Below are 72089 nucleotides of genomic sequence, written 5' to 3'. Positions count from 1 at the left end.
AAGCTTTTTAAAGAGACATCCAGAACTCACTGTACGATTCGCTGCAAATACAAAGAGATCTAGGGCATCAATAAACAAAGAAACTCTTCAAGAATATGTACCTCCGCAAAACATATGGAATTATGATGAAAGTAACCTCACAGACGACCCAAGTTCCAACAGAGTTATAGGCCTAACTACAAGAGGTGTGAAGTACCCGGAAAATATTCGAAATGCTTCGAAGGCAAGTGTCTGTCATGATTTGTGGCTCACCTGTTGGTGAACTCCTTCCCCCTTACGTGGTTTTCCAATTACAAAATATGTGGTCAACTTGGCGTGAAGGAGGTCCAACAGGATGCAGATACAATAATTCCAAATCTGGATGGTTTACTGCAGAAATTTTCACCGACTGGTTTCAAAGTCTTATGCTCTCAAGATTAAAGAAACTTGTAGGGAAGAAAGTACTTATAGGGGAAAACTTGTCCCATATTACACCAATTGTCTTACAGTTGTGGAGAGAATAATATTCACTTTGTTTGCTTACCGGCAAACAGTACCCACCTAACACAGCCACTGGATGTGGCCTTCTTTCGGCCAATGAAAGCTGCATGGAGGAAGATTTTGGGTCAATACAAAGAAAGTGAAGCTGGAATTCATAGTGCAGTGTTGCAAAAGCAATACTTTCCCCGTCTCTTGAATCAGTTGATGGATGCAATATCTCCACACGCAGAAGAAAATCTAAAATCCAGCTTCCGGAAATGTGGCATTCATCCTTGTGATGTTAATGAACTGTTAGTGTGTCTTCCTGGCAAGGGTTGTGAAGCAGACGGTAGTATCAAAAATAGCTTCAGGGAGCTTCTGACTGAAAAGAGAAGTTGCATAGTAAATGACAACACCCAAAGAAAAAGAAGGAAAGTTGATGACCCAGCCGGGAAAGTATTGCTCATGAGATCTGTGCAGAAGATTTGGCTGATGCAGGCCCTTCAAAACCACGTTCCTAGAAAGGAATAAAATTAACAGCAACAATGCTAGATAAAAAGAGAGGGGAATCTTATTTAAGCGTAACAGAATTTGAATCAGAAAAAGAAAGTATTACACTTACGCTTCAAGACTCATCAAGTTCTTCAGATGTTGGACTGTCTGAAACCGATGAAGTGGAAGAAAGTGGCAACCTATCAAGAGAAAGAAAGGCGAGTTTGTTATTTTCAGGTATGAAGATGAGCTCTTTTCTGGTAAAATAGTTTCCTTTACTTCAGATGCTGTGGTAATTTCATCAATGGAACGACCTGCAAGGGCATGGAAGTGGCCAAAAACTGTTGACAGTATGGAGTAAAGTTGGAAGGACATTTTGGGCGCCATGAAACCACCAAAGCCGATTAATAATCGTGGATATTTTTCATTTCCTGAGCTGCTACACATTTGGACATAGCAAAGTTTTGATTGTAGTGTGTTTTGATTTTGTGTTGGTGAATAGTGAGATAAAAAACAGAAAAGTGTTCAGAAACAACTTTTTAAATATTTAAATTCTAAATTTTTATTTGTCTAATAACTGTAATAAAAACATTTGATAATGCTGACATACTACTTTGGTGTAGAGTAACATTTAAATGTGCTAACTATGCTCGATTGTCATGTCCTGCCTCATTTACTATGTTATTCATTAAGAGGTGCAAAGTATCCTTCCCCTATGAGAATATATTGCACCACTTTTTAATTTTCCATAGTGCTGAAAATTTTTAGTCTACAACTTCTGTAAATCAAGTAACTCGATTAACAGGCTTTGATACATGTGTGTACAAAATATTACAGTAATTAAGTAGAAAAGACTAAAAAAGGTTATTGCTGAACTGCAGAAGTACTGTAAAGAAAAGAATAGAATTAAAAAATGTAATAGATATATACTTACCAGATATTGTAATAGGAGTTGAATCATGGCTGAGAAATGATATAATGAATGCACAAATATTCTCATAGAACTGGAGTGTGTATCGTACCAGAAACGCATTTAAAAAAATGTTTCCTATTGAAATAGGAATCTGTGGATGGTTTATAAATTCTAAAAGCATCCTATCTATAACTCAAATTACACCTGGAAAACTGTTTGCTTGGAAATGGAGTGGGTATGTGGGAAAAGGGGAGTGAGATTTCTAGATCCTAATGGGTGGGTAGGAGATGAGGATCTGTGCTCAGATGGCCTTCAGTTATGCCGAAGTGGTACATATAAGTTAGGACATTTCTTATGAGGGTTATAGGGAGGTACATTCAGGCAAACAGGGTGGTCTAGGGAGCGGTGATAAGGCTACAGGGATCTGGAAGTCAAGTATGGATGACATAGGAATGTTATTGCTGAACTGCAGAAGTATTGTAAAGAAAGGAATATAATTAATTTAATAGTTATATACTTACCAGATATTGTAATAAGAGTTGAATCATGGCTGGGAAATGATTTGAATGCACAAATATTCTCACAGAACTGGAGTGTGTATCATAGAAATAGGATAGGAATGGTAGGTGGGGAGTATTCATTCTGGTGAAAGAATTTTCAAGCTACGGAAAAGTTAAAGATGACAAACATGAAATTCTAGGTATAAGGCTCATCTCTAAAGATAAGAGGGAACTTGATGTCTTTGAAGTGTACAGACCAGGAACGGGTAGCACAGGCGCTGATTCAGAATTATTTGATAAGATAATCAGCTATGTGGGAAACGATAAGGAAAGGAACGTGATTATAGCGGGTGATCTCAATTTACCAAATGTCAGTTGGGAAGGTAATGCGAACGACAGGAAGCATGACCTACAAATGGCAAATAAGTTAATATGGGAAGGGCAGTTGATTCAGAAAGTGATGGAACCAACTAGAGGGAAGAATGTGAATGTGGTGCTGGTAAAACCAGATGAGCCCTATAGAGAAACCGAACTAGTAGATGGTATTAGTGAAATTGTTGAGGAATGTGAAAAAGGGTTTGTATCCTTAAAGGTGTAAGGAATGGTAAAGAAACACTATATTATAACAGAGACATAAAGAGACTAAGATGGAGGTGCAGGTCGGAAAGACGTAAGGAGAAATTGAAGGAACTTACTAGGAAAATGAATTTAGTAAAGAAGTCAGCTAAGGATAAAATGATGACAAGTGTAATTGGAAGTCATACAAATTTTAATGAAAAATGGAAGGGTATGTATAGGTAATTTAAGGTTCCAAGAAGGGCATTCCAGGAATCATTAATGAACAAGGGGAGTGTGTATGTGACGATCTTCAAGAGGCAGAAGTATTCAGTCAGCAGTATGTAAAGATTGTTAGTTACAAGGATAATGTCCAAATAGAGGAGCTGACAAATGCTAAAGAAGTATTAAAATTTACTTATTATAACAATGACATTTACAGTAAATACAAAAGATGAAAACTAGAAAAGCAGCTGGAATTGATAAAGTTTCGGGGGATATACTAAAGACAATCGGTTGGGATATAGTACCATATCTGAAGTACTTATTTGATTATTGTTTGCATGAAGGAACTATACCAAATGAATGGAAAGTTTCTATAGTTGCCCCTGTGTATAAAGGAAAGGCTGATAGACATAAAGCTGAAAATTGTAGGCCAGTCAGTTTGACATGCATTGCATGTAAGCTTTGGGAAAGCGTTCTCTCTGATTATATTAGACATGTTTGTGAAATTAATACCGGTAACTGGTTCGATGAGAGGCAGTTTGGTGTTAGTAAAGGTTATTCCACTGAAGCTCAACTTGTAGGATTCCAGCAAGATATAACACCTCCTGGATTCAGGAGGTTAAATGGACTGTATTGGGATTGACCTATCTAAGGCATTTGATAGGGTAGGTCATGGGAGACTACTGACAAAAAAGAGTGCAATTGGATTAGGCAAGAGTGACTGAATGGGTGGCTATATTTCTAGAAAATAGAACTCAGAGAGTTATAGTAAGCGAATCTTTATCTGACCCTGTACTAATTAAGAAAGTAATTCCTCACGGCAGTATTATTGGGCCCTTGTGTGTTTTATATACCAGGTGGTCCACCAGCCCCTTGCGATCTAGTTTTATGCATCCTTTCACATTTTCTACAATTATGAAAGACATCGGTCCCTCCCCCTAACCCGGGGTAATATAACGAGACGTGTGTTTATGGGCTAGAAGACAGCAGGAATTGTGAGTGCCACTATTAATTCATTATAGGTACCTTGAATGAACCTGTAAAACGAGTACAGATTCACAAAAGACACTTTAAAACAGGAGGTGGACGCAACGGCCGGAAGCACAATACTGTATAGGCTGGGACGTGGGCGCCGTAGGTCACGTGTCACGGTAGCTCACATGGCTAGCACAAGGTAGGATGTGTGAGAGTTGGCAGCGCTTGAGGTTCATGTCCCATGCAAGTATTTTTTTAAGCCAGTTGCTTGGGATGTGGCAAGATTGTATACTTAATACCGGTATATTTCACAAACTGATTTGTTTATTTGGCCCTGAAAAGGGCCGTTGGTATGGTGATGAGTTGATAGAGACTAGGAAACATGTGACAGGATTTCAGTTATCCACGTTGTTTAATGCAGTACCTCCTCGAATTGACGACCTTCGTGGTTGATATAGAGCTGCGCATGATGTTGTAAGGCCTGTCTGACCCGTTGCAAAATCTCTGGCGAAAGGGATCGGCATGCCTCGGTAATGAGCCCTCTAAAGTGACATGGACTGGCTGGCTCCTGTGCATAGACCAGTTGTTTTACATGGCCCCACAGAAAAAATCCAGGGGCGTAAGATCAGATGATCTGGCGGGCCAGGGGACAGGTCCTCCCCTTCCTATCCATTTATTAGGATACGTCGCATGGAGATGGTTCCACCAGACGCCCACCGCCACATGCGGTGGAGCTCCCTCATGTTGAAACCACATCATGCAGCGGTCAAGGAGTGGGACGTGTTCCAAAAACGGTGGTAATTCATCTTGGAGAAACCAAAGATAGTGCTGGCTGGTCAGACGGCCCTCAAAGAAATGGGGACCAATGAGGTGATCATCCATCATTCCACACCATACATTCACGCCCCACTGTACCCTGATAAGCTGTCTGTCACAGCCGGTGGAGAGTATCCACACTCCACTGATGCATATTATGGCGATTAACAGTTCCATTGTTGAGGAATCATGCTATTGTCTGTTTTAAAATATATTTTTATATGATTTCTTTTGAAGATGTTGAAAATCTAGTGTACCGGTATCTGTGGATTATTAAAAGTGAAAGTGGAAAATAAGGTTTGTTAGTTTTTCCTTCTTTAGTGATAGTGGAAATTCAATGTCAGACTTTATTTATTATTCCTTCAATCAAATGTTAATTATATCCATTGGCCGTGGCATGTTTCTGATGGTTTTTAATTCATGTATAAGATCTTTTTTGTTTTAACGTTGGTTATTGAATGTACGATGAACCATGCTGTACTATGCAGCATGTTTGCGGAATGTGGTTGTAAAGAGTCTTGATGAATGGTGTTTATGGTTTTTGTAGCTTTTCTATAAATTTCTATACATTTTGTTGATTTCTAACCTTTTCAAACAACATGATATAAAAATATATTTTAAAACAGACAATGATAATGCATCAATTCTATACAACATAAACTCAATTATAACAACAATAAATTCTATAGATCAAGTGTTTATATGCTTGAATGTAGTAGCTGTCCGTCCACACATATCAGTCAAACAGGTAGAAACTTTGACACGAGGTACTTAGAACATGTAAATTCCTGTAAATATAATAGATTTTCAGCTATGGGAAAACATATGATAGTATGATGTACTCAAACCATAAATTCACGAATACTGATCAAGACCTAAAAATCCTAAAAATAGTTAATAAAGGCTCTCTGCTCAATATCTTCGGGAACTGTTTCATCCCCCTGGATCAATAATTTAATCTCAAGTACAACCTTAATGAAATATCTGAAAAACAAACCCTTTTTTGATCTATTAATTCCTATTTTCAATAAAAACAAATTAAGAACTCTAAACCCCCTTCTTTCCCTCCAGCAATCACCCACCATTTCACATCCCTCAGCCCCACCTTAGGTTTCTTTTCTTTCATGTTGGAAACAAATTAACATCTCAACTCTTTCCCATCAACATCATTCTGTTCATACTTGTTTCAGCTGAGCTGAGTTCTAGAAGATGCCTCAAGTGTTGGTATTTTAGTACAAATGGTCTTCTGTGAGGAGCAGTCTTCAAATTGGAGGAAAGCTGAGAGCTTGCATAGGACATGTCTTTGTGATTAGTGTTTTTCAATTCTTTGCTTGTCTTACATTGAATTTTCATGCTTGCTTCATTTTATCTATATTCACGTCTTGCCTTAACTTTGATTTTGACTGATGATGATTCTGGTAAGACTGAAACTAGTTTCAACAAATATATAAATACAAATATATGTACTTAACATTTTTAAGGTTACAACAAAAAACAGTATTGAATAGGTGAAAACTTTTAGCTTTTGTTTCACACTATATTGCTCTTGAAAACAGATTAATATGAAATTTACTACCTACTTATCTATTACAATTAAATTAAAAATTAAGAGTAAAATATTTCCACCTTTTAAATACAATAGGCTTTTTTATGTTGGAAACAAATGAACATCTCAACTCTTTCCCATCAACATCATTCTGTTCATACTTGTATTATTATTTCTTCAATATATTGTATTGAAAAGGTGGAAATATTTTACTCTTATTTTTTAATTTAATTGTAATCAGAGTTCAATATGGACCATTCAAAATGAAATTCATATCTCTTAATACTTCTCTATTAACTTGAAAATGTTCAATGACTCCTTATTATTGAATTGTAGAACTGTATCTTCAATATAACCTTCATTTTTTGGGATGTCGTCTAACTTCCATCCTCTTTTCCTTCCCTGTTCCGGATTATTTTGGCTGATAAAAGTAGCTCTACTTCCTTCCAAACAATGACTCTGAGTAATTCTGAATGAATATAAGATGTTCCTAAATAATTAAAAAAAGAACGTATTTATTCACCCATCCATTTTGCTAATTAGTATAGAGGATAAGTAATGAAAAAGATCTAACAAGTGTTAAATCAAGCCATGTATAGAGAGAAGAATATGTAAAGGAACACACAATAATATAAACAGAATGACAGGTCATCAGTGTAGAAAGGAGGAGGAACAAAAAGAAGAGACAATGACAAACGTGAAAGTGTAAAAGGACAAGAACTATCTCCACATCTTCATACATTCACATAGTAATTGCCACGTAAGGAAATGCCCCAGAAAGTAAATATCGCCGCCCGATGCTCTTCTTTTCTCTTTTTTGTAATGGCTGATCACTGCTGCCAACCTGCCTGGTTACATATTAAAATAACCAGACATAACCATAACAAACTAACCTCAATGTAAACACCGATAATGAATGTTTCCCTACCCTAGTAAATGATAAAAGATAAGATCAAATAAATCAAGATAATTATGAATATCTCGTCGATTTCCACGCTCAATGAGGAATTAAGGAAATAAACACACTTTCTCACTCAAATCATCTGTCTTTATTTTAATATACAGTAGGCGTACTATAACCATATTCTTGAAAAGAGGGGCGTGTTAAACGATGCAATTTATTTAATAAGTCTTTGCAGTGTGATTTTCGAAAGTTCCAGACATCCAATGACTTCCCTTTCTTTTGCGCGAACATTTCCTTCTCTCTTCAATACCGGTAACCAGTAAGGAGAGAGATTATTGGGCATATTTTCAGCCTGCAGGCTGGTTATATCTTCAAGCTTATCAGGAAACATATAGGAATACTAATGTGTCAAGCTCCGTGAACGGAAATTAGGTCAGGTTTCAAGTTCACTGCGGATTTGAAAATAATAATGTTATAAGTTCTACTGCCAAAATTTCGTCCCGCAAGAGTTATTTCATGTACCGGTAGATCTAGACATGAGACTGGCGTATTTGAGCACTTTAATCATTTCACACAAACAATGTTATTAAATGCATTATCCGAACATGCCACAATTCTACTTACTTGGTATTAGCCAAATAGATTTACAATCCCACAGAAAAAGAAAATATTCTTTAAATATTCTCGCAAATGTATCACTAGTGACTTTAACGGCGAGGCGGGGCCAAAACGCAATTCATGCTAGAACAGTGATTGAACGTTGCCAACGTGCCAGATTAACGGTTAATGTAAGACGTCGTATCGGCAAGTAGAGTCCCTAAACTGTATGGTTACCGACACTGAAAAAGACCTGCAAAATACCCAACAGCAAGAAAAGTAACTATAAATCGATACCTTAATATTACAGGGGAGAAAGGGTAAGGTTGCACCCTTAGGGTACGTCCTTATACGGAGAGGGGTCTCTCCTTAATCAATGCCAGATATTTATAGACTGTGTGGTGAATAGGAGAGGAAACAGATTCACCTGTACTGTACGGCTAGTACTATCCCCTTCCCTTTCACATACACAAGCATGTGTGTGCATGTCGTATGCACACTACCACTAAGAGACAAGTCTCCAAACCAGCTTAATGTTGCAGGACATTAATGAAAAACCTTACTACTGTGGACTACTTTCTTCGGTATGAAGTAACGAATTATTCATAACAAAAATCAAGAAATAAAAATCAACCAAACTGGACCATTCCATATTGAATCTTCTAGCATATATGAAGCTCCAGGCCTGTTTCCACTAATTTGTACAAGACGTTCAAGAGACAGTGTTGTCTGTTATATATCTTCATTATAGACTGTTATACCATCCAGCATTCAGTCTTTAAGCCTCTATGAATTAACCAAGTGCCTCCACAATCGAACTAGCTCTGTGGCTTCGTTTAGTTCTACAACCTTTATCATTAAATCATTAACCCGCGAATGGTCACTATATGAGATTTTCTCTCACATTATTTTTTATTGTGATCACAGTGATGAAAGAGAGATCACTGTTCCCTGTTCTCGCTGAGTTTATAACTGTCGTAAGGAGAGCGATTCACATTTGAAGGATAAACACCCCCCTCCCCTAGTCAGAACAAAGGTTCCTATTATGTCCGTGCGCACTGCGTGAGAGTTTCTCTCATCGCGCGACTAATGGCGTTGGTGTTATGTTGAAGTGGAGCGGGAAACTTACTCCTGTTGTACGCATTAGTATTTGACTTAGGTCGACCGTGAAACGTTCTCCGTTTGCAGTTACTGATAAATGTGTCTTCAAAAATGTTGAGTCGAGGAAGAACGCTAGTTGAATTAGCGGTGTTACAAAATCCAGGTAACTCACATGTTGAGAGAAGACCTAATGTACTTCATTCTTGTTTCTGTATTGCGACTGTCATAAAGTCTTATATTTTCAATATTACGTACTGACCTGCGATTGAATTTAAGTCCAATTTCCAATATTGTTATTTTCAGAAATTAATGCAGGGCGACAGGAAACCTGTCCTGACTGCGTGGAAAGTGTTCAAGAGTAAAACCACAGATGTCATTACACAACGAGACCCTTTATTATGAGTACTTATTGTTTTTGAAAATGTTATTGTGTTCAGAAACCTTGCTTTGGTAAATATTACTGGATATAATGCATGTGTGAGATTTTTTTGCAACTTCAAGATGGAAGTTATTTTTATGTACATTGCATATGTTATTTTAAGTAGCAATTTATGTCTTTAATAAACAGCTAATCATTTCATTATTCCTAAAATATATAAGGTAGAATTTGTGTTTCATTTCAGTAGTAAATTTCAGCCTTACGCCCCAAAAAACTGTGAAAAATATCATATTTATTTTAATGTGAGAGAAAGTCTCACGCGCGACCACTCACCTTACATTTCGGCTAGCACCACTCGCGGGTTAAAAGCTGAATTGATCATCATTAGTATTTAATTTATCAAATACTTCTGACATTGATACAGATCATGAAGTTGTATGCTTGCAATTTAATCATTACTGCCTTGGTCTCCCTCTACAACACCTTCAGTAGTCAAGTCCATTGTTCTCCTAGGTAAGCTACCTTCCTCCTATTGTACCAGCAATCATTCTCGCTACTTACATGCCTGTTACTACAACTACTACTACTACTACTGAATGGCTGGTGTTGTTTAGTGCTCCGCGTATTTGCTTAATTAAGTGGTGTTTTAAAGGCTGTGTATGGATAAAATATATTGCGATTATAAGTGGAAGTGCTGCCCTTCAGAACGCGGTATTATCTCTCTTTGATGAGCTAAAGAGGCATCCCTTTTCTGACAACGTAAATAGGTCATTTATATTCCTTTAAATGATTTAAGATTATGTTCTCAAAGAGAAAAGAGAGTAGAGGTACTGAGAATAGCAATGTCAAATCCAAAGAGGTTGAATAGATGTAGAAAACCAAAGAGATACTATGTCGGATGAGGAGCTGGACGTAACCATGGAACTGCAGCGTACGAAGACTACAAAGCAAAGAGTAGGATTAGAAGAGATGCGACTAGAAATTGATAAGTTAATCAAGCATAGTGAAGACTTATTAGCATTAGTTAAGATGACTCCTAATACCAAAGCGGAGATAAAGAAAGGTATTAAAGAAATGGGACAAATGGCAGAAATCATTCGTAGTCGTTCGTGGGAATGGGAACAATTTGATGTGAATGAAGATCCAAAGGCTAGGAGTGATTTGGAACAGGGCACTACCTTCAGTAAGAAAATAACCCGTGATGTTGGGACACAGGCGCAATTCAGTGACAGAGTGCTAGATATAGAGCAGACCCTCTTAGAAGCTACGTGCTTTGACGAGTTTGCGAAGCTATTGGATAAAGCAAGGATCATATAAGAGAAATAGATCCGTCACTCCTGTATAATATAGTTCACTGAGAAAACAGGTCATGGAAGCTATAGTGGACCCTGTATCTCCGCCAACATAAGGAAATAAATACCACGATAATACCTCGTAATAAATTTGATAATAACAGTTGTTACTTTGTTAAAATTTTAATTGTGATAGAGAGAATGATTGCATTTCGGTAGGAAAGTTGTATCTAAAGCTTCTCTCGTGTCTTTTACTTGAAAAGCAAATTGCAATTATCGTATTTGTATGTTGGCAATACTGCCATAATGCTAGCTTGTATCGTTGTTTCACCGTTCGCATTTTAATGTACATTTACATCTATTAAATAATAAATGCAACATTGATTACTGAAAATGTTAATGCAATTCATATAAAACCCCAAAACGCCCATATTTGCCTAAATCACGATCTAACGTAACCTCATTCTTTCCCTCGTTCGTTAAACCCTTCCCACGACTTTTATGTATGGGAATGGAAAACAGGAGAAAGAAAGGAAGAAGTAAAACACAGCATAATGCACACAGTTTACATTTTGAATTTTATTCCAAACAGCAGGTAAGAACCACAATCACACACACGTTTACTCGCAACAGCTAGGTAGTTCAATGAAATACGTTCATGATCATAATACTATTTCTTCACACTAAGAACGCGTATAATTGTAATTTCACTCCATACTCTCAAAAAACTGGATCAAAAATCTCGTTCAATGCGAAAGAATCTCAACAAATTTTCCTCTAACAAGCACTATTACTTACCGTACGACCAAATTCCCTTCACGCGCAACCATAACAGTGTTGTGTTTTGAATTTGCTGTACCGCGCAACTGAATGTGTAATGCCAACCACTGCCTACTAAATTAACCCTCTATAAGAGAATTTTAGTTTTCACTAGTTGACGGAGATTGAGGAGCCCATCTCGGAACTGCTTCGGACGCTCCGTATGAAGTGTCACCCCCCTTGGGATAAAGAATGGCCTGACTGTGTTTACAGTAACACGCACGTCATCTCTGTAAATATAGGGAAATTGACTGATTGGGATATATCAATGGTTGTAAATCCCAAACATCTTACAGAGGTGGATGGAATTATGAGAAGCATGAAGAATATGCATACAGAAATCTCTGACTTGCTGAACTCTAATCTGGAGGAAGGTAAGACGGAATTCCTGCGCACTGTTACGCAAACCTACACGAGTTGAGGAAGAGAGCGGGAGAAGCTGCGATATGTGTATGTAATACCATATTAATTTAATCAGGTTGGAGTAAATGACCTGCAGAGCCTGTATTCATGTCTCACCCACTGGAGAGAGATAACTGAGACTCATGCAAGAAAGAAGGTGCTGATAACTATCCCGGATACCCTTGATCGGAATTATATAAGGAAAATCTTGGAATGGATGTTTCGTAAGAGTGATATTGAAATAGGGTGCTTGGAATTGGGTAAAGCACAGGTAAAACAGGCTGTTTCTGTGGGATTAACATCGAAAAAGAAATCCTTAAATGATAGTACTCAGGAAACAGTTAAACTTATGTGCAAAGCTGCGGGCAAAACGTACGCCGAATTGCTTAAAAGAGTAAAGGAAGGAGTAAACATCGAAAAAATTGGCGTTAAAATAAAACGAATAAGGAAAACAGCAAATGATGACCTTATATTTACTGTAGAAGGCAAAGGAAAGGCTGACGTATTACAACGTGAGATAACTAAAAACGACAAGGAAATAGAGGTTTCAACAAAAAGGAAGGAAACAACAATTATAGTGTACGGTATGGATCCGGACTTAAATGAAAACTATCTTAGAGCAGCACACTCCTTAGCAGCTGCTGTTGAAGGATCTCAGATCAATATTACGTCCGTAAGACCGGGGAGGTTCGGAAATCTGAATGCTACCGTAATCTTGCCAACGGAACCATCGAAAATACCAGTAGTTAAAGAAAAAGGAAATAAATGTGGGATGGGCAACCTGTATGGTGAAGGAAAGAGTTAGTGTTGCAAGGTGTTTTAAATGTCTTGGATTTGGACATAAAGCGCCACACTGCGACCTTAAGGATGACCGGTCACGGAGCTGTCTAAATTGTGGACAAGAAGGCCATTTGGCGAAGGATTGTGGGAACATTTCGTTTTGCACCATGTGCCAAGTGGAGGGCCACCACTCAGATCAAATGAAATGCCCTACTTACAGGAAGCTAATATTAGAGGCAAGGAAGTTGAATTTAAACGACCAATAATGGACATACTGCAGGCGAATCTCATGAGGAAACCCGACAGTCATGACATTATGTATGCGACAGCCTTGGAAAAGAAAGTAGACTTAGTGCTTGTTAGCGAGCCAAGCAGAAGGCGAGTAGCTGAAGGTGGTTGGTTCACGGACAAAAGATGTGATGTAGGTGCATATTTTTAAAATGATAAGTTGGAGGTGCTAAGCATAAGGGCAGAAGGAGGATATTTGTGTATTCAACTTCAGCAATATCAGATTTATTGTTGTTATATCTCTTCTAACATCCCTTTTGATATTTTCAAAGCTGAAGTAGATGTAATAGTTCAGGACTGTATGGCGTCAGGTATTGAATCCATCATTCTGGGAGACCTAAATGTCAAGACGCCTCTGTGGGGGCAACTGCAGATCGTAGGGGAGAATATTGGGCAGAATGGATAGCGACCCTAGACTTGGTGGTTCATAACACTGGAATCTTACCAACTTTTTCCAGAGGGAGCTCAGAGTCTTTCATAGACGTCACCTGCTCAGCGCAGGGTATAGCATCATTCATTGTTGACTGGGAAGTTATTGAAGATGAATCTCTCAGCGACCATCATTTTATTTATTTTCAAGTTAAGGGATCGAAGAAGCTTAGTGATATCACGAAAACGGTGTGGAACTATAATTGGGAAACTTTTAAAATTGCAATCAAGTGGATGTCACAAACTGTAGATACAGTGCAACATACTCTAAAAGATGTAACTGCTTTTCTAAAGATGCTTGTAGGACCAGCCAATTGAGGGGATCAACAAAATATAAAACACGTGTCCCTTACTGGTGGAACAATGAAATAGACATGCAAAGGAAAGACTGCAATCGCAAGAGACGAATTCTTACAAGATCTAGGGAAAAAATCAGCCAGATCAACTTAATACAATTAGAAGCTGACTATAAGACATCAAAGAGGTAACTAATGAAGCTAATAAAGGATTCTAAGAGAAATCTCTGGCAAGAGCTATGCAAAGATCTAGACAGTGATATCTGGGGGGTGGGATATAAATAGTGACCGGTCGAATAATCAACAGGGTACCAGTTCAGCTCCCAGCTGATAGAAGGAAAGCCATAGCAATGGAGTTGTTCCCTTGTACTAATGACAGACTTGAAATGGAATCAGATTTTTGTGTTGCAGAACCGTTTACTGTGGTTGAGTTACAAGAGGTAGCACGCAATATGAAGACTGGTAAGACACCAGGTGTAGATGGAATCCCACCAGAAGCCATCAAGTATGCAGTTAAGGTGGCACCTGGTTAAATCTTATCTGTCTTCAATGATTTATTAAAAAAGCATGAATTCCCCGATGAGTGGAAAGTAGCCAAGCTAGTGCTGTTATTGAAGGCAGGGAAACTATCATTAGATCCATCAGTGTACAGGCCACTTTGCTTATTAAACACCTTGAGCAAACTTTACAAAGGATTGATTAAAACTAGACTGGAGAAAGAACTTGAACAACAGGGAGGACTTTCTTCGAACCAGTTTGGATTTAGAAAGGGTAGAACCACAACCCAAGCTATTGAGAGGGTGATTCAAATACAGGCAGAAAGCAGTGAGAAATGGGCTGCCTTGATAACGCTAGATGTCAAAAATGCTTTTAACACTGCTTCTTGGAGCATTATTTTGACAGAACTTCGTAGAATGAACATTTCTCGGTATCTACAACAAATAATCATTAAGAGGAGGTTGTACCTTGTATACCCACAATGTTAAATTGGTCACTTTTAGGTACATTTTTCTCCTGAACTGTTCATGATAATGTTATAAAATTTTAATAGCTGGTAGAGGAAGGGTTTCTCTTCTTTGACCTATTTGTGTAGGCAAGTACCTTTTATCATGTAATTTTTACAGAATTTTTTGCAAGTTATTAAAAGAATTTCCAAAATATCCAAATATTTCACTTTTATTAATTCATAATTTCTGAAATATTAAACTTAAACTCTTCAACAAATGCATCAATGTTAATCCCAGTACCTGTGTGGTATTTAAGTTATACTGTTCTGTGATGTTTAGTTCCTGAGAAAAATGTACTTAAAGATTAAAAATATAAAATCTCAGAAAACAGGTTTCAAAGTTGAACATAGTTTGTTACTCACTTTAGAACATCCCTGCACCATATCCTGGGTCATCTGCATTTTCTTTATCCTCCCTGGCCCTTTTAGCATTCCTTGAGTGCATTCTTGCCTTCCTAGCCATCATAGTAACTTCATAATCTGCTTTCTTGACACGGACAGCATCCAACTCGGAACATGCCTTCACCATATTTTCCCCAAGGTTTTATGCCTAACCTTTGAAGCAGCCCAACTCTACCAACATTACCATCATTAAATGACACAACTGCATCATATACACCCAAATTCAATGTATCCTTAACTACAAATACTGTTTTAGGAATTCTAGACCATATTACACTATTAAATGATTCATTTGGGTTCTGTGTTTTACCATGCAAACATTTACGCAACAGGTTTTGATCAGTCAAACTTCTAAAAACTGGCTTTATTACATTGCACACTTCAACAGGCAATGAGTGCCTATGACTATACTGTTCACCAGCTGCTATAGCACGGTTGTATTTGCACCATGAGGTTGGTCCTTTTGGGCACAAGGCATGACAAGACTCCGTGTCAGTTGATAGTTTATGAAAATAAATTGCCCAGATATCCTGCTTCATTTTCATCTCACTGTCACAGTTCCTTCTAATAGCCATACCATAATAGTTCTGCAAACTGTCTATCTCCTTGTCTGTGAGTCTACCTTTCCCAGATAGTGGTTTTCCATCTGGTAATTTTATGCCTTTCATATCTTTCCTCAACTTGCGAAGGCGGGTTCCCATCCTTTTCTGGACATGTCCAATACATTCCAGCTTTTCCACACTGACATCTCCATATGGCTTTGCTTCTACCACACTTTTGAAGCTCTTACTGTCTCCATCCCCTAAATATTTTACATACCTTACCCCAAACATATCAACTGACCTGGAAAAAATGTTTACTGCACCTGCAGCTTCCATATTCCCACTGGACCCTTCAAAATTTACACTACATTCAGTACTTTCTTTATGTAATTTAAGTTTTTCATTATCTTTTATAAATCTACACTTATGACAGTACTTACTCAGTACCTCTACATCTAGCACTTTGCCATTATCCATGCTTGTTACAGTTACTACTCCATTCAGACTAGTATGCCCTCTACGCTGCCACGTTCCATCAACAGCCACAGCAATATCTGTAGAATTATCATTAATTTCAATTGCATCACTGACAGCAGCCTTCATAGAGGCAATAGCACAATGCTTAGCAGCTTCACATAATGTACCTGTATACTTCTGGAATCTTGTTGGGCCACTTGGGAGATTCATGACTGCACATAGTGTCTTACCAGCTAATTCACCTTTACCTATAGTACGCAATCCATACACAAACCTAATGTTAGTTTCATACCCACTGTCAACCTTCCTACTGGTACGAAATGAATACTGAGCTTTACAGTTCCTGCATTTCAGAAATAGTTTACTAGCAAGTCCATATCTTGCAGTGGTATCTTCACAACAAAATAAACTGTCACTAACATGGCATGCTTTACAGACTGCAAATGAAGATATGGCAGATGACAACAATTCAATATCTATGATAACATTGCCACTTGAATGTTCTTCATTATTAGATTGAGTACTTACAAAAGATCCTATACTTGAATCAGTATTCAGCTTTCTTCTGAAAGCACTGGCACTAATATTTTCACTGCCAGAATTATCACTCACAATCACTGATGAAGTTGAAGCACATGTTGAATCTAACCTAGAACAGCCTGCACCACTCCCACGGACAAAATCCGTATTATTTGCACTATTATTACCACTAACTACACTTGCTTTCGGCTTTCTTCCAGGCCCTCCTTTACATTTCTTATACACTCTTCCAATTCGAGGCATGTTGTCACAAAAACAAACTTTCGGATGTAAACATGTCCAGAAAACGCGCCGGAAACACAAGAAACAAGTGAAAGTCGTTCCGCGTGAACAGAGGAGCCAACCCTGAAAACGAAATATCTTCACATAAATCAACATACCGCTAAAATTAAATATCTGAAGTTCAAGAAGTTGACAGATGGCGAAAGGGGGCGTGGCAAGTTGTGCTGCTCTTAAAGGAAATTAATATTTAAAGCCTTTAATGGCTAGAATGCCATTCGAAAACATATTTATCTAGTAAAGTACACTCCAAGGAATGTTTATGAGCAAAAAAAAATTTTTGATATTTTGCCCCCTAGGAAGGTACAACCTCCCCTTAAGTACTTCAAAGGACGAAGAATACGACTTCATGATTTAGAAGACCTTGAAATGAGTGCTTGCATTCCACAGGGATCTGTCCTAGGACCCACCTTGTGGGTATCTTACGCCTGCAGCTGACAAAAGAGACAACATCTATTGGTTATGCAGATGACCTTGCAATAGTGGTAATAGCAGAGAATGTAGAAGAACTGACCTTCCAAGTAAATGAATCACTGAGACGAGTTAACCTTTGGATGGTAAATAATAAATTGAGATTGGCTCCACATAAGACTGAGGCTGTAATTTTGAAAGGTTCCAGGAATTGGAAAAATGTCCATTTCTTATTAAATGATACAGTGATTATCCCAGGGAAGTCTGTACGATACCTTGGGGTTCTTATTGACAGGAATTGCACATTTGGTGCACATGTGAAGGCAGTAACCCAAAAGGCAGAGAAGAAGGCATCGGCATTAGCCAGACTTATGCCTAACATCAGGGGACCAAGAACAGTTAAGAGACAGATTATGTGCTCTGCAGTATATTCCATTTTACTTTATGCTGCACCTATCTGGCACAATGCACTCAGGAGGAAATTTCACCGAAGAGCTATGGAAAGAGTACAGAGGAAAATGCTGCTCAGAGTTACCTGTGCATATCGAACTGTTTCGACAGCAGCTTTACAAGTTGTAGCTGCCAGTATTCCCATTGACCTCCTCGTTGTAGAGAGAAAACTTTGGCATGAAAGGGGTGCGACTATATCTGCTGAAGAAAAAAAAGCCTTGAGGAACCAACTCTTACTAGACTGGCAAGACCGATGGGATGGCACAACCGATGTTGGCCAATGGACAAAAAAGCTAATACCCGACATAGGAGACTGGCTTAAATGTAGACATCGGCAGGTAGATTACTATCTGTCGCAGATCCTGACAGGACATGGAAGATTCGGCGTATACGCCATGAAGATGGGAAAGACGCAGGGAGATGGTTGTCGGTACTGTTCTGAAAGGGATACAGTAAAACACACTTTTTTCTACTGTGTTCGATGGGAAGAAGAACGAAGGAAAGACTGCCAACAACTTGGCCGATGACTCACACCAGGGAATCTGGTTCAGATTATGTTAGAGAGCCCATTTGCCTGGAACACAGTAAAGGCAATGGCGACAAGCATTATGGGGATGAAGGAGAAAGAAGAGAAAGGAAGAACTTAATAATATACTGTACCAGTAAAAGAGCCCGACTTTAAGATTTATTTTTAACGCAAGCATGGAATAGTTCTCGGGGCTAAACTGGATGAATAATAGCTAGGGCTTGGACAGGAGGCAGGGTCCTATCTACAAGAAAAGTTTGAATCTGATTTGATAAGAGTTTATTCATGTAATGCATATTAAACTGCACATCACCTCATGGTAGATAGGGGTTGTCTTCCACATTGTCCTTTAAATGGCCCGGGTCTCCATCTCACCAGGCCGCACCGGCTGGAATACGTTCCAGAAGATGCCCAAGTACTCCGTCAAGATGCGGACGGACCATCCAGGTTGGTTGCATGGAATACGCCTCAAATTCCCGATGCTCGTGATGACCTCCGCTGGTCCCTGACGATGGTGCAGGTAATCACATTACCCAAGTACAATGAGGTTGATAGAATCAATGCCCACAAAACTCCAAAATGTGTTCTTCGTCACTCGCAGAATTTATGAGTCAAAGTTCATGAAAACCTTGAATAATTAGTTTTCACACCATTAGTAAAATCACTAGTCAACGTTCATAAAGACTTTCAAGAATTCACTTTTTAACACTCATGGAAATAACAAGTCCGTGTTCATGAAGACTTTCAATAATGTTATAGTTCAATGGAAAAAATTACAAGTCTTTAAGTAATCACTGGCAAAAATCATAAGTCTATGCTCATGGAAACTTCGAATAAATTTAGAGTTCATCACTCGTGAATATTACAAGTCTTTGAATAATCACTGGCGAAAAGTTAAAGTCCATCACTGGTAAATATTACAAGTCTTTGAATAATTACTGGTGAAAATTTAAAGTCCATCACTGGTAAATATTACAAGTCTTTGAAAAATCACTGGTGAAAATCACAAGTCAATGCTCATGAAAATTCTGAATAATGTTAGAGTTCATCATTCGTAAATATCACAAGTCTTTGAAAAATCACTGGTGAAATTTAGAGTCCATCACAAGTCTTTGAAAAATCACTGGAGAAAATTTAGAGTCCATCACTCATAAATATTACAAGTCCCATTTATAAAGACGTAGAAGAATTCAGAGATCCTCAACACTCATAAATATTACAAGTCCCATTTATAAAGACTTAGAAGAATTCAGAATTCCTCAACACTCGTAAATATTACAAGTCCCATTTATAAAGATTTAGAAGAATTCGTTTCTCAACACTTGTAAATATTACGTCCCATTTATAAAGACTTAGAAGAATTCAGAGTTCCTCAACACTCGTAAATATTACAAGTCCCATTTATAAAGACTTAGAAGAATTCAGAGTTCCTCAATACTCGTAAATATTACAAGTCCCATTTATAAAGACTTAGAAGAATTCAGAGTTCCTCAGTGAGACTATAACCACACGAAGATAGCTTCCGACGATAATGGCAGCGAGTAGAGCCACGTTGACTACTCAACTGTGACTGACTGACTGAGATATCAGGCTATATTGAGCTCTCCTTATATTTGGTTTGGGGACATCTACGTCACATATGCCGTGAAGCTGGTTATCTCCTGAATCCCTCGACGGATTTTCTTGAAATTCAAGCATTGCGACGTTTATGTAATTGCCTTTAAAATGACATGTTGCTCAAGTCGCTACCACAATTATTATAGGAGTTTTAAATTTTTTTTTTCATCGAATTCAGGCCAGCGGCACGTGGCCTGACGGGCAGGTGATCTAACTAGCCCCTGCAGCTACGTCACACATACAGCTGTTCTCAGCTTGCTCGCTCGTCCTGCTGAATGTAAACAAACCAGGCTTGCACGGAGTAATACGCGTGATGATTAAATACAATTATCTCTCAAAAAATATGCATGTACAGGTCGTAACCGGTACAATACATCACTCCATTCTGATAACATGCCGACAAGCAGTTCCAGAATGGGCTGAGTGAAGAGGGCAGGGGTTTTTAGTTGGTGGAAATCCAACTCCCACACAGAGTGGTGTCTTTAAAAGATTTTCCCCTGCCATAACAAAAAAAAAAAACTACTACTACTACTACTACTACTACTACTACTACTACTACTACTACTACTACTACTACTACTACTACTTGTATGGTCTCAGCTACCATGTGGAGGCATCTTAATTTGATGCCTGTACGTCAATTTCGACATTCTGTTTTACTTACCAAATGACAGAGTAAACAGGATCAAATCCCTCCTTGGCAATATATGGCTGAGTTTTAATTAATTTTGTCAGGTAAACACCAAATGGGTCACCAGGGATCTTTTACATGCCAACATCATACGACATAGAGTGGCGAATGGACTTTTCCCTCCCCTTTAAAAATTTAACTACCATTGCCGATTTGAACCCATGATCTTGGGATTTGGAGGCCAACACTCTACCACTGATTCACAGAGATAACTTAAGAGACCAATGTAAAGATAGTTTCACTCAAGAACTTGCTTCTTTCTTAAGAATACTGAATACTGTTAATCGCAACAGCATTTTAAGAATTTAAAGAACAGCAAATTTACTGTACCAAAAATGAAATTATTGCTACACAAGATTTTAAATCAAAAAATGATAATTTTTAAATACCATTTCTCAGGAATATTTACACCTGAAATAATCTCAGTAACAAATACATTCAATAACGAACATACTGAAACACACACCCACCTGGTGGCCGTGATCGTTAAGGCACTGAAGTCTAAACGGTCTGACACCATGGTTAGCCGGTTTGAGTCCTGTTGGTCGAAAAAAATTTCACCATCAGAATGTTGGCCGGCAGGGTAGGAGAGGTGGGGGTATACAATTTCTAATCACTAGATTGTGTGCCAAAAGCCTGGATTAAATTTCAAACCTCTCCTCAGTGCTCATATGGAGTGAGGGCATATGACGCTGTTGATGGTGATCCGTCCATCGGATGGGGACGTTAAGCCTTGAGCAGACCCCTTAGTGCTATTCGACAGGAGTAGGCTATGTGCCGGCACTGGGTTTCACCCTCTCCCTACTATCATATATATATCATGTCATTCATTTCATCTCATTAACTCCTCTGATGAGCTTGACATCAGGAAGGGCATCCGGTCATAAAAACCCGCCACGACAGATTCATCTCATCTCATACCTGACCCTGTAGAGAAATGGGACAAGGGTTGGACAAACAAAACAAACATACTGAAACAAATTGAAATGCATGTCACTGAAATGTAGAATATGGGAAGAAAATAATGGAATAAAATGCCGTGCTCTGTATTAAAAACATCTGATTTCTGAATTCAACAATGATGATTAATTGCACAAACTTTAATATTTAAAAAAAAAATGAATGTGATCTTATCATAACTTTGAAGAGAACAAAATATTTGCAAGGTTTAAATGTTCCTTTTATTTATTATTTCACAAGAAGAACATCTTTTTAAGTATTTCATGGCAAGATTTCCCACACTTCTGCTCCTTCATGACGGTTTGCAGGAGACTGCATGAAGAATATGGGTTCAAGCTGCCATGGTAACGGTGATGACATGAAGAACAACTCTGATAGTAGAGTATTGTCTCTGTCGCTGCTATCACTCAGTGTATTAGAAACAGGCAATTCCTGCTGCTCCGGTGAGCTGTAAACACAGCATAAATTCATACCTAATTAAATAAAATATATGGTTTTAAATTAGAGGGACATTAAAATTTCAACTGGTGAGGAAAAACAAAATATTATGATCATAGATGGTAAACCATTTTATCTGATTGAATGTTCAGGTTGTGATGCTGTGAAGATTAAATTTTGCAGGAAAAAATCCCTTCCCTCACCTATTAGCATTCTGAACAATCGAGTCATATATAGAAATACAAGAACATCAAAAGGAACACATAATAAAATAAAAACATTGACAGGTCATAGTGGTAAAAGAGAGAAATAGAAAGAAAACACAAATGAACAAGAACAATCTCCACATCTTTATAAACTACTGTCTTTGAATATATTAGCTCATAATAACAATAATACTTCATTAATGGTGATACAATTTTAGACACAATAGAGAAAAATAAACAAAAGAAAACACACTAGAAAGAAAGGTCACTGGAGTATAAGAATAAAAAGATGTACAGATATATACACAGGTTATATTATAAGTAAGTACAGGAAAGTAATAGTCACTTCTGGAGATTATGTTAGTGATTTCTAATTGTTTTTTTTTTTTTTTTTTTTTTTTTGCTACGAGCTTTACGTCGCACCGACACAGATAGGTCTTATGGTGACGATGGGATGGGAAAGGCCTAGGAGTTGGAAGGAAGCGGCCGTGGCCTCAATTTAGGTACAGCCCCAGCATTTGCCTGGTGTGAAGATGGGAAACCACGGAAAACCATTTTCAGGGCTGCCGATAGTGGGATTCGAACCTATTATCTCCCGGATGCAAGCTCACAGACGCGCGCCTCTACGCGCACGGCCAACTCGCCCGGTTTTCTAAATTTTGACAATGAGCAGTTAAATATATCAATACCCACTTTGTTTAGAAATCTTGACATTCGTTCAAGTGGCCCACTGAATGCATACTTAGTTCTATGCCAATTTGTAGACAATGTGTTCTTAAACCTCGTGCACCTGTCTGGTACGTGTAGGTTAAGTTTTTCAGGAAGTTGTGGGCAGTTCACCAAGGAGTGAAGCAATTTAAAAATGAAAATGTGTATCCAGGAATTCACGGCGTTGTGACAGACTATGCAGATTTAACGACTGTTGTAGGGCTATATAATCAATATTTTCACATGAGAATTCTGCTCTAAATGAATATAAATGAAAAAGTTTATGTTGTACTGAATCTAATCTATGAATAGAGGTCTGATGAGAAGGATTCTATACAGGTGTACAGTATTCTAGTATAGGTAGCTAAGTTTGAAAATTCTCTGGAATATCTAGTAATGCAACCCAGTTAACTTGTGAAACAAGAGTTAAAATGTTGTTATTACTAAATTTGTACTGAAATGATATTTTGTTCTTATTATTTTTTTTTTAAAACAATATTATTTTACATTTTTTCATGATTAAGTTTCAACCCATTTCGAATACAGTAGTCTTCCAGATGAGGTAAATTTTCTTGAAGTTTTAAACAATCAAGTGGACAATTAATTTGCATAACAATTTTTGCATTGTCAGTAAACAAAAGCCCCACTGTTGGCAGCCCTGAAAATGGTTTTCCATGGTTTCCCATTTTCACACCAGGCAAATGCTGGGGCTGTACCTTAATTAAGGCCACAGCCGCTTCCTTCCCACTCCTAGCCCTTTCCTGTCCATTGTCGCCATAAGACCTATCTGTGTCGGTGCGACGTAAAAGCAACTAGCAAAAAAAAAAAAAAGTAAACAAAAGCAATTCAGAATTTTTAAGTATATTTTTAATGTCATTTATGTAGAGAGCAAAAAGTAAGCATGCAAGGTGAGACACTTGAGGAACTCCACTGGTAACAATTCCCAACAATCCTGAGTCTCGTACAATCAAGAGAATGTTATCTAGTATATTGTAAGAATTTTAAAGATGGGAGCTGAGAAGAAATGGATTGATAGGGACAGAGCCAACACATTTGAAAATGGCAAAGTACAAAGATGTCAAGATTATCTTTGTCCTTTTGCATTTTTTCTATTTCTATTCATAGATTGAGACAATTTTAGTGATATATATCATTTGAAATCTTTTATAACAGTCCTACTCTGCCCTGTCATTGCGTTTATCCTGTCAAGAATCTCTTTTGATGTTCCAATCTTTCTATTTATGACATCATCTGACTGTCTGAAATGACTATTACCATACTATGTAAAAGAAAATTGAAACTAAACCTGCAAAAAAAAAAAAAAAAAAAAGCAGCTTCTTTGCTCAGAATAATGAAATAGTATAAGGACAAGATATAAGAGATTTTAGAGAGTCTTAAGTGTGATAAGAAGAACATATAGACTTACTGAACTTCCCTTACAAAAGTATGAAATTTAATAAGCACAACCAGTCGAGCAAAAGACTGCAATAATCTTAAATTCTCTTGACAAGTTAAGCAACAAACTTTTGTTGAAAATATGCCAAATCAAAATAATTGGATTAGAATTTGTCCAGGACTTAATATTTAAGTCTAATGAATACATGAACAAAATGCTCATGAAATTCACTGAAGAACTGGAGATTATTATTTCCCGAGAATACTCTCAGCAGTTCGATTAGCTGGCAATCTATCTGACCAACAACATGGATTTCGCAGAGGTCACTCAATGCTAGATGTGGTAAAGGAAGTGGTGAAGAAAGCAGAACGAGCTCAAATGGGTAATCATCACTCTAGAACGCTGACGCTTCTTGTGACCCTACATGTTAAAAATGCTTTCAATTCGGCAAGATGGAGTGATATTTTGGAAGCTCTACAAGAAACGTTCAAGCTACCAGAATATCTCATGTACGTACTTGGAGACTATTTGAAAGATCATACATTGTTATACGACATGGAAGATGGTCAGAGAAGAAAACGGCTCACAGCTGGTGCAGCGCAAGGCTCAATTCTTGAATCAAACCTTTGGAATATCATGTATGATGGTTTGTTACAGCTGGAGATGCCAGAATATGTGAAACTTGTGGGTTATTCTGATGATGTGGCTGCCCTGATAGTAACCCGTAACCTAGAGCTGGCTCAATTTAAACTGAATCAGGTGATGCAACAGGTTAAAGAATGGATGATAAACCACAGGTTAGAACTCACAGATCATAAAATAGAAATTGTTCTCCTGACAAGAAAAAGGATTAATATTTTGTACAGGTGCAGATTGGGCAGATAGTCATTGAAACAACTAGGAGCATAAAATATCTTGGTGTAATGCTTGATACTAACTTTACATATTGGGACCACATCCAACGGGTAACAGATAAGGTAGTGAAAACCATGCCTGCACTGAGTAGACTCATGGGAAATATCAAGGGGCCAAAATCTAGTAAAAGGCAGCTTCTCATGTCGACTGTCAAATCGATACTTCTATACGGTTCAGAAATTTGGGCTGAAGCATTAAAAATTGTGAAATATCGGACAAGAATTGCGGCTGTACAATGGAGAGCAGCTTTATGAATTGCATACACATATCATACAGTATCAGAACCTCTGATTCTAGTAGTAGCAGGAATAGCTCATACTGACTTGTTGGCTTTTGAAAGACAAGAAATTTGGCTCACACAAGGAGAGCTAGGAAAGAGACGGTCAAAGGCTTTGGCTCTTAGTCGCAGAATGCAACAATGGAAAACGAGATAGGAAGATGATTCTAGAGGTAAATGGATGAAAAGACCGATACCTTCTCTGTGCATATGGGTTGGCCAAAATCATGGTGAAGTGAACTACTATCTCACACAGTTCTTGACAAGTTATGAATACTTCCGAAAAATTCTTCACAGACTAGGGCTAGCAACTAGTCCGGTGTGCATATACTGTGGTGATATTGATGATGTATTACATACTTTCTTTGTGTGTGTTCATTGGCTGCCACAAAAAAGATGCTTAGAAGTTATGCAGGGAGAACTGACACCAGAAATCAGTAATGCTGCAAAGTCAAGAGTCTTGGGATCAGGTGGCAGCCTACGCAGAAAATATTCTGCGTCAGAAGAAGAAGAATCTGGATGATTACAACAGACAGTAAAGCAGAAGGAGGAAGATGAAGCACAAGATGCATTAAGCACAACATCCGTCCTGAAGTAATGCAAGAGCGGTTTCCGGTGCGGAGAAAAATGTCGTGGGAAAAGGGAGTGTGGTTTTTAGTGAGTAAGAATCTCCACACACTTGTTGAGTGCAGACCCTCATAAGCGTCTTATGAAAAAGTTTCCACATTCCCTCGCAAAAAAAAAATATTATTATTATTATTATTATTATTATTATTATTATTATTATTATTATTATTATTATTATTATTTCAAAAGTTCAGTCTGTCCTGTGAGATCATAGTTATTTCTAGAGCTTAATCTATTCTCATTATTTTTTAAAATCAATCAATCAATCAATCAATCAATCAATCAATCAATCAATCAATCATCATTGATCTCCATTTAGGGCTATTGCCCAGTGGCAGGAGAGGATATGTAAGTATCTGGTAAGACCACATTTAGAGTATGATTCTAGCTTAATCTAGGCTATTCTCATTATTCTGTAAAATCAATCAATCAATCAATCAATCAATCAATCAATCAATCAATCAATCAATCAATCAATCAATCAATCATCATTGATCTGCATTTAGGGCTGTTGCCCAGTAGCAGGAGAGAATATGTAAGTATCTGGTAAGACCACATTTAGAGTATGGTTCTAGTGTAAGGGACCCTCACCAGGATTACTTGAATTGAGAACTGGAAAAAATCCAAAGGAAAGCAGCTTGATTTGTTCTGGGTGATTTCTGACAAAAGAGTAATGTTACATTTCGGCTGGGAAAACTTGGAAGAAAGGAGATGAGCTGCTCGACTAAGTGGTATGTTCCAAGCCGTCAGTGGAAAGATGGCATGGAATGACGCTAGTAGACGAATAAATTTGAGTGGTGTTCTTAAAAGTAGAAAAGATCATATATGAAGGTAAGGTTGGAATTTGGGGCAAATATTCATTTAGAGGAAGAGGAGTTTGGGATTGGAATAATTTATCAAAGGAGATGTTCAATAAATTTTCAAATTCTTTGCAATTATTTAAGAACAGACTAGGTAAACAACAGATAGGGAATCTGTCATAAATGCAGATCAGTGGGGATTGATTGATGGTTTGACATCATTAACAACAGAATGTATCTCAATAAGACACAGTGGAAGAGGCTCACCAACAGTGCATGGGAAACTGGAACTGTAAAATGATGATGATTAATGTGATTACCCCAATGAATATCATCTCTCACAATAACATCTAAGTTTATTTTTTCACTGGTGGTTTAACCCCTTACATGGGGAGCTCAGTACACACCGGCTCACTCCCAGGTGGGGAGTGATTTCCCTGATTGAAGAAAATATTTAATTACTTGATTAAAAAATATCTTAGACTAAAATGAACTATTGAAGGGCCCTAAGAAAAATATTGACTTGAATATAGTGTATACAATTGTTGAAAAATCCTATTATTTTAATTTTTCAATACTTGTGCAAGAACATACTAAGTGCTTTCACACTGTGATATCGAGGTTGCTTCTTACTAATAGCAAAGCTCTGGTTTTCGATTATACAGTAACGTTTACCTGAATATTTTAGGCAGTTTAGTAGAAATATCTGCCTGGAAATAAATGTTTCTGTATATGTAAATTGTAGCTTTACAAAGTTTACATTTACGTAACAGATTTTCAATGGAATAAATTATAATACTCACGAAATTTTCTGTTATGATGGTTAGCACTTTTGAGGGATCAAGTTTATATACCTACAATACATAAGTGACACACACGGACTATATTACACTACAGGTAATACTTACAGTATTTACAGTCTTCACAGTGATGTCTTTTACAGTTGTTCATTATAATGCACACAGAAACAGATTTGCATAATGTGTATGATTCCATTCTGAAATGCGATCGTTTTCTTGGAATGTACGGATGGTTCTCATCAATTGACACTTTGCCATCAGGGTTATAAGCTTCCGAAAATTTTGCCAACAAGTGGTCAAATAGTGGATTTATCTTGTACATTTTGGGGAGAAATTGTCCATTATTCATAGAGATATGTAAAAAGCCGTGGCGGAAACTCTAATAATAATAATAATAATAATAATAATAATAATAATAATAATAATAATAATATGTGCTTTACATCCCACTAACTATGTTTACTGTTTTCAGAAACGCTGAGGTGCCAAAATTTAGTCCCACAGGAGTTCTTTTGCATGCCAGTAAATCTACTGACAAGAGGCTGATGTAATTGAACACCTTCAAATATCGCCGGTCTGAGCCAAAATCAAACCTGCCAAGTTAGCGTCAGAAAGCTGGCCAGCGCCTCAACCTTCTGAGCCACTCAGCCCGACGAGAAAAAAATCTGTTCTGTGTCATCAGCTCATAGAAAATAGGCGTAGTGTACAATTTATTGCAAGAAATATAGTGTCCTGATTTAGGTTTCTGTACAATACCCTGCGGCAACAGTATGGCCATAAGAAGCTTTATTTCGTCCTTATTTTTTTGGACCCGGTCATGATCTCGACTCCGTCGTTTCATTTTACTAAACTGGGTTTTATGTGTGATTTCCTGCTGGGCATCTTTTGTCTGTTCAGCTATGTTCTGGCATATCTCGTCATAAAAATTAATAAAAATATTTCACTCGGTTTTGTTTTACCTAAAAATTCTCCCTTTACATCACGATGGAATTTTGGATCAATGCGGGACCTTCTTTGCCCATTTTCAGTATAAGTTGACGAAGAACTAGCACTGGTTGGATTGAAATCAGTATTATCGTCACCAATGTCACTGTCATGATTGCTACTTGAACTGGAATCGAACACGTGTTGTATCTTTTGCGACTGCTGAACATTCGCATCAGCTGGGCCCGAACCCTGTACATTCAAGCCTGCAGTACTTATATACCAGGTAAGTTCCTGTCACTTACGAATTCCCCTTTGGCAGAACTTACTTCACTATGATCACTATTCTCTCCACTATATTCCAACATTTCATTTATCATGGTCCGTAAATTATCTTCCTCTAACGGTAGGGGCCGTCATTTCTTTTAGACATTTTAGCGGGAAAAAAATAATAAAAAGAATCGAATAGAACCCTGGTCTCTGCAGTTTGGACGGAAATCGTGAATTGTGCCTGTATTATGGATGCGTATGATAACAAATGTTGTGTAACTCGCGGTAAACACACACTCCAGTCGTGAAGGAAGAACTCAAGAATGGGGATAATAAATCAGATCACAGTACTAAAATGTCATCAGAGAGGTCTGTTCAGTATCATAATCGCTAGGAATCCCTCCTACAGCAATATTATTTCATCCAAGGGATGATTAGGTGAAAAGCTGAAGCTTCAGCGTGAGGCTATTATGCTTTAAGTCGTTCTTGCCCGGACGTAAGTTGCGTACTTTATGATGCAACTCGTGGATGACACATTGGTATTGGAAGAACATAGTTGGAAAAATTCGCATTAGAAGGCAGACTCATCCAGAATACGTTGCTGAAAAAGAAATAAACCTCTGCAGGCAGGCAACTGAGAAAAAATGTATAAGTGAATTGGCGGATATATCCGCGTTCTCCGCCGAGCAAGCGACTTGTAGCCGCGGATCTCGCCGCATTGCCCACCAAACGGGTTAATGTCATACTAACACATTGAAGGATTTTGGCAATACAAGGATTGGAAGGAAGTGACCTTGACCTTAATTAAGGTATAGCCAAAGAATTGGCCTGGTGTGAAAATCAGAAACCACGGAAAGGCACCTTCAGGACTGTAGGATTTGAACCAAACATCTCCCGAATGCAAACTTACAGCTATTCATTTATTGAGAGATGAATTAAACCACCTTTTCAATATAATTTGTGATGCATTAGATCACTAAGTTAACAAAACATATTAAAACTGCAGTACGTGTTACATCCATCTATGGGCCATCTTCAGCTACATATTACAAGACTGAATAATATATGATTAAAATGGCATTCTTCTACACATTGAAGTTGGGAATTATAACCAGTGACGAAGCGTGAGTTAAGTAACGGGGTAGACAGAGATTTATTATTTGATTTAATCTATTTTAATCATATTATGCATGGAACTTTGTTTTTGAAGCATACAGATCTGTATTCAATATTATATTAATGACTCAAACTAAAACAAACCCTATAACAACCTATTACCCTATGTGCACTCGTTTTATTAGTCCGACTCGTTGGCTGAATGGTCAGCATACTGGCCTTCGGCTCAGAGGGTCCCGGGTTTGATTCCCAGCCGGGTTGGGGATTTTAACCTTCATTGGTTAATTCCAGTGGCCCGGGGGCTGGGTGTTTGTGCTGTCCCCAACATCCCTGCAACTCACACACCACACATAACACTATCTTCCACCACAATAACACGCAGTTACCTACACATGGCAAATGCCGCCCACCCTCATCGGAGGGTCTGCCTTACAAGGGCTGCATTCGGCTAGAAATAGCCACATGAAATTATTATTACTCGTTTTATTTCTGTGTCAGTTATTCATTGTGTTCTATGGTGTGAAACACCGGTTTACAGTACCTATCATCCAGAAATAATCACCAAACAAGGTCATTTACTAACTCCCTGCTAAGTTTCCCTACCCATCACACTACTAGTTAAGTGATTCATTCATCCCCGCTACTATCCACTTGTGGAATTCCCTGCAGGCTGAAATTAGACATATTCCTAGTATGGTATTCGGCTGTTCAAAATAAGGTATTGCAAACATTATACGTACGTGTAAGAACATAATATATAGAACATATCTAAGAAAATATACTTTCTCCACGTAAGTATTAACCATAGGAAATAGATTATAAGCTTTTCCAGTTAGTATATAAGTTACACAATTGTAGTTTGTTATAGGATTTAATATAAATTATATAGTGCATTCTGGTTGAGCATAACAGCAGGCTCTATAGCTCTTAAAACAATCACCACCACCACCTGATCCACGCCATAGAAAACAAGACGACAATAAATTAAATAAATAAATGCATACATAAATAAATAACTGGGAACTGTCAAATAACATATTTTTAGAATATAATTCATTGTTATATAGATTTAATAAGAGAAATAAATAAATTTTCGTACAACTCACCTAAAACAATATTATTGTAAATGAGTTCAATCCGGCTGTCTTTCATTTCAGCAAATACGTCTATTATTCTCGTCTTGAAGTCAGGCATTCCTATAGCTAGAGTTCCTAAGTTCGACAGTCTCTGGTTGGTCATCAAATTCCTTAAATAAATTGTAATTTGTTTCAAATCCCTCACAGTGCATTCACTAGAAAATGACGTTAACGGAATAGATAGCATCACGTTAAGCAATTTTGTTGTTTTCGTATACACACTCTGGAGTTCGTTATTAAGAATGTAAGCCAATATTTGCTGGAGTCGAATATGTTTATCAGGACCAGAGTAAATGTTAATAACTTCATTCTTAAGTTGATCTACATGAAAAGCCTTAGGGTATATGGCCAAGATTCCGTTTAAATGCTGTTGGAGAAATTGTAAATGATAAATATTAAATTTAGTTTCATCAAATAGTTCTACGAAATGAAGGCATTTGTAATTATCAAAATGTGTTTCTAACTGAAGCAACAGTGAATCAAAAACCTCATAGGCAACTCTTCTTTGACCCTGGTTAGCATTCACGGCATTTGAATACAAAGCAGAATATTCTTCTTCGATTTCTTTCATTACTTTATCACTTCTGAGAGATCTGATGTTAGTAGTACCAACCTTCACCTCTTAATATACAAATTTATACCAGAAGACATTTTCGACTGCAGAATGCTAAACAAAAAGCCGGTGTAGACAAAAATTCTAGAAAAGAGACAGAGGAGGAACAAAAATTTGTGGTTGTTCAGTATATTGTCTCTTCCTATTGCTGTCTGGATTGATTCTGGGTCCCAGTTGTCAGAATTTATGACATGATGCACTGCTCTTTTCAACTCGGAATAATACTTTTTTGCGGTCATAACAGCCCAAGAATGATAATTACATGGGGTAGGAGAAGGATGAAGCAGCTGAAAATCTTGCTCTCTCAGCAATTCTGCACGACTTGAAGAACGAGAGAAGAATGTGTGAAAGACAGATAAATTGCATACGAACAATTTCACTTCTTTTAGAGTTTTCACAGCATGAAGAAGAACCAAACTGAGTTGATGGACGTAACAATGTACGAAGATGGCATGAGGAAAAGACTGTCTGACAATTGCCTGGACACCTCCTTTATGGTCAGATGTTACTGCAGCCCCGTCATATGTCTGACAACGAGTCTGGTATCATCAATGTACCTTTCTTTCAGAATTGAGATTATGATATCAGCTAAACCCTCTACCAGTCTTCTCAGCAGACACCTCATATAAGCCTAGAAACCATTCTCCGACTTTTCCATTCACACAATACCTCACAATAATACTTAACTGTGATTTAACAGAAACATCTGTAGTTTCGTCAGCTTGGACAGATTGAAATAATAACAGTAAGTTATTTATTAGACCACCTATTCAATACAAAGTCTAGTCTTGGATGATTTACATAAATTTGTTAACTAATAGTGGTACATGTTTCGCCTTCCCTGAAGGCATCATCAGCCATAGTCTTAACCTTAAATTAAAAATAAGCATCTAAATAACATGTAATAATGAAATGATTTGAAGTAAAATAACATTAAAAATAATAATGATGGTTTAAAAAATACAATGTGATGAGATATAATAGTGGAAGTATTAACAAAATTAACATTAGAAGGCTGCTAAAATAAGTGCAATGGATAAAACAACAGATGGCCATCGTCTAATTATAACCGCCAGACTATCGACTTTATTTTTATCCAATCTTACTACTTGACTTGTTGTATAACAATCTGTTGTTTTATTCATTGCACTTATTTTAGCAGCCTTCTAATGTTAATTTTGTTAATACTTCCACTATTATATCTCATCGCATTGTATTTTTTAAACCATCATTATTATTTTTAATGTTATTTTACTTCAAATCATTTCATTATTACATGTTATTTAGGTGCTTATTTTTAATTTAAGGTTAAGACTATGGCTGATGATGCTTTCAGGGAAGGTGAAACATGTACCACTATTAGTTAACAAATTTATGTAAATCGTCCAAGACTAGACTTTGTATTGATTAGGTGGTCTAATAAATAACTTAGTTATTATTTCAATCAAATATCATCAATACGGACCAAAAATGATATTTATTACATGTAAAGCTTGGACAGAAACGAATTCAGCTAATTCTATCTCTTTTCGAATACGTTCCTGAACGGCAACAGCAACAGCCTTAATCAAATCATTTTGTATGTCACTAAAAGTACCTTTGAAGACATTTTCTGATTCCAAATGGTCTTTCATGAAAGATTCCTCTGAAGCCAGTAAATCAAGAGTAGCCAATTAATTCCCTTTATTAAATGAACATACAGAAGAACACTGACTTTCTCGATGACCCCTGAACGGCAATGCCTGAATACTTAAGCGACAAACAACGTCTACTAATCTGCTAACAATTTTCATATTTTTTGAAACCATTTCATTGTGTTTTATGGCCTATAGTCTCTGCCCCTCTGAAACGGCATGATCGATGGTCGAAATAGCATCGTCCCAACATATGAAATTTCTCGGCGCACTTTATATGATTCTCTGATGCCGCGTGTATTTTAGCTTTCTTCTTCTACATTTTTTGTCGAGTTTACACCTGTTCCGCGCCAAGAATCTTCAACATCAATGCCAAACATCAGGCAATAAAAACATAATAACTTTTGTCCATGACCTTTACCAGTTCCACACAACCATTGATATTTATCATACCAGCTTTTCTGAAATTTTCAAATATATTTTCCGCCCTGTTATGATAAAGTTAGGTCAGGCCATTTCTGTAACGTTTTTATCGTCATCTTTTGTTCTAACGACAAGGAGGAAATACCATTGTTAAACAAATACACAACTGAATCAAAGTCAGGAATGTTAAATTCATAAGCCATTGTTAGAACATGGGAGAAAGAAGTACACGGGATAAATATGGGAACGAGAGATAAGCGAATCAATATTAAGTGTCTTGCCTTTGCTGATGACCTAGCAATAATCACCTGCACTCCCGAGGAAGCCAGAACCGCTCTTGAGGATCTGCAGGAGATTGCTATTAAGACTGGCCTCCAAATATCATATGAGAAAACACAATACATGGACTCCAAGAACACTAGTGTGGAATCACTTGGGACCAAATATGGCAATATCACAAGAGTTAAACATTTCAAGTACTTAGGTGAAATTATCGGAAGCACTGGTAACAACAAGATAGCCAAAAAAACCCGTGCCGAAAAATTACGTAAAGCCTACACAGTCACCTGGAATATCTACAATAAGAAATCCCTTTCCATCCAAGCCAAGCTGTGTCACTACCATACAGTAGTTCTTCCTGAAGCACTCTACGCGATTGAAACATCAACACTGACCATCAATATCAATGGCATCGAGAAAATGGAACGGCAAATACTTAGGAAAATATTTGGACCAAAGTTCCACAATGGAATATGGATGCGAAAAAGCTCGGAAGAACTCTACTCACTGATCGAAAGATTCACTTCAGATCAAAAATTAGATGTTGGCTTTTCAGGCGTTTGCTCTATTAACCAGCATTTCGTCTTAGGTCTGACACTAGACTCGTCAGAGTGGGATGTGTCAGACCCTACCCACTGATGCTGGGGTGTATGCAGGTGAACTTATCAGAAGCCTCTTATGTGGCACAGTCTGATAACTGCATACGGGAGATAAAACTCCACAATGGAATTAATGCCCGCCTAGCAATTCCAAATGAGATTTGAGATTCACTTCAATCGCCTCGAAAAGACGTATGCAATTCTATGGACATCTAGCACGAATGGACGACTCGCGACTGACCAAGAAAATCTTCCTCATTATCAGCGGAACCCGACAAAATAAAGTACGGTGGCTTGCTGACACCCAAAAAGATCTCGCAGAAGTCGGCGTTGACCCACTGACAACTACACGGGCTACATTTAGACACAAAATTAACTTGCACAGCTTTGCAGCCAGACAATGTACAAGAAATTTGAAACTCCAGGAGGCATGGACTCAAGAAAGACGACAGACTCACAGTGCGAGGATGAAGAAGTTTTGGGAGGATAAGAGAAACAAGAAGAAGAATGCTAACTAATGGTTCTACGTGCTCCTTAGAGGGCCTAACGCATAGATATATATAAGCCATTGTAGGTCTATCCTGAATAAACACAAACTGCCACACGAGAAAACAAGAATAGCATTTTATATTTTATCACCAGTAACTATTCCTATATATAATGTTAAATTAACACTTAAGCCTATCACTTTATTATAATACACTAGCATACGCATACACTATAAGCCACCTTGCTCTCATGTTTCATACTACATTCGTAACTTTGAAAGTGTAACTGTTCGTTTCCGTTATAATACCGTATTGTAACTAATATTGGCAGGCAAGAAAATGCATGTACGTGAAGGGTTTTGGTACTATCATTCTTTTATTAGGTGTAAGTTAGCTATACTTCGTATTTGAATATTATTATATCATTATTTTATATTTAGGCATGCCTTAATAAATTCAAATTAATTACATTTAAAGCATGCCTGAGATGGTAGCCAATAAGAGCGACCTTTATAACTAAGAATCCAAATACTGGCCAATAAGAGCAAAAAGAGACGCTGGTAAGTCTGTCTACTGGGCGGAGAAATCTCACTATAGGAAAGTAATAGTTCCACAGTCAGCACCTACAGATAGCGTTAGTGTTGCTGTATCTGAAAGCTTTGAAAATCAAAGGGAAAATAAACAGAATGGACAGTGTCTACTGTCGTCTACGTGCTTCGTGTACTTGACGCGAGCTTGAGCATTGTCGAAGTGAGTCCAAAATAAGTAAAGCGGGGAATACAATAATGTCATGTATTTGGAAATAATTAATGTTCTATAAAAATAATTGACTTTACTAGACAATTTCTCGTTCACAAAATTTTAAGGGTACATGCTGTCTACCCTGTCTCCCCTGATGCTTCACCCCTGATTATAACTCCTCTATGGTCTTAAAAACTCTAGATGACTAGCTGTTTAACACTGCCTTAGTAAAATGCACTAATGTACTCTATACTGTTGATAATTTAAACACACTAAAAACATTTTAAATTCAATGTGATTAATAATAGCGAGTTGTGTTCAAGTCACATTAACACGTTAGTTGCCATGGGGGTCCGATTGGACTGGCAATATAGATATTTATTAATACCTACGCCGGTCCAACCGGGCCAACAATAGCTGGTTGTTAGGTAATACGGAATTGAATTCTTATACTAACTGCATGCATTCTAGCACAGAAAACAGTAACCATGGTACCTCAAGAGACTCTCTGGTAATCTGATGACAAAACACTGTCACCGAATTTGGTCAGCTACGTAGCATAGAATCCTTACAAAATGACAAGATATGTGATGTTACTTACCAGCCCAATTGGGTCGACATATGATTTTATGTAGAAATGACCAAGATGAAATTGAGAATTCAAACAAATTATTTGATATTACAATGTATTTCAGTAGCAAGATGTGATGATGGATAATGAAGGGACCTGTTCCCCTGTGGAGCTGGATAAAAGCCCCTGTTCGGTGGCCAGTCTCGGCCAGCCAATGAAGCAAAGCATGTCTGTGCCCCACAGGCCGTACTCGGCAGCAGGGGGCTAAGACGTTTGGTTTCGGGTCTGCAGCCAGCCTGCTCCCTGGTTGCATCTAAGCAGTCACTCATTTTCATAGACACTAACACACAATAGACTTTGACATAGCAAAAGTGAGCAAAAAATGTGGCTTGAAGTTCCTGCACCAAATCTCCCGCAAAAGGCTGAACAATGGCCAGAGCCTGATCGGGTCGGCAGTTTTATTTTATGTGCTTGTAATGACCAAAAGTAAATGTGCCGACCAAATTGTAGTTGGCAGCCGACCTTGGCTGGCCAACAGAGTAAATCAAATCTGTGCCCCACAGGCCCCACTCAGTGGTGGCGGGCTACAATGTTCAGTTTTGGGTCTCCAGCCAGCTCCCTGCTTGCATCCAAGTAATCACTCATTTTCACAGACACTAACACGTAATAGACTTTGACATACTGAAAGTAAGCAAGCATTATGGCTTGAAGTTCCCAAGCCAAATCTCTCGCGAAAGGTTAAATAATGGCCAGAACTCGATCGGGTCAGCAATATTATTTTAAGTGCTTGTAATGACCAAAAGTAAATGAATCAACCCAATTGGGACAGCACTTGTGAGTTCCTGAATATGAAGATTTTTGCCTCGTTTATGGTTATTACCTACACAATAAGATAGGAAATAAGGAGAAACCACCTTTCATTCAAAATGGCACTTAAGGGGCAGAAGGGAAGGGGGGGAGGGTGGCCGTGAAATGTAGTGTGCCAGCTAAGAGTTAAAATCACTGAGTGCCTGTGTATTTGACAATGCTTTGGTGAAATGTCATATTGTACAATACACTCTTATATGCTGCGACACACTAAAAACATTTTTGAAATTCTGTTAATGTTGATAGTACAGGAGTTGTGTTAAAATCACATTAAAATAGTCTATTGTTGAACGGACTTATAATATACAGGTGGAAGACTAGTTGAAATGTGGGGTTACAGCTATGCAGCCCCAATCACCAACTTGCTTGGTAATAATGGCGTGTGGCCTCCGGAGAGGCCTGGTGCAGGTCTTTTGATTTGATACCCTTAGGTGACCTGCATGTCGTGATGAGAATGAAATGTGATGAAGATGCCACATACACATACAGTCAGGGGAATTAAACAATTACGGTTAAAATTCCCGACCCTGTTGGGAATCGAACTCAAGCACCCTGAGACCAAAGGCCAGCACACAAACTATTTAGTCATAGTTAACACCTAAGTACTTACAGTGATCCCCATGAGGTACTATCAGCCAGTCAACACAGTAACAGAAAGACTTTTTGCCTCTTGGTGAGACATATACTCTGACTTTTCATCCTGTTTACCATTTACCATTTACCATGGTCTTCTGTCCATCTCACAACATTGTTGAGGTCTTTTTGTAATCGTTTACAACCTTTTATCTTATTTACTCCTCTATATATAACATTCCTATTGAAATCTTTCATGCCACTGGTTTGCGAGTAATTTGATTGATTTAATTGATTGCTTGATGATCATAATCAACTGGATCACCAACCTTTGTAGGGAGACAGCATCCTAAGAAGAAGAAGAAGAAGAAGAAGAAGAAGAAGAAGAAGAAGAAGAAGAAGAAGAAGAAGAAGAAGAAGAAGAAGAAGATGATGATGATGATGATGATGATGATGATGATGATGATGTCATCATCTGCAAAAAGCCTAATCTGTGATTCCAGTTCTTTACTCATATTATCTATAATTATAAAAGGAAGTGTTTGTCTGTCTGTGTGTCTGTGCGCGATGCCCAGCAAAATCTACAGCACACAGAGATCTGAAATTTTGAACATACGTAGATGGAAAGGGGTCCAAATGCACCTCGAAGCCAGAATTTTCATTTTCGCTTTCGTTGGTGAGTTATGAACGAAAAACCATCGGAAAACGTGCATTGGGATATGACAATCCAACGTGCTGTCACCAAGATTAAATGCATAGAGTCGCTGTCGCTAGGCAACGTACATAAGATAGGTAGAGAACACAATATTCAAGGAGCCATTTTAAGTCCAGGGTATAGGAAACCGTTTTTGGTCTTCCATGATGTGAGGGCATATGATGCTGTTGACAGTGATTCGTCCGTCGGATCGGGACGTAAAGTCTTGAGCTATTCGAGAGGAGTGAGCTATGTGCCGGCGCAGGGTTTCATCCTCTTCATTCTTACTATCATATATAATGTCATTCATTTCATCTCATTAACTCATCTGATTAGGTTGACGTCCTGAAAGTCATCCGGTCGTAAAAATTTGCTATAAAAATTCATCTCACTTCATATCCAAACCCCGTAGAGAAAGGGGACAAGGGTTGGACACTTATACATTTAGGGGAAACATATATGACACAAGATAGACGATAATAATAAACAAGGAAGGATGCCATTGTAAGTCCGTGGAATAGGAAGCCATTTTCCTTCAATCCATGATGTCTGTCTGTCTATCTCTCTGTGTTCATGTGTGGGATTCCCAGCCAAATCAACAGCAAACAAAGATCTAAAATGTTTGTCATAGGTGGGCACAGGTTTTCACCTAAGGCGCATGGCTGTGTCTGAGAGCAATTCTTGCACCAAGACATGAAGATGTCAACGCTTCGAAAACGGTGCTTTTGCCATTGTCAACTGTACGTGGATTGTTCAAGAGTTCGAAAGGCAAACACAATACAGTATACATCTTACCTCCATATGGAAGGACATTAACATCGTTTATTCTGGAGCTCTAAGGAAACAATATATTTTGTATTATATTATTTGTACCATCCATCAACCCAGTATCTTAAGCACTGAAACAATATAATAAAAATAAAATAATGTATTTCATGCAATTTACGTCAAAAAGATATGAGTGAATAAATACAATGCTTTAATGTGCTTTTAAATAAAGAGTTTAGAAACATCTAATGGTTGAATTACTAAACGCGGGCAAAGCCGTGGGCACATGCTAGTTTATATATAAGAAAACTTAAGAGGTCTAATAATGCTGCCCTGAAGGACCCCTCTCTTAATCATTACAGGATCAGATAATACTTCATGTACTCTGATTCTCTGAGTTCTATTTTCTAGAAATTTAGCCACACATTCAACCACTCTTGTCTAGTCCAATGGCCCTCATTTTCATCAACAGTCTTCCATGATCTACCCTCTCAAAAGCCATCGATATGTCAATGACGATGTAGTCCATTTGACCTCCTGAATCTAAAATATTTGCTATATCTTGCTAGAAAAGCTAGGCTGAGTGGCTCAGACAGTTGAGACGCTGGCCTTCTGACCCCAGCTTGGCATGTTCAATCCTGCCTCAGTCTGGTGATATTTGAAGGTGCTCAAATATGTCAGCCTTGTGTCGGTAGATTTACTTGCACGTAAAAGAACTCCTCCGGGACTGTTTGATCATAGTTTAAAATTACTGCAGTGTATTATGGTATCTTATTAGAAATAAGTGTGTTTATTCTATTACTGCAAAATATTTGTGTAGTATAGTATCTGTAGTATCTATGGTATCTGTAGTAACTCTCTTACTAGAATTCTGTTGTAGCAATAAGGGTGGACTTAACTGCAGTTTAGAATTGTGTAATTCTTGTGTACTGCTTTCTGTTTACAGTAATTAACAGCAATTTTCATCCTGTTAGGGTGTTGTAGGGAAAAAAACGTACAACTAAGTAGTATTGTAGTGTAGTAGTAGCCTATATTAACTTATTTGTGGTGTGATCTTTGTGAACTAACATAGACAATATTTCTTTCCTTTAATTTTTATATTGCACAGAATAAGTTTTTTTCCCTTTTCTTTTCATTATTCAGTAAAGAATGGGTAAGGAGTGCAAGTGTAGGAACTGTGGGTGTGGCCAAGCAATAAGGAGTACGAGGGAGGAGTTGGAGAGTTTGAGGGAGATAATTAGGATTCCCTCAGAGGACAGGAAGGAAAGTAGGCCTCCCTCAAACAATGTACAGGATACAGTAGGTGTAAAAGAGGAATGGGAAGAAAAGGGGGAAAATGTAAAAGACAGGTGGCCTAATGTTTTAAGGGGAAGGAGATTGCAGGCTAAGAGTTCCATTCAGGATCAGAATTCAGGACAGGTGACTGTGAGAAATCGGTACGAGTCACTGCAGGTAGAAGAACCCAGGGAAGATCAGGAATAGGGAACTGTTGCTGAGAAGTGTGGAAGAAGGAGGAAGAGAAAAGGTAGGAAAGGGAAATATGGAGTAGTGGATAGGAAAAGACAGGTGGAACAGGGTCATGGGATGGAGAAAAGGTAGGAGGAAATAGCTTCTGGAGCTGTAAGGAAAGATAGGACTGACCAGGACGAGAGGGGATCAAATCAGGTGGGTAGGGTTGCGCTCTGGTCATGGGGGACTCCATTGTTAGACATGTGGGGAAAGTGTGTAGAGGAAAGGGAACCGGGGTAGAGTGTTATCCAGAAATTAGGTTAAAGCAGATGTCGAGGGAAGTAGAAGAGAAGGAGGAGGGAAAGGAGAAGGTGGTAGTGTTTCACGTTGGTATTAACAATGTAAGACAAGCAGGTATAAGTACTAACATAGTTGGGAATGTGTGGGATCTGGTAAATGCAGCATGGGTAAAGTTTAAGGAAGCAGGGATTGTTATCAGTGGAATACTGTGTAGGAGGGATACTGACTGGAAGGTAATTAATTGGAGACTATGAAGTGGGTATGTGAAAAACTGGGAGTGAGATTTCTAGATCCTAATTGGTGGATAGGAGATAGGGATCTGCGCTCAGATGGCCTTCACTTAAACTGCAGTGGTACATATAAGTTAGGAAATTTGTATACTGTAGAAGGGTTATAGAGAGGTACATTCAGGTACATTCAGGTAAACGGGGTGGCCTAGGGAGCGGTGATACGGGAACAGGGAACTGGAAGTCAAGTAGGGATGACATAAAACTGTTAGTGCTGAATTGTAGAAGTATTATAAGGAAAGGAATAGAATTAATTTAACAGATATATACTTACTAGATATTGTATTAGGAGTTGAATCATGGGTGAGAAATGATATAATAGATGCAGAAATTTTCTCACAGAACTGGAGTGTGTATCATAGAGATAAGATAGGAATGGTAAGAGGGAGAGTATTCATTCTGGTGAAAGATGATTTTGTAAGCTAAGAAAAAGTTAAAGATGACAAACGTGAAATTCTAGGTGTAAGGCTCATCTCTAAGGATAATAGGCAACTTGATGTCTTTGGAGTGTACAGACTGGGAAAGGGTAGTGCTAACGCTGATTCAAAATTATTTGATAAGATAATCAGCTATGTGGGAAACGATAACGAAAGGAACGTGATTATAGCGGGTGATCTCAATTTACCAAATGTCCATTGGGAAGGTAATGTGAACGGCAAGAAGCATGACCAACAAATGGCAAATAAGTTGATATGGGAAGGATATCTAATTCTGGAAGTGATGGAACCAACTAGAGGGAAGAATGTTCTGGATGTGGTGCTGGTAAAACTAGATGAGCTCTGTGGAGAAACCGAAGTAATAGATTGTATTAGTGATCACGAAGCTGCTTTTGTGGTAGTTAAAAATAAATGTGAAAGAAAGGAAGGTATTAAAATTAGGACTATTAGGCAGTACCATATGGCTGATAAAAAACATGGCATGAGGGAGTTTTTTAAAAAGTAACTATGATTGGTGGAAAATGGTAAATAAAAATGTTAACAGATTCTGGGATGGGTTTAAAGCAATTGTTGAGGCATGTGAAAACAGACTTGTACATTTAAAGGTAGTAAGGAATGGTAAAGATCCACTATATTATAACAGAGACATAAAGAGACTAAGAAGGAGGTGCAGGTTGGAAAGAAATAGAGTTAGAAATGGCTGTGGAAGTAAGGAGAAATTGAAGAAACTTACTAGGATATTGAATCTTTTTTTTTTTTTTTTGCTAGGGGCTTTACGTCGCACCGACACAGATAGGTCTTATGGCGATGATGGGATAGGAAAGGCCTAGGAGTTGTAAGGAAGCGGCCGTGGCCTTAATTAAGGTACAGCCCCAGCATTTGCCTGGTGTGAAAATGGGAAACCACGGAAAACCATCTTCAGGGCTGCCGATAGTGGGATTCGAACCTACTATCTCCCGGATGCAAGCTCACAGCCGCGCGCCTCTACGCGCACGGCCAACTCGCCCGGTGATATTGAATCTAGCAAAGAAGGCAGCTAAGGATAACATGATGGTAAGCATAATTGGTGGTCATAAAAATTTTAGTGTAAAATGGAGGAGTATGTATAGGTATTTTAAGGCAGAAACAGGTTCCAAGGACATTCCAGGAATCATTAATGAACAAGGAGAGTGTGTATGCGAGGATCTTCAAAACGCAGAAGTATTCAATCAGCAGTATGTAAAGATTGTTGGTTACAAGGATAATGTCCAGATAGGGGAGTGGACTAATACTAAAGAAGTATTAATATTTACTTACAATAACAATGACATTTACAGTACCAAGAGCTCTACAAGTACTGTGAAAGAATAACGAATGTAGCAAGGAAGAGACGCCTAGCATTCTATGGGCACATCTATAGGATGCATCCGACCAGGTTGACCAACCGGATTCTCAGCTACTGGCAAAATAGGAAGACCAAGTCACCACGGTTGATGGAAGTGGATAAAGATCTACAGGAACTGGGAATAACAGAAGGAAACTTAGAGGATCGGACAACACTCAGGAAGATACTTAAACAAAAGGAGTTCCAGGACAGACTACCATTGAAGAAGACTGGCGCCCTTTGGACAAAGGAGAGGAAGGAGCAACACAGCCTGAGGATGCACAACTACTGGGCAAACATCAAAGCCCATTCCAAAATGTAATAGTTGAATGTCATGTCCTTAGCTGGCCTATATGAAACAAGAAGAAGAAGAAGGAGAAGAAGAAGAAGAAGAAGAAGAAGAAGAAGACATTTACAGAAAGATACAAAAGTTGAAAACTAGAAAAGCAGCTGGAATTTATAAGGTTTCGGGAGATATACTAAAGACAATGGGTTGGGATATAGTACTATATCTGAAGTACTTATTAGATTATTGTTTGTATGAGGAGCTATACCAAATGGTTTTTTTTTTGCTTTACGTCGCATCGACACAGATCTGTCTTATTATTTATAAGCTTCATTTTCCGTATTGATTGGATTCAATTTATAGACAAGAAAAGTGTTCCACCGATCAATACTTATTTATTGTGAATGAATTATTACACTAGTACCGGTTTTGGCCTGTCATGGCCATCATCAGATAGTACATAACATTTATAGTCATTAGACAAAATTACAAAGATGTTACGTTAGATCATCCGGATGTCTAGTGAAGAATGGAAGTAAAATATATTGCAGTATTGTTATGTTAAAATATTTGTGATTAAAGGTGGTAGTGATGGTTACAATAAACTAAAACCTATTTAGTGTATATGGATATGAGTACATTCAACACATTAAAACATATAGGCCACAGTATAAAACACTTGAAAAATTATAACACATTAAAACATAATATATATTTTAAAAACGTCTATTAAAATTTGGGTTCATTGTTGTGTAGCACTCATTCTTCAATCTTCTTGTGGTTGTTGTGCTAATTTAGTTGTATTAGGTGATTGTCGAGAATGTTCTATGGCTGATATACTATATATTGATGTGTTGTAAGAACTCTTGTCATTAACATTTTTTTTGAAAATTGAGTATTGAGCAATTCAACTATTGATGTACTCCAGGAAGTTTTATATATACTGCAAGACAGGGTTTGGTTTTAGAGCAGTTGGTGGCGGCACCTCTCTTGTCTATGAACATTATGTGGTTGTTATCTGTAAAAATAAGTTAATGTAAGTATAGTGTTCGTATGAAGGAATGCCTGGTGTATGTATGAAAATGAAATGAGTACTTACTATTGTTGTTGTGGGGGTTGTGTACCGGTATGTTTGGAGACTTGCTGTATTCTGCTATGAGTACGTCTGGGGCTCATGTTAGCTATGGGGATGGATGTAGGTGGAGGGGAAGGAGGAGTGGCTATTGAGGAGGTAGGGGCGGGGTTATGCTTGTGATTCGTCGGTTTATTAGGACGTGTGTTTACTATTTTGAGATAGTCATTCTTCATTGCAGGTTATATTGGACGTACCGGCAGAAACTTCACCATCCGCTACAATGAACACATAAATGCAGTAAAACACAACCATTTTTCATCAGTAGGTCAACATGTAGAAGAATCTAAGCATAGTTTCACAGACATCAATAATGACATGATGATATTAAACATAAACTCTAAGGGCCCCCTGCTCAACATAACCGAAGATTTCTATATTTCTCTGGACCAATACGCTAACCCCAATCATAACATTAACGACATTACAGAGAAAACCAGCAAAGGATGTAAAGGAGAGGGCATGTAAGTCTCTGGTAAGACCCCAACTAGAGTATGGTTCCAGTGTATGGGACCCTCACCAGGATTTCTTGATTCAAGAACTGGAAAAAAATCCAAAGAAAAGCAGCTTGATTTGTTCTGGGTGATTTCCAACAAAAGAGTAGCATTACAAAAATGTTGCAAAGTTTGGGCTTTGAAGACTTGTGAGAAAGGAGACAAGCTGCTTGACTATGTGGTATGTTACATGTATGGTGGTATGTTCTGAGCTGTCAGTGGAGAGATGGTGTGGATGACGTCAGTAGATGAATAAGTTTGAGTGGTGTCTTTAATAGTAGGAAAGATCACAATATGAAGAAAAAGTTGGAATTCAAGAGAACAAATTGGGGCAAATATTTGTTTATAGGAAGGGGAGTTAGGTATTGGAATAACTTACCAAGGGAGAGGTTCAATAAATTTCCAATTTCTTTGCAATCATTTAAGAAAAGGCTAGGAAAACAACAGATAGGGAATCTGCCACCTGGGTGACTGCCCTAAATGCAAATCAGTAGTGATTGATTGATTGATTGATTGATTGATTGATTGATTGATTGATTGATTGATCAATCACAATCACCTCATTTACAGGTACATACCTGCTTTCACACACCTGTAAAGTTCTTTTAAACCCATCCCATAAGCTGTTTAAAATTTTGTTTACCATTTTCCACAAATCATAATTTTTTAAACTCCCTCTTGGATATCTTATCAACCATATGTATAATATTCTTGCTTTTACAACCTTCCTTTCTATCAAATATTTTTTACTATGGCTGAAAAAGCTATGTGGACATCTATACTACTTATCACTTCAGTTTTCCTATAGAGCTCGTTTGACTTTTCCAGTACCGCTTCTAAAATATTCTTCCCTTAATTGTTTTCATCACTAATTCAGCTGTCCTTCCCTGATTTATTTACGATTTGTTGGACATGCTTTCCATCATTCAGTCCGGTTCCACGGCTAAATGGTTAGCGTGCTGGCCCTTGGTCACAGGGGTCCCGGGTTCGATTCCCGGCAGGGTCGGGAATTTTAACCATCCTTAGTTAATTTCGCTGGCACGCGGACTGGATGTATGTATCATCTTCATCATCATTTCATCCTCATCACGATGCGCAGGTCGCCTACGGGCATCAAATCAAAAGACCCTACCTGGCAAGCCGAACATGTCCTCGGACACTCCTGGCACTAAAAGCCATACGCCATTTCATTTCATTTCCATCATTCACATCAAGATCATCTGCCACAATCACATTCCTTTTTGTATTGTTTCCCATACAGCTCAGTATTTTATCAAATAATTCTACATTAGCATCACCTCTTACAGGTATGTAAACCTGAAAGACATCAAGTTGACTATTATCTTTAGAGATGAGCCTTATATGTAGAATTTCATGTTTCTCATCCTTACATTATTCATTGATTACAATTTCTTCTTTCACAAGTATGAATACTCCCCCTCATTTTGATTCAAACCTGTCTCCATGATAATCACTCACGTTCTATATCCATAATGTCTCTTCTCAACCATGATTTAACTCCGTTTACAATATCTGGTAAATACATATTTTTTTCTTTCTTCAGCTTATCCCAGTTATTTCTGGTGTCACTGGAGCCACTCAGGCTCATTTTGGTCTTGGCTGGTGGTTTAAGGCTTTCCTGATGCCATGTGATTTTTGAGATGAAAATCTCAAGACAGGATCAAATGGGATTTGAACCTCAGTCTTCTCGGTTGAAAGCCAGCAACTAAGCCAATGAGATAACCGTGCCTCCTCCTCCCCTATAATGCATCTCTGTTAAATTAATTCTATTCCTTTCCTTACATACTTACAGTTTGGCACTAACAACTTAATGTCATTTTAACTTGACTTCTAGTTCCCTGTGCTTTCATCACCACTTCCTAGTCTATCCCATTTCCCTGAATGTACACCCTATGATCCTTCTAACCAAATCCTACAACTTATAAGTAACCTTGTGGTTCAAGTGAAGGCCATCTGAGAGTAGATCTCTCTCTCGTACGTACCCATTAACATCTACAAATCTCACTCCCAGTTTCCCACATACCAGTATGTATCCCATGATCTAATTTAAATATCTGATCAAACCCCCCCAATCAATATCTTCCTACACAGTATCCCATTGATAAAATTCTCCACTCCCTTTGACTTTTTCTGTGCTGTCATATCCAGATACCACACATCCTCAACTATATTGTTTTTTTTTTTTTTTTCCTGCTTGCCTTAGGTTGTTGGTACTAATCATCATTGTACAGTTCCAGTTTTCTGGATACTGGTACTGTTAATGAGCCTCTTCCACTTCTTCCTGTCCATATACAACTTGCCATGGAGAACATCATCCACTGTCCATCCTCTGGCAACTGGTACTAATATGGAAAATAACCACCTTCTTCTTACCCTCCTCCATACCTTCTATATTCCTTAACATCTGTCTTAACCTAATTCCTGGATAACACTCTATCCTGGTTCCTTTTTACCTATATATTTTCCCCACATATCTAACAATGGAGTCTCCCATAACCAGAGCCTCAACCCCACCTACCTCATTAAATCCCCTCCCCTCCTGGTCTCCGTTATATTTCCATGACAGCTTGAGAACCTAATTCCTCCTCCCTTCTCTCCCTCTCATGACGCTGTTATATCCTCTATTCTATGTTTCCTTTTCCTAACTTTCCCTTTCCTCTTACCTCCCTGCTGCTCTGTAACACTTCGTTGTTCCTCATCTTCCCTCTGCAATTCTATCAGCTGTGACTTATACCAATTCCTTACCAATGCCTCCCCTGTACTCACTCTCTCATGAGACCCCTTAGATCTCATTCCCTTCTTTTTAAAACACCTGTCTTCCACAACTTTTCCCTTCTATTCTCCTCCCTATTGTCTACCTACCATAATCATATACCTTGTTTGAATGAGCGCTTCATTCTTGACCTCCATCAGAAGTCAAATTATCTCCTTCAAATTCTCATACTCCTTAATGCCCACTCACACTTGCAGTCCCTACATCAGCATTCCTCAGCCATTGGTTACTCTTCTTCCACAGAAATATGAATTATTATGAAAATAGTTACAGGAATAAATTCTGTATACTACACAAGGAGTACACAACAATAAAGCAAGCACAGTAAGTAATAATATAACTGCACTACACTTAGGTGTATCCTAATTATAATAGGAATAACAGGTTAACTGAAATTATAGAAATGCAGTTTAAACTAAATACATAAATACATGAGCAAATTATTATTATTATTAATACTATTATTATTTTACACTACTATGCGTTAGCAGAAATGAAAACGGCATTAAATGTTGAAATACTAAAAGGATTACACACAGATTACTTAACAATAAGGAAAGCAAGATATATATAAAATAACTTGTCCTGACTGATTCATCATTGCCGAGCCAAAACTACTGGACATAAAGGAATTAAATTTTGGGGATACATCCATATTATAATGCAGGTGTTCATTAAGGGAGGATTTTTGGATATTCGGTCGCTAAGGGGGTGAAAAGGGGGGGGGGGGTGAATTTATAAAATGTGTGTATCTATATCTCAAAAATTGAACAGTTTAAAGACAGGAAAATTGGTATTTGGAATTTCCTTTAAAAATAAAGAAACAAGTATTTTTTGTTTTTCGAAAATCCCCTTAAGGGGTGAAGAAAGGTAAAAAAAAAAAGAAAAATACTTTTATGACGATACTTATATTTCAAAAACTGAAGATGTTACAGACCTGAAAATTTGTATTTGGAATCTCCTTTAAAAATAAACACATATTTTTTCATTTTTCGAAAATCCACTTAAGGGGGCTGAATGGGTGTGCAAAAAGGGGGTGAATTATAAAAATGAGTACATCTCAAAAATTTAACAGTTTACAGATGTAAAAATTGGTATTTGGAATCTCCTTTAAAAATAAAGAAACACGTATTTTTTTGTTTCCAGAAAATCCCCTTAAAGGGGGTGAAAAAAGGTAAAAAAAAAAGAGGCTGAATACCTTTTATGATGATACTTATATATAAAAAATGAGAAGATGTTACAGACATGAAAATTGGTATTTGGAATCTCGGTTAAAAAAATAAAGAAACAAATATGTTTTGTTTTTCATAAATTCACTTAAAGGGGGGGTGAATGGGTGTGAAAAAACTGGGTGAATCACATAAAAAGTATTTCTAGAGTATATCTAAAAAACGTAACATGTTTCAGACATGAAAATTTGTATTTAGAATCTCCGGTAAAAGTAAAGGAATGTGCATAATTTGTTTTTGGAAAATACACTTAAGGGGAAAAGAAAAGGGGTGATTTTTTAAAATGAGCATATTTACAGTATATCTCAAAAACTTAACATGTTACAGACATGAAAACTGGTATTTTTAATCTTTTAAAAATAAGGAAGCATGTATTTTTTTATTTTCAGGAAAACCCCTTGAGGTGGGGGGCTTAAAAGGACTGAAAATGGGGTTAAATTCTTTTTATTAGGATACTGATATCTCAAAAACCAAAGATGTTACAGATGTGAAAAATTGGTACTTTTAGTCTCCTTTAAAAATAAAGAAATACACATTTTTTCTTTTTGAAAAATCCACTTAAGCAGGGGTGAAAGAATTGAAAAATTAATTGAATTCTTTGTATGAGAATACTTAAATCTCAAAAACAAAACATGTTGGAAATGTGAAAATTGGTACTTGGAATCTCTTTTAAAAATAAAGAAACATGTATTCTTTTGTTTCTGGATAATCCACTTACGGGGGGTGAAAGAATTGAAAAATTAGTTGAATTATTTGTATGAGCATACTTATATAAAAAGCTAAAGATGTTGTTGACAAGAAACTTGGTATTTGGAAAAATACAGGAACATGTTTTCTTAATCGGAAAAGGTACTTAACGGGAGTGAAAAGAAGTGGAAATGTGTTTTATTATTTTTTATTAGGATATTTATATCCCAAAAATTGAAGATGTTACATACCAGTATGTGAAGATTGGTATTTGGAATCCAGTTCTATGTTGCATGGTCATCTTTTCCCCAAAAGACAATACCAAAAACATGGTTTTTGTGGTTTTTTCCATCAGATTGCTAAGTTTTTGATGCTATCCTGATAAAAAGAAGAGGAACGTGTGCGGAGCCAGTTGCGCACAAATTCTTCTACAGTTGCATCACCATTGAACCACTATCCTCCTAGGTCTTGTTTGAGTGGTCCAAACAATTGGTAGTCACAGGGCGATAAATCTGGACTGTACGGAGGATGTTCCAGAGGTGTCCAGTGACTTTCCTCCAGTTTTCGCTGCGTCTAAGTGGTAGTATGCGACCTTGCATTGTCGTGGGGAAGAATGACGTTTCGGATTGGTTGCCGGCTTTACTTGTTGTGATACGCAGCTTTTGCTTCATCCAAAAGGTAACAGTAATAGGCTGCATTCATTGTCCTTTGTTCGTAGAGAAAAGTCCACCAGCAAAATGTCCGCAGAGTCCCAAAAAATGGTTGCAAGCACCTTTCCAGCAGATGGGCGTGTATTGGCCTTGACCGGACCTGCTTTGTCTCTTCGCCACCATTTTATGCTTGCTTGCTTTCACTCTGGGGTGTAATGATGCACCCAAATTTCATCACAAGTCACAATACATTGAAAAAAATCCTCTCCTTCCTCCTCTTAATGATGCAGGAGTCTCTGACAAACTTCCTGGCATAAAGTTTTTTGTTCCTGCTTGAGGAGACGAGGAATCCACCTGGCAGACAATTTTTTGAAACAGAGTTCATCTTGGATGATGGTCTGAACACTTCTGCAACTTATTCTTACGGCTAAAACAATCTGCGAAATTTTTATTCACCGATCTTCATCAATAATGTCAAGAATGACTTGTGATGCTTGTCTACAGTCTCTTTTCTTGAGGTTCATTTTCCACAGCTTCTCTTCCTGCCACAAATTTTTTAGCCCACTCATATACTCGAGTCTGTGAAAGTGTTTCTTCCTCAAACTGTGCGCAGAGCCATCTCAACATTTCGGAAGGTCTGGTGCCCTCTTTTGCGAGAAATTTGATAATGATTCATTGTGCAACAGACATGTGCACCTGTTACTCACTCATGACATATTGAAGCAGCCCAGCTCTCCACCGTTGTTCGTGCGCACAAACCCCTTCTCTAGACACCTCCCACCGAAACCCTGGCAAAGCCCCACCTCAGAATTATTACTAACAGTAACAGTACATTCAAATTCCTGTTTATATTTTATCCACCCTTGTAACTCAGCAGTAGAAGGCATATCAGAGGGGACCTAAAACATAAAATTTAATGTCCCTCTCTTACATTTGGTCGTACAAGAAAGTTGGTCATAATGAAACTGATTTAGTATCTCATTTACAAACCTTTTTCGTTTTATACATTTTTCTGATACAGTGAAAAAGTAAGCGAAAATTCAGAGGGGGAGGGGAGTCGATAACATAATTTGATGTATCTCTCTTACGGTTGATTTTAAAGGAAAATTCCTCATGACAAAATTTATTTAAAATTTCATTTACAAACTTTTTCTTCTGTACCATATTAAATACAGTGAAAAGTAAGGAAAATATCAGTGGTGATCTTATGCTATAGAGATCATCCCAGCAATGTTTTACAGACTTTGTACATCTATCTGTACTTTTTTAATATTACTGGTAACCTGATACATGAATTTTATAATGGAATTTTGTGATGTGTGTGAAAGGAAAGGAAGGCAGAGAAGAAGGCCCAAACACAAAGAGAATTAAATGCACTAATAACTCCATTAATAATATTGCTACATTATGTTTGGAACCAAACATCTGAAAAATTGGAATAACATGCATGTCTGAAAAACATTTAATACAGAGGATTTAATGTCCGTGAGCATTCTATAGTCATCAGATGAAAGATATTATTACTAGGCACTTCGAAGATATCACAGGCTAACTACACAGCCATTATACTGTAACTACTAGAGAAGTACTATAAGGTTAGTAGATATGAATCATATAGACTATTTTTGAATATTGTGTTTTGTGTAAAGTTCTCAATAAAATGTCAACAGAAATGTAACCATGCACATGTTAAGTGACTGCCCCGTCATTGATGGGTACAATACCAAGTTTTTTTTAAAGAGAAGAAATGCATGAGCTAACATTCATAAATCATGATACTGGCAGTCCCAGCTGGTTGGTCATAACATTAGACTCACAGCAACCAAGCAAGCTGGCCGTGTGGTTAGGATCACTTAGCTGTAGGCTTGCATGCGAGAGATGGTATGTTTGTATCCCATCGTTCGCAGGCCTGAACATCGTTTTCTGTGGTTACCCATTTACACACCAGGCAAATGCTGGGGCTGTACCGTAATTAAAGCCATGGCCGCTTTCTTCTCATTCCTAACCCCTTCCCATCCTTGCATCGTCGAAAACCTTAGATGAGTTAGTGAAATGTTAATTAAGAGAAAAAAATCCCACTGTGTCTTTGCAGGTTGAAATTATATTTACACATAGCTTATTATGGGAGAGAAAGACAAAAAATGTTGAGTGTTAGTTCGTGAATCATTCAACTGTCAAAGGCTTTGTTCTTCCTCCATTTCTTATGCATGATACTCAAAGCAGTACAGACAAGAGTGTGAACTATGTTCTAATTACAAAGGCTGTTTAACCTCAGTTAGTGGTATAAATTGTATGGTCTCAGCAGCTGAAATGCAAATCTTCTGTGAGGACTTGTGTATCAATCACAACATTCCATTCACACCACTGGTTCAAGCAACTACAGTCAGTGATCTTACCAGTGAAAGTAATCCTCCATATAGATGGATTAGGTGCATTAAAGTAAGCTAACTTAAAAATTTCACTTGGTAAGCATGCGCTTGTGCTAGATGCCAATTCTGTTAAAATTATCTTAGACGAGAAAGTAAAATTATGAGAGCAGAAAGTAGCAATAGAGAAAATCATCATCATCCTCATCATCATCAATTCCCCTTTTCTAGCTCCAGTGCCAGCGGGCTGGGATATTAATGGCATATTTCCATCTTCTTCTACCTAACCACCATCACTGCTCCTCAACTTAACTGAATGAGTTTGCTATGTGGTTTGGTTCACAGAGCAGTAAGCTTGCATTCAGGAGATGGTTGGTTTGAACCCCACTGTGAGCTGCACTGAAGATGGTTTTCGATGACTTCTGCTTTTCACACCAGGAGCATGCTGGGGCTGTGCCCACTTCTTTCCTAGTCCTAGTACTTTCCTATCCCATCATTGCCGCAAGACCTATCTATTACAAGTTGTCCATTTCATGACCGTATCGATGTTTAATCAAGAAGTAAGTATAAATAACCACCTAATCGATACTTTATTAATGCCTCAGGCAAAATTGAATAAAATTAAAACTTACAGGACATGTTTCGACCACTTAGTGGTCCTCTTCAGCTGTATAAATAAAGAACTGAAAAGAAAAACATTGACAATAAGCACAAATAAAAGTTCTTTGGAGACTCCTTTGATAAAAATGGAGGTCATCAGAATAGGTCATCTTGCCTCTCGTTCTTGTTTGGAAAAGATGTTTATTCTGCGCTGTCTAGAGGGTCTGTCTTTGAGCGCGACCTGGTGAAGTAACGATGTGATACAGTTTGACAGTTCATGGAAAGCTCTGGAGAGAAGGGAAGTAGAGTTTTATCGTCATCTAAAATAATATGTGAGGGAGGAGGGAGATTGGGCTGTGCTTCTGCGATGTCGTGTTTGATTATATCTCTTGTTCGTCTAGTCTGTTTCATGTCTACCCATTTTAAGTATTTGCTAATATTCTCATATAAGATGTTTTTATGCTCGTTGTTTTCGTTGAGATTCTCTTCACCGTTTTCCAATTTATCAAGAACGATGTGGATGTTTTCCAGGTTGTTCATAAGATTACCTTTATTACAGATAATTTGAAGGTCCTGTTTTATATTGGTGAATTTGTGGTTGGACTCTTTCATATGGGATCCCATGGCAGAGAATCTTTTGTATCTTTCAGCATTGACGTGTTCTTGATATCTAATTGAGAAGTTCCTTCCAGATTGTCCCACGTAAGTTTTTTTACATTGAGCACAAGTCAGCTTATAAATACCCGATTCCTGGAATTCGTCATCTTTAAGTTTATTAGCTTTATTATGACTAAAGAATCTATGTTTCGTGTTGTTGTTTGTATCACATCGTTACTTCACCAGGTCACGCTCAAAGACAGACCCTCTAGACAACGCAGAATAAACATCTTTTCCAAACAAGAACGAGAGGCAAGATGATCTATTCTGATGACCTCCATTTTTATCAAAGGAGTCTCCAAAGAACTTTTATTTGTGCTTATTGTCAATGTTTTTCTTTTCAGTTCTTTATTTATACAGCTGAAGAGGACCACTAAGTGGTCAAAACATGCCCTGTAAGTTTTAATTTTATTCAATTTTGCCTGAGGCATTAATAAAGTATCGATTAGGTGGTTATTTATACTAACTTCTAGACCTATCTATGTTGGTGCAACATAAATACAAAAAAGCTTATCAGCTCTGTTCTTATTATAGTGTTCTTGATTGAGTCCAATCACCTTAGTCTGGGTCTACCTCTTGTTCTTTTCCCTTCAATCTTAGCCTCCTTCATCTGCTTCAGTATCCTTCCTTCTTCCACCCACTTAACATGTCCAAACCATCTCAGTTTCTCTCCCTTCAGTCTGGAAACTTTTCTACTCCAATTTCTCTCCTGACATCCTCATTTCCTACCCTGTCCTTCCTTGACTTACCTATCATGCTTCTTAAAAGTCAACAGAGGTGATAAAATAATTTCTGTAATGATACTAACACTTACCCACTGATGCCTTCATCAACTTTTACCTCTGGTACTTGAGCAGCCTTGTCTACTTGATCCTTGTTAAGCCTAAGAGCCTTCAACTCATTGGTCTGAAACAGAAATGAATGGTATGAAATTATGCTCGTGCAAAATATTATGATATGTGGTCAGTTTGTTATGTTTAAAACTTGTGTGAAATATGAACATGTCATTTTGATATTTGTTGAATGTAGTAACCCTTACTCCAAAGAACTTTATGCATGACTATGCCACAGTAATCTTCATAGAAACTTATCTTACTGAAGAGTGGAATCACAAAGACTTTTACAACATGCACATGTTTGGGTCCCAAGGACCTCTACGAAGGCCAAAAGGTGGCATTACGTACTTGGTGAAATCAGCCTTCTGCCCGTATAATATTTCAGCAAAAACTAGCATTATCACAGTATGAATTGAATATGCTTACTATAGTAACCATTTACTTTCAACCAGAATTCAAAGAAATTGACATCATTATGAATTAAGCAATGCATTCAGTGAAATAAAGACAAACGTCCCATTCATTTTGGTAGGAGACCTGAACTGCAGAGTCGATAAAGATGATCCCAAATCAAGAGCTCTTTTGAAGCGTTTGGAATAGGAAGGCCTTACTCGCATTAATATTATGATGGAATTGACATACATCTCTCATAATGGGGGAAATGCAATAGATTTGGTGTTCACAAACTACAATAACATTCAGGTAATACATTCTGGCATAAAAAAGAACTTCCCCATAAGGAAGCATTTACCAGTAGAGACTATCTTCAACATCAATTGCTAAAAAGCAAATCCTCCTCCATCACAAAATGTTATCTAGGAAGTTAGATATTATGAAATTACAAAGGAGTAAAGACATAACTCAAGGTACCATAAAAGAACCAAACCCTGGTCTAGATGGTACCCTCCTCTGGTTGGAGACAACTTTAATGGAAGCAACAGAACCCATCAAACCAAATTTGCGAAGATCTAAACCGTGGTTTAACGCAACCTGTTATAAGGCTAGAAGACCTGCACTGCACGCCTTACACAAAACTTTGAAGATAAACACAGCAGAATCAAACTTGAATATGCAGACAAGAGGAAGACACACACAGAAATCCTCAAGGTTGAGAGGAGAAAATATCACAAAGCACAAGAGAGAACATTATTGGAACAAACCAAGGAAAAGCTATAAAAAGCCCTCCAACAGAGGACACCAAAGTTCTTCAGTGAAATACCCATACAGCGCACTTCATGTCTGTGCTACAGACCAAGACCATACCCTCATTTGTCTCTCAGATTACAATAGATGCTGTAATAAATATGGAACCCTTTACAACAGAAGAAATAAATTAATTAGCCGGATGAAAAATGGCAAAACATATGGACCAGATGGTATATTTAACAAACACTTGAAAGAAAGTAGCTAATTTATTGCTGGGTCCTGGACAATTTTACTTAACCAATGCATTGCACAGGCTAAGATACCAGAGAAATGGAGATATTCTATCATCAAACTCCTATACAAGGTCAAAGGCAAGACTGATGATCCAAATTCTTATCACGGAATAGCTTTGGAGAATACGGGCCTTAAACTCCTGTCTACTCTCATACTCAATCAACTGACAGTTTTAAAGGACTCGGTGTTACCTGATGAAGAATCTGGCTTCCGGAAAGGGTGCTCAACTACTCATGCTATCCAGTGCCTAATGAGAAACATTACCGAAGCTCTTCATTTTCCAAGAGGAAAACTTCACTCATTGAACTGGACTGTATTGATGAGTAAACTGGAGCAACTTATAGGTCAGGATCACTACCTATGTGGAATAATTCATGCATTATTATTGAGAAATTTTATTTAAATTGATGACAACCTGTGTAGATTAGAAGCAATTCAGTAGATGCCAGGAGTGTTACAGGGAGATCCTTTGAGTCCAATATTATTCAAAAATTGCCACAAGGTACATTGTTGAATCAGTTGTCAGTGAAGATGTTTTCAGCTATTTAAATGCTAATGATATGGCTTTAGCTTCAATGTCACATAAAAAGCTACAGGAAGCATTTGATAAACTCATTACCTGGTCCGATATAAACAATCTAAGACCTAATGCAGAGAAAACAGTTCAAATGACATTTAGAAGAGGTGGGAAACCCCCAGCTGCGGACAACATTAAGTATAAGAAGACTGAACTTGAACTTAGGCATGACTTTTCAAACAAATGGAAGGGTTTTCACCAAATACATTAGAGAGAGAACTGCAGCAGTTGCAGAAATGAACTACATCAAGGTCCTTTGCCAATTATCTATAGGGACAGCAAAAGTCCTATTCCACGTCAATATTTCCCCCATCATGACATACGCCTTAGACATTACCTGGGATAACCTATCAAAGGATTACCTAGCTACATTCGAAAGTGTGAAGGCCATGTATCTTAAAAAATCTCTCTGCCTGGCAAAAAATGTTTCTTCAAGACTAACCTATGAACTCACAAGATAACCATTCTATAGAGAAGAACTGTGATTAAGAATACCATTGCCTTCTATGACACAATACCAAGTTTTACTTCAGGAACTGCAGGATAAAAAAGTGAATATATGGATAAATTTTTACCGAACAATGCCATGATGACGTCAGAATGAATGAATTCTGATTACGAACTGTGGCATATCAAAATGCCCTTCATGTTCCATGGATTTCATTACAATCTGTGCCATAGAAAGTACTTCCACGAACCAGATGTAAATTGTGTTTGCGAATTGTGGGAAAATTTGCCAATGGTACCATGCAGAGCTGTGTTCCAAAAGAACAGTATCTTTAGTTGAGCTGGATAATTAAGTTATTTTCATTTATGCATATTGTGCAATATTCCTCCATAATAAAAAACTTTCAGTTAATTGTTTCTCAGCTACCTAAAACACTCTGTTTAAAGATTTAACATGCAAGATGTCATAAAATAAATTCAGTCACAGCTTACTGTAAACATACCATCAATTAATCATATCGAAACTACTGCATTTATTATACTTCACAAACCATAATGTATATTTCATCAATCAAACACTACTGATCTGCATTTAGGGCTATCCAGGTGGCATATTCCCAATCAGTTCCTTTAGACATGACCTTGAGTTTACATAATTAGGTAATATCTCAAGTTCACGCTACTAAATTTGTAGAACTTATCATAGATGAGTTGCTAACATGGAAAAAATTAATTGAAACAATTGTGATACCAGTAAAGTAATATCTCCTATTGGTGTATTGAGCTGAATTTTTAAAAAAAGTACTTATCACATCCTAATTGAAAGCCATTTCAATCATATGATACATATTTGGACTTGTTATAAAGAAAGTTTTGAAAAGGTCAATATGCTATGAAAGAGAGCATCGATAGCTGCAGTCGCTTAAGTGCGGCCAGTATCCAGTATTCGGGAGATAGCAGGTTCGAATCCCACTGTCGGCAGCCCTGAAAATGGTTTTCCGTGGTTTCCCATTTTCACACCAGGCAAATGCTGGGGCTGTACCTTAATTAAGGCCACGGCCGCTTCCTTACAACTACTAGGCCTTTCCTATCCCATCGTCGCCATAAGACCTATCTGTGTCGGTGCGACATAAAGCAAATAGCAAAAAAAAAATGAAAGAAAGCATTGAGAATACTCTTCCAATTTAACCACTTTTATGTCAAACATACATATTAGCAAGTATTTTAATTTCCTAGCACTAAATAGTTTTTATGATAAAGCTTTAACTACTGTATTATACAAATTGAAAAGTGGACAAGTTTGTTCCAATACACTGCATACCTAGAACTTTATTATGCATTCAACCTACAAAAGTAGCCAGTAAAATACATTGTGAACAAATAAAATCAGATTTTCCAGTGCTGCTGTTCATTTAGCACCACCCAGGGGGCACATATAGCTTAAGGAATGCTGCAGACATGAGCAACATTACCTAGAAAAAATGCAAAAAATGCACATAGATTAATAAGAGGAAGTGTAAAAATCACACCAGTTCCTTAATTGCAAATGTACATAGGAAAGTTACTAATTATCATTAAGCAGATCTGGCCAGCAGCTGGAAACTGCATTTGATGATGATGATGATGATGATGATGATGATGATGATGATTAATTATCGCTGAGATAAAACAACAAGCAGCAATCTCCTTGACACAAAGACTTTCTTTTTTTTTTTGCTAGTTGCTTTACTGTTTGACAAAGACTAGTGCTCTTTCACAAGCTACTTGGGCAACGAAGACCTCAGATCAGCAGCTTGTCAAGATGGACATTATCATTCAACAGAATTTTTATTCAGTCAATAAGTACCTATGTTACATACCATAGACATTGTCAAAAAAATAAAATCGTACATACACAGACTAATAACAATATGCAATTTAAATATATAAAAAACTTCTTAAGCTTATTTCTGAATATATTAGATAGTAGTTCTTTCAGATCTGATGGCGGTTTATTAAACATCTTCAGCCGAGCAATGAAATGGCTGGAATCCATCTTTTGTAACCTATGATGAGATAATTCAACTTGCATAGCTAACCTGCTATTATATTAATGAATGTCACTTCTGAACTTGATTTTCTCTGTTATTGCACATAATTTAAGAAATGCATTATAAATAATTATGTGTTCACAACAGTCATGACAGACAGCTTAATAGGAAAAAGCCTAGGGTGGACCATAGTAGGAATTTCTTTTACAACACATAATGCCCTTTTACTGGAAAAGTAATATTTCAGAAATTCACCTGCTGTTTCCCCGCAGTAGAATACAGTATTGAAGAATACTGTGAAATAATACAAAGTAGGCATTTACGAGGGCAAATCAAAAAAGTAAGTTACACTAGCTCGCCGTGAGAGCACGCTGTGTGTCGTGACCACAGCCAATGCAGAGCAAGCCACAGTAACTGCTGACACGTCTGATAGGAAGATTGGTGTGGTATCCCATTGTGTTGTGTGTGCAGAGCGGGCTAGGCTCAATGGCGCTTCAACTGGATGTTCACTCCAAATCGGAGGTGCGTGCAACGATCAGATTTCTATGGGATAAACGGTTCAATTGAATGGACATTCATAGTGAAATCACTACTGTAGATGGTGAGTGTGCAATTTCTAGCCCAGGTATTGTAGTGGTGTAAGCAATTTGATGCCGGACGCACAGATCTCATGGACGAATATCGCAAAGGCAGGGCCATAATGTCCAGTACCATTGCAAATGTTGACCATGTGGATGAGATCATTAGAGAGAATCAGTGCATAACACTGCAGGAAATTGCCAGCATGCTGAACATTTCATGTGGCAGTGTTTTCTCCATTGTTCACCAGCACCTTGGATTTCATAAACTGTGTCAAAAATGGGTCCCACATCTGCTCACTGATGTTCACAAGGGACGTTTCCAATCGTCACTGGTATTTTTGCAACGGTATTCTGTGGAGGGCAATGAGTTTCTGCAGCGAATCATCACAGGGGATGAAACGTGGGGGAGGAGTTGGAAAGTTTGAGGGAGATAATTAGGATTCTCACAGAAGACAGGAAGGAAGATAAGACTCCCTCAAATAATGTACAGGTTACAGTAGGTGTACAAGAGGGAGGGGAAGGAAAGGGAGGAGTTGTAGAAGACAGGTGGTCTAATGTTCTAAGGGGAAGGAGATTGCAGGCCAAGGGCTCTATTCAGGATCAGAATTCAGGACAGGTGTCTGTGCGAAATCGGTACGAGTCACTCCAGGTAGAACAACAGAGGGAAGATGAGGGACAGGGAACTGTTGCTGAGATGCATGGAAGTAGGAGGAAGGGAAAAGGTAGGAAAGGGAAATGTAGAGTAGAGGATAGGAAAAGACAGGTGGAACAGGGTGATGGGAAGGAGAAAAGGGAGGAGGAAGTAGCTTCTGCAGCTATCAGGAAAGATAGGGCTGACCAGGAGGGGAGGGGATCAAATGAGGTAGGTAGGGTTGAGGCTCTGGTCATGGGGGATTCCATCGTTAGACACGTGGGGAAAGTGTGTGGAGGAAAGGGAACCAGGGTAGAATGTTATCCAGGAATTAGGTTGAGGCAGATGTTGAGGAAAGTAGAAGAGAGGGAGGAGGGGAAGGAGAAGGTGGTAGTGTTTCACGTTGGTACCAACAACGTAAGGCAAGCTGATATAAGTACCAACATAGTTGGAGATGTGTGGGATCTGGTAAATGCAGCACGGGTGAAGTTTAAGAAAGCGGAGATTGTTATTAGTGGAATACTGTGTAGGAAGGATACTGACTGGAGGGTGATTGGGGATTTAAATGAGACTATGGAGTGGGTATGTGGGAAACTGGGAGTGAAATTTCTAGATCCTAATGGGTGGGTAGGAGATAGGGATCTGCGCTCGGATGGCCTTCATTTAAACCGCAGTGGTACGTATAAGTTAGGAAATTTGTTTGGAAGGGTAATAGGGAGGTACATTCAGGGAAACGGGATGGCCTAGGGAGTGGTGATAAGGGAACAGGGAACTGGAAATCAAGTAGAGATGACATAAAATTGTTAGTGTTGACCTGTAGAAGTATTGTAAAGAAAGGAATAGAATTAAGTAATTTAATAGATATATATTTACCAGATATTGTAATAGGAGTTGAATCATGGCTGAGAAATGATATAATGGATGCAGAAATTTTCTCACGGCATTGGAGTGTGTATCGTAGAGATAGGATAGGAAAGGTGGGAGGGGGAGTTTTCATTCTGGTGAAAGAAGAATTTGTAAGCTACGAAAAAGTTAAAGATGAGACACATGAAATTCTAGGTGTAAGGCTCATTTCTAAAGATAATAGGCAACTTGATATATTTGGAGTGTACAGATCGGGAAAGGGTAGCACTGATGCGGATTTGGAATTATTTGATAGGATAGTCAGCTATGTGGGAAACGACATGGAAAGAAATGTGATTGTAGCGGGAGATCTGAATTTGCCAGATGTAAATTGGGAAGGAAATACGAAAGACAAGAAGCATGACCAACAAATGGCAAATAAGTTAATATGGGAAGGACAGCTGATTCAGAAAGTGATGGAACCAACCAGAGGGAAAAATATCCTGGATGTGGTGCTGATAAAACCAGATGAGCTCTATAGGGAAACTGAAGTAATAGATGGTATTAGTGATCATGAAGCTGTTTTTGTGGTAGTTAAAAATAAATGCGATAGAAAGGAAGGTCTTAAAAGTAGGACTGTTAGGCAATACCATATGGCTGATCAAGCAGGTATGAGGCAGTTTCTAAAAAGTAACTATGATCGGTGGAAAATGGTAAATAAAAATGTAAACAGACTCTGGAATGGGTTTAAAGAAATTGTTGAGGAATGCGAAAACAGGTTTGTACCTTTAAGGGTGGTAAGGAATGGTAAAGACCCACCTTATTATAATAGAGAAATAAAGAGACTAAGAAGGAGGTGCAGACTGGAAAGAAATAGAGTTAGAAATGGCTGTGGAAGTAAGGAGAAATTGAAGGAACTTACTAGAAAATTGAATCTAGCAAAGAAGGCAGCTAAGGATAACATGATGGCAAGCATAATTGGCAGTCATACAAATTTTAGTGAAAAATGGAAGGGTATGTATAGGTATTTTAAGGCTGAAACAGGTTCCAAGAAGGACATTCCAGGAATAATTAATGAACAAGTGTTGTGTGTATGTGAGGATCTTCAAAAGGTAGAAGTATTCAGTCAGCAGTATGTAAAGATTGTTGGTTACAAGGATAATGTCGAGATAGAGGAAGAGACTAAGGCCAAAGAAGTAATAAAATTTACATATGATAACAATGACATTTACAATAAGATACAAAAGTTGAAAACTAGAAAAGCGGCTGGAATTGATCAGATTTCTGGGGATATACTAAAGACAATGGGTTGGAATATAGTACCATATCTGAAGTACTTATTTGATTATTGTTTGGTCGAAGGAGCTATACCAGATGAATGGAGAGTTGCTATAGTAGCCCCTGTGTATAAAGGAAAGGGTGATAGACATAAAGCTGAAAATTACAGGCCAGTAAGTTTGACATGCATTGTATGTAAGCTTTGGGAAGGCATTCTTTCTGATTATATTAGACATGTTTGTGAAATTAATAACTGGTTCGATAGAAGGCAATTTGGTTTTAGGAAAGGTTTTTCCACTGAAGCTCAACTTGTAGGATTCCAGCAAGATATAGCAGATATTTTGGATTCTGGAGGTCAAATGGACTGTATCGCGATTGACATGTCTAAAGCATTTGATAGGGTGGATCATGGGAGACTACTGGCAAAAATGAGTGCAATTGGACTAGACAAAAGAGTGACTGAATGGGTTGCTATATTTCTAGAAAATAGATCTCAGAGAGTTAGAGTAGGTGAAGCTTTGTCTGACCCTGTAATAGTTGAGAGGGGAGTTCCTCAGGGCAGTGTTATCGGACCTTTATGTTTTCTTATATATATAAATGATATGAGTAAAGGAGTGGAATCGGAGGTAAGGCTTTTTGCAGATGATGTTATTCTCTACAGAGTGATAAATAAGTTACAAGATTGTGAGCAACTGCAACGTGACCTCGAAAATGTTGTGAGATGGACAGCAGGCAATGGTATGTTGATAAACGGGGTTAAAAGTCAGGTTGTGAGTTTCACAAATAGGAAAAGTCCTCTCAGTTTTAATTACTGCGTTGATGGGGTGAAAGTTCCTTTTGGGGATCATTGTAAGTATCTAGGTGTTAATATAAGGAAAGATCTTCACTGGGGTAATCACATAAATGGGATTGTAAATAAAGGGTACAGATCTCTGCACATGGTTATGAGGGTGTTTAGGGGTTGTAGTAAGGATGTAAAGGAGAGTGCATATAAGTCTCTGGTAAGACCCCAACTAGAGTATGGTTCCAGTGTATGGGACCCTCACCAGGATTACCTGATTCAAGAACTGGAGAAAATCCAAAGAAAAGCAGCTCGATTTGTTCTGGGTGATTTCCGACAAAAGAGTAGCGTTACAAAAATGTTGCAATGTTTGGGTTGGGAAGAATTGAGAGAAAGAAGAAGAGCTGCTCGACTAAGTGGTATGTTCCGAGCTGTCAGCGGAGATATGGCGTGGAATGACATTAGTAGACGAATAGGTTTGAATGGCGTTTATAAAAGTAGGAAAGATCACAATATGGAGATAAAGTTGGAATTCAAGAGGACAAACTGGGGCAAATATTCATTTATAGGAAGGGGAGTTAGGGATTGGAATAACTTACCAAGGGAGATGTTCAATAAATTTCCAATTTCTTTGAAATCATTTCGGAAAAGGCTAGGAAAGCAACAGATAGGGAATCTGCCACCTGGGCGACTGCCCTAAATGCAGATCAGTATTGATTGATTGATTGATTGGGTCCACCAATTCACCCCCGAAACAAAGAGAACATTGATGGAATGGGTGCACAATACATCACCACCATGAAAGAAGGCCAAGGTCCAATCTTCAGCAGGAAAGGTAATGGCGACTGTGTTCTTTGACATGGAGGATGTGGTACATGTGGAATTTATGCCGAAAGGCACAACAGTCAACTCGGCTTCGTATTGTCAAACATTGAACCGGTTGCATAAGGCAATTAAAGAAAAGTGGCGGGGAAAACTGAGCGCCTGTGCGATTTTGTTGCACAATAACGCAACACCTCACACGGCCCGCCAAATATCCAAACTGCTGCAGCGATTCAAGTAGGAGGTATGGCAACATCCTCAATACAGTTCAGACTTAGCGCCATGCGATTATCATGTGTTCAGTAAGCTGGAAAAGGATCTCGGTGGATGACGATTCCGAAACGATGAGATGAAAGCAGCTGTCCCCAGGTGGTTACATAGCACTAGAGGTTGATTTCTACGCATCCAGAATAGAAAAATTGGTTGATCATTCTGAGAAATGTTTACAGTCTCTTGGGAACTATGTGGAAAAATGAACTTACATTGTATGTTGTCATAGCCATGTTGCCTATGTGTAGGTAGTTTCATAACTTGGAAGTGTAACTTACTTTTTTTTCGCCCTTGTATAAGATATTTACAAGGAACTTTATCTCCGATAGCTCTCAAGAGATATGCAACTCTTGATAGTTTACTTACAATAAAGTCTTTGTGAGCATTCTAGTTCAAATTTGAATCTACATGTATTCCCAATCATTTCACATGTTTGATTTAATTGATTCTTATTTAAATGAAATATAATTTACTGCCTTTTTTATAATTTATTGTGAGCTTGTTCGCAGAGAACCATTCAGCTGCCATGTTCAGTGTTTGCTTAAATAGCATATTGAGCTATTTCAGTGATTAAGAGGGAAGTTATTAACACAGACGGAGTTTCAGGTGGAATGGCCAGATATTTTATAATAAAGTAGCTGTAGTACCTATTGTTGATGGGATCATCATTTAGAATGGGCATGATGACATTTTTATCTACCCCTCACAGTGTTCCCCAGATTCTGAGGCACTAAGTGGGCATGCCCCTCCATCAGTGACTTGTCGTGGTGTACTTGCTTCCTTGCTTTTCTGTGGCCCTTTGCAGTTTTATTAGTTTACTTTTTGCATTATTGTTGACCTTGATTTGATCTCTTCCTGTCGGTATAAGAGAAAGCCAAGTATCACGTTAATATTCAGAAATATTGACAGGTGTACAAAGTCTTTAAAATGTTTCTGGAATGATCTCCATAGCAACTCACTTTACATTTTTCAATTTATTTTTATAACTGTTAGGTTATTCAGTCTATCAAAATTAATTTATGAATGAATAAACTTTAGAAAATACCTAAAAAAGAAAACATGAAATAACAGATTATAGCAAAAAAAGAAACAACATAACAAAATGTTAGCTACGTTTCATTTTACATTTTAATTTAATTTAATTTAATTTAATTAAGTTGTTTATTTTTCAGATATAATCTATAAATTGTATGTATTATAAATTAGTTTTGACATGCTGACGAACCTAACAGTTATAAACTAAAAAGAAATGGTTTCCACTATAACAAACCATCTTTACAGTCTCTTTACAGTCTAGTCTACAGAACTAGTTACTGGCTCTTGTACTTAGACTTTCACATGACATTGATATTTCCCTTATTTTGTACTGTATCAATAAAAGGTACAGAAAAAACTCACCATGAGCTATTTTCAAGTAAAACCAACCATAAGAGAGACAACGAGTTTTATGCTGTAGGCCCCTTATGAAGCACCCTCTCCTGGTGAATTTTCTTGGATAACTTATGATGATGATCAGGTGCTATCAAATCAATGTCGACTCCTGGTGACTGCATGGATGGACTGCCTCCAGATGTTTCGGTCTACAATCATATACATCATATCCTTCTATCCATCTCAATGCTGGCTGCCCTCGCCATTGAGACCCCTCCACCTTCCCAAGCATAAGTCTTTTCCAATGAATCACAGCATCTCATAATTTGTCCAAAATATGACAGCTGTAGGGCCAGTTTTATCAAACTCCATTAAGGATTTAACGTCATGTAAAACCGCTTTAACAGAATTGTTAACAGAATGGTTGTTTCATCAACCTTTGTTAATGCTAACACGTCATTAAACTCTGCATTAATTTAACATAGCACTCTCATCCTGTTCAGCTGCTTAACGCCCTGTTAAAATAAAAATTGCTGGAAGAGATTTTGCGTTTTGTGCTCAGTTGTTTTATTTATTAGGCTATTTTGCTAAGAGACAGAAGTTTTATGCAGAAGTAATGACATGCTTTAACTCACAGGAAAGCAGTTTTCAGAGTGACAGGTGTATAGGTTTTCGAAGTCTGTCAAGAGAAAAGTAATGAAGGCATAAAAGAGAGGTTAGAGTACCCTACAGGAAGAAATTTACCACTATCTCCAATGCAGCAATTGCTGATTGCACTGAGATATTATGTAATGGGGTCATTCTAATCATTATGGAGGATATTATTTATTTGTTTATTTATTAGTGCCTTCTTCAGTGGCGAAGTTAGGGCTCTAGGCCCTCTCTTACACTTAACCACATTTTGATCACAATCTAAAATAAAATTAAATATTGTAAATTGTAGAAGAGAGATAGGTGCATATACTGATATTCCATTAACTTGTTAACATGTACAAAACATTAAATTTTGTATTTTGAAACACAGTATGAATTGAATGGAAGGAAGATCATAATCACATGTAACCTACACCATTCATAATGTGGTAGGGCTAATTTCTCACATCCACCACATAGGGTTGGTGTCAGGAAAGGCATCTAACCATACAACAGGGCCAAATCCACATGTGCGACATAATTCGTACCCGTGACCACAAAGGTGTGGGAAAACTGGGCTAATTTCTCATATGATTGTGCTACTGTAGTTGTTAATGATCTGTCCGGTGTAATTTAATAATCGATATTTAAAAAAATATGTAACTTATTGACGATGAAATGAAAATGAAAAAATCCGCAGTCTGTTTCCAGTCATTCAACTGGGTCAGGAATGGAATGAATGAAGCCCCCATCTAGCGGTGAGGATAGGAATTGTGCCGGCTGCCGAAGCCTGTTGCACTCCTCTGGGGCAATGATTAATGAATGACAGATGAAATGAAATGATATTGGAGAGTGTTGCTGGAATGAAAGATGACAGGGAAAACCAGAGTACCCAGAGAAAAACCTGTCCCGCCTCCGCATTGTCCAGCACAAATCTCACATGGAGTGATCAGGATTTAAACCATGGAACCCAGCAGTGAGAGGCCGGTGCACTGCCACCTGAGCCATGGAGGCACGGAGATGATATGAGATGAAAACAAAAATCAAATGATCTTACTTCCCAAAAATTTAAAAATGCAGACATTATCAGAAATTGTAAACATGTACGTGGATGCTACATTAAACATCAAAAATACAGACATGTCCACATAAATGCGGACGTGTGATATCCCTAAGTTGGATTGATCCAATTCTATGGATGTCTCAGTGAATTGGAAGTGATTTCCTGGCCTCTATTTTATTTGCTTCTTGGACAAGATTGTTCATGCGATGCAAAGTTTGTGAAAGGATGTGGTAACCCCAAGTTGGGTTGATCCAATTCTATGGATGTCTCAGTGAATTGGAAGTGATTTCCTGGCCTCTATTTTATTTGCTTCTTGGATAAGATTGTTCATGCAATGCAAAGTTCGTGGAAGGATGTGGTTCAGCACTGGATGCCAGTGCAGTATATTTTTATAACACCACTGTTAATATGTATTGTCTGGTGTCAATTTTTGTTTTTTTTGTTTGGATGCTGTTCAGCCAGATGAAAGACAATCATTGTTCAGGTCCTTAATATTCCTTAAGCTACAAGTGTCTCCTGGGTGGTGCTAAATAACAGTCACGTAAAACGTAACTTAAATGCTTTTCAGTCTGTCAAACACATAAGTTAAACATAAATATTACACTATAACATACCTATAAAAAAAGAATACTGTACACTATTAAACAAGGAATAAAAATACACACTGTTAAACAAAGAATGACATGTTTTGTTTTATTCCTTGTTTAATTTTTTTTTTTTTTTTTTTTTTTTTTTTTTTTTTTTTTTTTTTTTTTACAGGTATGTTGGAGTATAACATTTATATTTAACTTGCATGTTTGACAGACTGAAATAAATTTAGTCAACACTGAGAGTATGGCTATCTTCTTCAAAAAAATAAAAAGAACAATCATTGCATGTGCAAAGGAAGTGCTATCATCTGCTACAAAAGTTACTCTTAAGAATTGGTTATCCAGACTTGTCTCTTGACCTCCCAGATGAAGCAATATGGGCACATTCAAAAGCTATTAGGAGAGCCACACAAAGGCTCAATTCCTATGTGTAAGAAACAAGAGGAAAATCCTTACAATTTTATAAACTAGCCAAAGTGTCCATTATACAGATTTATGAGCAAGGATTATAGTGGTTAAATTATGGTGGCCCACAAGTACATGTGTATCTTACAACACGCTCTTGTAGGCAATGTTTACAACCTCATCGGGTACATAAATATATAAGTTATGCCTCCCTTGACACTTGAGACAACACCACATAAAACTGGTTATGATTGAAGCCCTGGTTCTATAGATAATGATACAAAATGAAATGCGGATTATAAACCCACTAAACATGATAGAAACACGGAATGCAAAAATAACACAATGATAATGTCTGAATAAATAAACTACAGCCCACAGCAGTTCTCAAATATGGATAAGCACGCTTAACACTCCCCACAATGCAATGATACCCTCCAAAACAAACAAGCAAGCAAGCAAGCAAGCAAGCAAGCAAGCAAGCAAGCAAGCAAACAAACAAACAAACAAACAAACAAACAAACAAACAAACAAACAAACAAACAAACAAACAAACAAACAAACAAACAAATAAATAAATAAATAAATAAATAAATAAATAAATAAATAAATAAATAAATAAATAAATAAATAAATAAATAAATAATAATAATAATAATAATAATAATAATAATAATAATAATAATAATAATAATAATAATAATAATAATAATAATATTTGTTTTATGTCCCACTAACTACTGTACCCTCCAAATGCTTTCTGCAGAATCACACACTTGTTCTTCAGCTGGCCTGTTAACAATGACTTTCCATTAAATTATGGCAAATTATGGTGAAATGAGTAGCTTATTCATTAGTGAGGGCATCCACAGCCAAAAACACAATAAAGCTGAATTTTCTCAAAAAACCGTTGGTGTTACAAAGAAAATGCATACGACATTTCTTGTAGAAAATTTAATTTCAAGGGGCGTTTACCCCATTATTTTAGGTGATGTAGTGCAAAAACTGCCCTAATTTGGGACATGCCCCTGTAAAATCCTCCACTAGTTTGAGACTGTGAAATATATCAAAATCAAAAGTATATCTCGTGTGACTTGGGATTCCAACCTTACCAAATTTAAGCGCAAGATCCAGTAGTTTTTGAGCCTATCCAGAAAAAACAAACAAACAAACAAACAAACAAACAAACAAACAAACAAACACTATCTCATTTTTATTAATAGTTCAGATAAGCCAACTATTATATTACCAATCTATCAATTGTAGATATAGCTATTTTTAGCTTCTGACTATGATGAGACATTTTTGTCTGGATATGCTCTTTCTCTGCCTTGTAGGACTTAGCACTGGCAGCTAATTCACGGATTCTGTATTCCAGAACTTGTTTCTCAAGTTCATGCGTTTGATTCAGGACATCATTCTTGAATGAGAGTTCTTTTATTGTGGATTGTAAACATTCTGCCTGGACAGAAAGAAAACCTTATTAATTATACAAGATAAAAACATACTAAGAGTAAAATTACAGTGCTAATTTATTTAAAAGAGTAAGGAAACACATTCCAATTAATATGGGAACTCTTTTAGTTAAATCTGACTAATTACACCATGACAAATCAAGGGATATCTAAGAATAATAAACTTCATAATAGTATGGCCTCAGTTACCATGTTACAAATATTTTCATTTGACGCCATTTAGGCTGGCTATGTGTCAGTTTCAAAGTTCTGTTTTACTCTGCCGGATGGCAGTGTAGCAGAATGATGATAATTTTAATATTAAATTAACAGTAGCATTATAATCATTTGCTGAAATATAGCACATTGTTGTTTGGATAAGCAAATGCGTTGTCAGAAAATGTAATCACTGTTGATTTGATATACTACTGTATAATCTTGATCTACCCTCCAACTCCGAACTTTCATAACTACCTTCACTCTTATTGAGAACAAATTGTTAGTATTATTGCCAGAAAAAAAAAAGTGCAACATCCTCAAGGACAAGGTCATTTTATTCACAAGCATTGTGATATCATTGCAGGAGTATATGATTACATATTTAAACCAAATGAGACACGTCACAGTAAAGGGTACCCAAACAGTCACACCAATACACAGTGTACCCCCTCTGGAAGCAATGTAGGCATGTATTCACACATGCAAATGATCATAAAGGTGCCTAATGGCATCCTGCGATAGACTGTCTCAAGTATCTTGCACCTTTTGATGCAATTCGGCAATAGTTCTTGCAGGCTCTGGAGAATGTGTCATTCCTTCTTCATCATGTCCCATACATGTTCAATTAGCAAGAGATACCATGATTTGGCTGGCCAGAGCAGTTGTTGTACACAACATGCTGTATGTGGACATGCATTGTCTTGCTGAAATAGCTAATCACCTTCCTGTTGAAGAAAAAGCATTAGCATGGGGACAACAACATGTGTAATGTAGTGGGCACTGGTTACGTTACCCTGCAGAAACACCAACTATGACTGCGAGTTGTAACTGATGCCCCCCCACACCATAAAGCCTGGGATGAGACCTGGGTGTCATGAGCGAATGGACTCTGGAATAGGCCGCTCACCAGGTCAACGCGGTACACATGTACGTCCATCACTTGCATACAGACACAACCTACTCCCGTCAATTAAGACAACAAAGTGCCATTCCTCTCTCCAGTCAACTCTTTCATGACACCAGAATAGAGTAATCCTGTTGCAAGCAGATGGTTCCCAATGATGCTTGGTGACACAGCAGGTGCAACATGTGACCGGATTTCGTTCCTGAATGACGTTTGGTCAGCCACCGCTGCTCGCGCAATGCGCCGATCTTGACGTGCATTTGTAATATGTGGATGTTCAGAGCCTGGTGTGTGGGTGTGGGAATGTTCCACAGACCACTGCTGAAAGTAGTGACACAGATGCAGCTGCTCAACATGTGCAGCATCCGTTGATATGTCCATCCAGCTTCCCGCAGGCCCACAATGCAACCCCGTTCAAATGGCTGCAGTTGTTCAACAGGAGCATGAACTCATCGGTAGGGCATGGTTCTACCCTAGAATGAATGTTGCAAACACTGTTCACCTCTAACCTCAGCACAGTTACTGTCTGCATAGTCAAAAAAGAGTAAGCATAGACAGGCCTCCTGAATGTTTTCTGTTCACCAATATCCGTGACAAATTAACCGCTAACACAACCCCCTCTCAGTATGCAATTATTATACCCTGATGCCA

At 37.7% G+C, this 72089-nt stretch overlaps 1 protein-coding gene across 3 annotated transcripts; it reads right to left on the bottom strand.

The window, feature by feature from the left end:
- Positions 1-21889: 21889 nt before the first annotated feature.
- On the bottom strand, positions 21890-70230 carry LOC136877451 (uncharacterized). 3 transcript variants are annotated; one of them, XR_010860766.1, is made up of 3 exons: positions 70111-70230; positions 55072-55169; positions 21890-22117 (listed from the first exon to the last, which is right to left on the bottom strand). XR_010860766.1 is itself a non-coding variant. In XM_067151503.1 (3 exons), exons 1-3 carry the CDS (start codon positions 70162-70164, stop codon positions 21931-21933), a joined length of 333 nt encoding a protein of 110 aa, XP_067007604.1. In that variant the 5' UTR covers positions 70165-70224; the 3' UTR covers positions 21890-21930. The 3 variants fall into 3 exon arrangements, 1 of the variants encoding a protein (XP_067007604.1); XR_010860767.1 differs by lacking the exon at positions 70111-70230 and adding an exon at positions 65447-65564 and having other exon boundaries at positions 55078-55169; XM_067151503.1 differs by having other exon boundaries at positions 55078-55169; positions 70111-70224.
- Positions 70231-72089: the final 1859 nt, after the last annotated feature.

This window comes from Anabrus simplex, chromosome 1 (genome assembly GCF_040414725.1).
Source record: "Anabrus simplex isolate iqAnaSimp1 chromosome 1, ASM4041472v1, whole genome shotgun sequence".
NCBI classification, from domain to species: domain Eukaryota; kingdom Metazoa; phylum Arthropoda; class Insecta; order Orthoptera; family Tettigoniidae; genus Anabrus; species Anabrus simplex.
The sequence above is the reverse complement of the archived record's forward strand: the minus strand, read 5'-3'. Positions and strand labels throughout refer to the sequence as shown.

Coding starts and splice junctions, on each gene's coding strand:
- LOC136877451 (XM_067151503.1), bottom strand. CDS start 70,164: ATGTCTCATCATAGTCAGAAGCTAAAAATAGCTATATCTACAATTGAT. Junction 55,170..70,110: donor TATCTACAATTGATAGATTG/GTAATATAATAG, acceptor TTTCTGTTTCAG/ACCAATGAGTTGAAGGCTCT. Junction 22,118..55,077: donor GTTGATGAAGGCATCAGTGG/GTAAGTGTTAGT, acceptor CTGTGTTTACAG/CTCACCGGAGCAGCAGGAAT.